Genomic DNA, 71,230 nt, shown 5'->3' on the forward strand with positions numbered 1-71,230 from the left:
ATACTATAATATAGTTATATATCACAAATTTAAATGTACGCAACTGCACTGAATTGCACATATCACAAAAGTGTGCAATGTTTGGATTGCGATTTTCCTCAGAAAAATTACTAAGTTTTCGTGAGTACATTTTTCTATCACCTTTTTACCTCACATATATAAAATTGTCACAGTAATTTTTCTACAAAAATTTCAGAAAAATGCAATCCAAAGGCTTTGTAGGGTGGGAGGTCAAGAATTCAAACATTGTCTCCCACTATCTGCCACTAAAAATGTGGCTTGCCACTTTAAGTGGTTTCATGCTGTGTCAGTGTCGATGGTATTTCAGTTTCTATCAATTTCTTTTTAGACCTCTTCAAGTCCTCCCTTCCATAATATTGAATAGATGTAGGTCTATCATGTCCAAAAAAAAAAAAGAATTGCACATATCACACGAGCACCGAGTCCAACCCCTGTAACCAGGACTTTCTGTGTGCGCGTGTGTGACGCTCTACATAATTTTCTTGTTGACTTTTAAAACTAGGGTGCCTTACATTTACACTTAAAAAGAATAGTGCCTTTACTTCCTTTTTGTCTGTTCTTTTGTTATCCTTTGGGTTTTGACGTGTTTATAAGCGTCTAGTTAACATGGTTTCCTTTAAGTTTATATCATATATTAGCTGCCAACTGCGTGGATAATATCCAGCTGCTTAGATTTAGAACAGATGATGGTTGAAGACGTCATAACCTGATAGAGCATCAGCTGGAGGTATTCTCTAGGCATATTTTTTTTTCCAGAAAATATTAAGAATATTAAGAATGTAACTTTGCAAATCAGTTAATCCAAAAAAGTATCTATCTATTCACAGAGTCATTAATATTGTCAAGTTCTTTTCTGCAGTTGCTAATCTTGGTTTTATTAAACTGACAGCCACTAACTAGTTTCAAAGCTGACAATAATACTATAACCTACATTATTTTGGTTGTCTGAGATTAACTTCTTGTAGCAATGGCCTCATAGCTTTTGCTGGACGGTTCAGAATTTCTGATGTTAACCTCTTACCTCTCTTGTTTGTTTGTCTCGAATCCCAGTCCTCGAAGGTAGCTTTGTAACTTCCTGCAGGATTATCAGTTGGAGAAATCCACTAAGAAGTAAAAGAATCAGGAATCTAAAGTGAACCTCATTTGGCATCAATCAAGTACCTATCTTGAATGTATCCAAAAGAAGTACCTATATTGAAAGTACGTACTTCTTACATATACTTTTTGCTGACCAACTCTGACTACGCTTAGCATAACCGCTTTCTTCGAATGTCCTTTATATTTTGCCAAATGAATTATTTCATTCTTTACCTTAAAATATTAATTTTACGTCCCTTATAAATTCAAATTAACAATATAAATGTCCCTTATATTTTGCCAAAAAAATTATTTCATCCTTCACCTTTAAAATGTTAACTTTATATCCTTTATAAATTCAAATTAGCAACATTTGGTCCCAACCTATATTTCCGACCATCTTTTAGTTTAAAATTACTATGTGACCCATATGCAATCATTTTTATATGTATCAAAAGATAAGATTGTACTTTTTTAGTAACAAAAATGAATATGCATTAGTTAGATCCCACATTTTTAGGAAAAAATGAATATAGTTTAATCAGATCATACTTTTTAAAAGGCAAGAATAAATATGGATCGGGTCATTTATTTAATTACAAATGAAATCTAATATTTTTGCCCCAAAAATGACTATGTGTGGATCACGTGAAGGATGCAAGATAAAAAGCGGTCAAAAACTAGGTTTGGATCAATTTCACCTACTTGATTTTATAAAGAATATCAAAGTTACTATATTAAAAACGAAGGACAAAAAAAATTATTTGGCAAATGTGAGTAACGTTTTGAGCGTTTTTTTCATTTATCAATTTGATTGTTTCTAAAAGATAACAAAAGGAAAACGTAGCCAATAAGAATTGCAGAAAGAAACAATAAGCATAGAATCTAGCCATTACCACTTTTTTAACATTTTGAATCCGTCACGCTTTAATTTGCTTTTTTCCCCCTTGACCGAAAAAATTACAATGATAGAAACAGACCATGTTGGATTCCATGAGCGTTCACCCTATCTTGAGTATAAGCTTACCCCCGTTCCTTTACCTGAGACTTCGGAAAACGTCAACTTTTCATTGTTGCTGTCTATACTTTTAAAAGCTATACATCTATTAAGTAAATCTAGAAATGAAAATATACAACTTGGTTTGATGCTTGAAGCATAATTAACTACTCTATGACCAAGATCATTAGCCATTTGGTTATCAAAAGAAAAAAAAAACATAGCTAAGCACCATATTTCCTCCAAAACAGTTGCTAATCATCAATGGTCAGTGTACAATATCATTGAGGTCATTTGAGGTCGCTCGTATCCAAGGCAAAAGGGTGTGTTTTCCTAAGCTCATTGAATCAAACGCACATGCACCAGCCTGCATATTCACATAAAACCAACGTTATTAAATGAAGGTGTTCAGCTTTGTGTGTTGTATTAAAAAATGATGGATAACCCAAATGTCAGAAGTGGATGAAGTAAACTACTGCTGCTGTTGCATTGTCAGTTGCCTGTGCACGGGCAATTACTGCAACTATGACTGCAGCAAGGTGCATTAAAGTTCGCCATTGTAGTATTAATTTGAGGTGCAACAGGGAGGTCAAATCCTTTGATCCGGATTTGATGTCTATCCAGATCATTAATCAAACCATCAGATTGGATCTGATCAGACTTTGAAAATCCAAAAACGTCTGGAGACGAAGATTCAGTTGATCTCTTTCCCTCATCTGTTCCTAGAATGGTCGAATCCTTGATTACCCACCCCTTTCACCTTTTAAATTCATTAGAGCTTGGACCAAATTAACAAATTGTATGTTTCATTATTGTGACGAACGCAAACATATTTTTCTCTTTAGGGATTTAGAGATTGTAGATTTGGATCTCATTGTGAGTTATTTTGCTGCCACTATTTGTAGATCAGACGAATTACTTGGAAAATGTTCTAAATTAAAAGCCCATGGATATCAAATTAAATACAATCTAAATAAAATTATGGGATCTTGATGTCCAATTACACATTGAAAAATAAAATTTTGGGATCTAGATATGTTCAATTATGCATTGAATACAATCCAAATAAAATTGTGGAATTTAACATGTTCACTCTCCAAATACATATTGATCAAAAAAATCAACTGCTAGGCTTGCCATATAATTGGTCTAGACTGAGATAAAATTCTCGTTGATTTGTGAGTTCCTTGCAACCATACAATTTTTAAAAAAATAAAAAAAGTGAGGGGCAGTTAACTGTGGTAATTTCACACTTTGTGCATGGTTCATTAGTTCCCTTAGCTTGCAATACTTGGTGAGTAAAAATGCTCACTAATTCGAAAATTCGCCATATTCGATCCGATTCATTCCGAAAATTATTATTTGACCAGGTCAAAAGAGGGTCGAGTATCCAATTAGATGCAGAGAGGGTTAGGATTACATAATTAAAAATCCACTAGTACCTGACCCACTCCGAATATATATTTTTTATTTTTTTACACATACTACAAAATAATATTTTTAGAGTTAAATAAGTAATTTTATTGAACAAAATGCATTATAAATATGGGAAAATATAGTTTGTTTACAGGATTTATTTGTAGAGGTCATGATTTTATGTTTTTAGAAAAGAGTTAAATTAATGTGGAATATATTTAAGAAAAATGTACTATTTAATTCAAATTTTCATTGATTTTGAATTCTTTTAATTTTTTTTTATTGTATACTCTTTGCAAGTGTGTTTCTTGGTGGGAGATTTTTTTTAGAAAAAAATCTTTATTAAATTTTAGATGAATATGTAATATGCAAAATTAAATTATTATAAATTATTTTTTAAAAAAATTAAATGATAAATAGGGCGGGAAGAGTATCCGTTGACTCGACATTATCTCAGTGGGTATCCAGTTATCGGTATGTGTAAAAAATCAAAAAATGTTACCCACTCCATGCCTATCCCTAACTATTCGACAATTCACACCCTTTTTCCTCTGTAAATAGCAATTATAGAGCCTATGCAGCATCTGAAATAGAGTAGTAGGCAGGATCTTCAGGACAAGGACACAGCATTATTGAGATTTGAGAGAAGACCGGATGCAGGGTAAGAATGATTTTTAGATCAATCATCTCTCTGAGTGATATAACATTTTTTGAACGTTTTATAACGTTAAATAAATTATTTGTACATCTTTACGATAAATATGTGATATTTTATTACTGATCATTTGAGTCTCATATATAATAATTGCATCTATATTATAAAATTTTATAAATAATTCACGTAGAGTTGCTCCTATATCAACAAATATTACACCGTTGCAGAAAATTGTCACCGACAACCGTCCATTTTCTTAGTCCAGACCTCTTAATATTCAATATCAATTCTTTTGTCGATTATCTCAAAATTTCGTCTAGTGTTTAATAATGGTATCCAAACAAACAAAGGCTCCGTTTGGATTAGCTATTTTTTGGGGTGTTTTTCAAAAAATTTATTGTTCATTTTTTGGAAAACAGTAAATATTGTTTGGATTGCTGTCATTCACAAACAAATTGTTTTTGAAAAACAAACGTGTTTGGATTCATTGTTTTTGAAAAACAGCAGTTAAATTTTTTAACAATAAATATCCTTTCTAAAAAACTTAATGCCGTTTATAGTGGTACAATTAAAAGCAATAGGCAAGATACATAGGTTTCATAAGACTATATGCTAGATATAATATGTCTGTGAAAACATTAATTATTACAAAAGCATTGACAATCCGCTTTATAGTTAGAAAGCTCCACGAGAGAGAAATCACTATATTCTACTGATATTGGTGATAGTACATGTGATCGACTATTACTCTCCTGTCTTCATTCTAACCAGCAATTTCTTGTGCCGACATATCCAGTGGTTGTGGTCTGGCCATTTGGTTGCCCTGGTCTAAATTATCTGCCAATGCTACATCAGCTTCTTTTTTAATAAAATATGCATCATTGGGAACATGATCGAGCATGAAGTTGTGCAAGGCACAACAAGCAAGGACAATGTTATTTTGCATTGCCATCAAATAGTTCTGTATGGATTCCTTAAGTATCGGAAATCGCTTTTTCAAGACACCAAACGTGCGTTCTATAATTCCCCTTAACGATGCACGGCGTTTGTTGAAAAGTACTTTTATTACCCGCTCTTGTGAGATTCCCCGTGCACCCCTGAAGGGAGTCATAAATCCTGACATATTTGTGTATGCCGCGTCCACCGCATAATACTTGCCTGCATATCATGTACAGATAATTAAGTTCATTATGGCAACTCAAATTTAAACAATAAGAAAACTCAATTAGGCAAAGCATTTTTTAACTTAATTTTCACACACCTGCTGGTGGCATTGGAAAGGCACGATTATGATCAAGTAAAACATCTCGTAAAATCCTAGAATCATGGGCACTATCCTCCCACCCTACCCTGATATAAGTGAATCTCATATTATGGTCACACACGGTTAGAATATTTTGTGATAAGCCGTCATGCCTATTCCGGTAACGATCCCTGTCTTCGGCTCTACACCAAGTTGAAATGTGTGTTCCATCAATAGCTCTAATGCAATTCTAATCACATGGGCCAGTGTTACATACTTAACAAGTTTTCATAATGACTAACTAAACATTAAATCCCTAACCTTAAACCATGGCCAGAACAGCGCACTGTTCTGTATGTTTGGATGAATTATGTGATAATCTATCGGCCTAACCAAGTCACATCCCAATTGAATGAGAGATCGAAGGCAGTGTTATAGATGGCGGTCCACTGTCTCAGAAGATGTTGGAATCTCTCAGCTAGCACCCTATGTCGCTTATTATGACTCAAGCACAGAAGACAAATGGCGACAGACTTATGAATTCCCACCCGTTGTGTAGGGTGCAGCTCCCAATAACCCTGCTCAAGCAACAAGTCACATAATTGCAGGAAAAAAGGAGCTTCCATGCGAAGGTTGTTGAATATTCTGTCTCAATGGCCGTTTATTAGCTCTACAACCCATTGAGCACCCGACTGTGCACCATCTCGGATTCGTCACCGCTGTAGAGGGTTTAGGTATGGGTCGAATAAGGCCAATCCAAGAAGAACTGTGACGCCCCCACTTCTCCCAAGGACGAACCCAAGGGTATCGGCGGAATGCCTGCCCAACTCTCGTCAGGATTCAGTACAATCCATATACTCAAAACTCGAAATACTTTAAATAACTTCAATACATAATTAAAGTACTCCAAAATATCTCACACTTACATTAAGTTAACTTTCAAGCTTAAATACAACCCAACGGAATATGTACTACAACCATCCGCTATAATACAACTTAAGATCTTCAAAAGAAAGTAATCTAGTACTATTTTCGGGCACTCTTGGTCTCGAACCCTGTGAAAGAAATCCACAACGTGGAATGAGCTACACAACCCAATGAGATTCTAAGACACTCTAGCAGTTCTATTAAATCCGTAAAGGGAGCATACCACATGTATGGTTCAGGGTTGCACGTTGACATAAGAACATGAGACAATTATCATTCTACGAGTAATTTGAGCACATCACAGGTATAGCACATTTGCATGAAACGGTTATCATTATGTAAAAATAAACACACATTGAAGGATACGGTGTTCCATTGGAACCATGTCGGTCATCTGCACCTTATAACTTCCGGATCCCCTCGATTTGTCTGGCCATCACCTTATCCCTCCAGTGGTAGTACTCGAGTATACCGAAACGCTGGTCTAGAGTTCCAACCTACCCGACCGAATCCAGTCCTGACTCGAGTAGGTCAGTAACCGAGGGCAGGACCCAAGTTCAATTTAGAGCTTACAACATGCACAAGTAATCAAGTAAATCGATGAATGGTAAAATTTTAGCATTTGAATAGGTCGAGTGAGATAAAGTACACACTCGCCTTAAAATGGTGGACAATTTCATATGGGCAATGATGCGAAGGGCAGTGGAGATCACAGGAAAATTCTCTCAAACAGGAGTTGCAAATTGGAGAAGACAACTCGAGAGAGAGAGATAGTATTATTGCAGAGATGAGAATAGGGAATTGAAATGAATACAATTGAATGAGACTGATCAGACTACCCGTACCTCCCATCCCCCTAGCCCCTTTTATATAGTCACCTGCGACCGCCTTCTATTTCAGTACTAATTCTATTTCAGTAATCAGCTTCCTGCACAAGCTTTCCATTTCTGCACGAGCTTTCCCTTTCCAGCTATTTAACTAACTAACAGAATGGCTGATGTGGCGCAACTAACTCAACCAACTATCTGATGTAGCATAACAACTTCCTAGCAGTAATAAACTCCAGCTGACCACATTCGGCAGAATTATTCCAGACATAACAATACTCCCCTCCTCAAATAGTTCTTGTCCTCAAGAACTAAAGTGAGGATACTACTGGTGGAGATCAAACCAATACTCCCAAGTCGCATCTTCTGGGAAACTGTTGCTCCATTGGACTAACACCTGTGTAGCAGCAGTTCGTCCCCTGCGTACTAATCTCCTATCTAGAATAGCGACTGGTTCCATGAGCAAATGACCCTGATCAGTGACACGAGTGGGGATGTGTTGCTGCACTGGATGATCCCCTACATGTTTCTTCAAAAGGGAAACATGAAAGGTGGAATATATCTTGACCTCTAAGGGAAGGTGCAACTTATATGCAACAGAACCAATTTTTGCAATGATCTGAAAAGGTCCAAAGTACCGTGGAGATAGTTTTTGACAAGAATGAGTCCGGAGTGAGTGCTATCTATACGGTTGGAGCTTAACATAAACCCAATCCCCTGGCTCAAAAGATCTTTCAGACCTGTGCTGGTCAGCCTGCTGCTTCATGCGATGCTGAGCCTTCTGCAAGTTATGCTTCAGTAGGTGTAGAGTGGTCTCTCGTGCAGCTAGGCTCCTATCCACACTATCAACAGTAGAACTGCCTGGCATGTAAGGAATGTGCAAGGGAGGTAACTGGCCGTAGACAACCTCGTAGGGGGTGTTCCTTATAGCTGAGTGAAAATTTGTATTGTACCAAAATTCTGCCAGTGGCAACCAAAAACACCATTGTTTGGGATGATCACTGCACATGCATCTCAGATAGTTCTCCAAGCATCTATTAACAACCTCAGTCTGGCCATCTGACTGAGGATGATAAGCAGTTGATAAACACAACTGTACTTTCAACAGATGGAACAATTCCTTCCAAAGGTGACTAATGAAAGTTGCATCCCTATCACTGACTATCGTCTAAGGGAGGCCATGGAGCCTATAGATATTATCTAAAAATACCTGTGCAACTGAGAGAGCGGTGTAGGGGTGTTTGAGAGCAATGAAATGAGCATACTTATTGAGTCTATCCACCACCACAAGAACAGCATCCTTTCCATGAGATTGAGGCAGTCCCTTCACAAAATCCATGGATATGTCAGACCACACACGTTCTGGAATACTCAATGATTGTAGCAGACCTGGATATGCCACATTCTCCCCCTTATGCCTTTGACAAACATCACACGAAGCCACATATTGTTCGACATCTCTCTGCATATTCTTCCAATATACCAACTCCTTAAGTTTCTTATAAGTCACCTGCACACCTGAATGCCCCTCAATGGGGGTATCTTGCCACAGTCTAATGAGCTTCAACCTTAAGTCTGGATCATTTCCTACTACCAACTTCCCTTTCCGCCGCAGTTGCTGATGCTGATAGGTGTAGTGCACATGCCGAGGGTCATTTGCAGGGGCCTGCAACTGCTGAATAATGCCTTGCAACAAGGGATCTTGAACGCAACTCTGTTGAATCTCAGCAAGCAATGCAGATCGAATGACTGATATAGGAGCTAATATTGCTGTACTGACAGAAGGCTGTCTGGACAATGCATCAGCTACCACATTATCAACCCCTTTCCTACAGTGAAGTTCATAGTCATACCCCATAAGCTTAGCCACCCACTTCTGCTGCATAGATGTGGATACTCTTTGCTCAATCAGATATTTAAGACTCTGGTGGTCAGTCTTAATGACAAAGTGTCTACCCAACAGGTACGGTCTCCATTTTTGAACTGCACTTCCTATAGCTAGCATTTCCCTTTCATACACAGAAAGACCCTTATGCTTGGTGGCCAAAGCTTGGCTAAAGTAAGCCAATGGTCTTCCCTTTTGACTCAGAACTGCCCCAATACCATCACCTGAGGCATCTGTCTCCACTTCAAAGGTCTGAGAGAAATCTGGTAGAGCTAGCACAGGAGGTGAACTCATAGCCACTTTCAGTGCTGAAAATGCTGTTGTAGCCTGTCCTGTCCACACAAAGCTGTTCTTTTTGAGCAAATCTGTCAATAGTTTGGCCAGTTTCCCAAATCCTTGTATGAACCTCCTATAGTACCCTGCTAATCCCAAAAACCCCATTAACTCCTTCAGATTTGAGGGTATAGGCCACTGTTGAATTGCTTGCACCTTATGAGGGTCTGCCTGCACTCCTTCTCCTGAGATTACATGCCCCAAATATGCCACTTGCGGCTGAGCAAAAAAGCACTTGCTCTTTTTTACTTTCAAACTATGCTGCCGCAGAGTTCCTAAGGTGATCTGCAAGTGTCTGATGTGGTCAGGCCAGGTTGGACTAAACACAAGAATATCATCAAAAAAAACCAGTATGAACTTCCTCAAATAAGGCCTGATTACGGTGTTCATCAAACTTTGGAAGGTGGAAGGTGCGTTGGTCAGCCCGAAGGGCATCACAACAAACTCATAATGCCCTTCGTGAGTTCTGAAGGCAGTTTTAGCAATATCATCCGCACACATTCTTATCTGGTGATAACCAGATCTAAGATCCAGTTTAGTGAAGAAATGAGATTCAAATAACTTATCAATTAGTTCTTTTACCTCTGGTATGGGAAACTTGTCCTTCACAGTAGCTGCATTTAGTTCCCTATAGTCAATACACATCCTCCACGTTCCATCCTTCTTCTTGACCAATACAACTGGAGAAGAAAAGGGACTTGTACTGTGCCTGATGACTCCAGATTGTAGCATCTCCTGAATCAGCTTTTCAATCTCATTTTTCTGGAAGACAGGATATCTGTAAGCCTTACATTCACAGGCAATGTTCCTTCCTTGAGTATGATTTGGTGATCGTGGCCTCTGTGAGGGGGGAGTTCAGAAGGTTCTTCGAAAATATCCTCAAATTGCATTAACAGTTCATTCAGCTCCCTTGCTTCAGAACCATGGCTAGGGTCTGCTACCTGTAATTCTTCCTCCAATTGACAGAGACTGCCTGTCTGTTCCCTTGCTGGTATCTGCACAGGTACAATGAAGCAAAGCTGTGCGGAGGCAATCTGTTCAGGCTTCCGTAAGATCTTCTGCATGGTCCTCTTTTGCACCACTTGAATGTCCTGCTGACCCTTCCCTCTCAACACCACCTTCCTCTTTCCCTTCAGAAATTCCATTTTCAGCTCTCCAAAGTTCCACTTTATATCACCCAATGTTGAGAGCCATTGTACCCCCAGTACTAACTCACAACCTCCCACAGGTAACACCATAGCATCAACCTTGAACGTCTGTTTGTGCATCTTCCACGTGAAATCAGGACACAATTTATTGGTGGTGATTTTGTTGCCATCTGCTACTTCCACCACAAGTGATGGTACTCCCTGCACCTTCAGACCCAGTTTGTTAACTAAATCTGGATGAACAAAATTGTGAGAGCTTCCATAGTCAATAAAAATATTTACTGAGGTCTTCCCCACATGTCCAGTCACTCGCATTGTTCTAAACTTAGGGACAGCAGTAAGAGTCATGGCGTTTAAGGAAATGTGAGCCAAATTACCCTGTGATGCTTCCCCTCTTCCTCAGATTCTATCTCTAGCTCTTCACCATCCTCCTCTGCACACACCTCCAATCGAAACAGCTGCCTATTCTTGCACCTGTGGCCAACTCCAAACTTTTCATCACACCAAAAACAAAGACCTTTTGCTCTCTTTTCATCCATTTCACTAGAGGTTAGTCTTTTGAATGGCCTCCTGGTGTATCTTTCTGGAACCGTCTCACTCCTCTCTTGGTTATGGGTGGGCAGCAGCGCCTTATCATCCCTTCTCCAAGCGCGATCAAGGTTACTCTCCTTCTTCCAAGATCCTTCAAAGTTCCTTTCTCTCCTCCACCTGTCATCCACGTTAGAGTGGATGCCAGTTTTAATCACTTCTCTCTTCTGTTGAGTCGAAATTTTGGCTTTCTCCAGTTTAGCTAGCGACCTGGCATGTTGCAACGTTTTAGGCATGAACATCCTCACAGCTAGTTGTATCTCTGTCTTCAATCCACTGATAGAGCAGCTTGTGGCATAATCTTCAGGAAGGTCTACCCTATTTAGCAGCTCTTCGAACTGCTCTTGGTATTCCAAGACTGATCCTTCTTGTTTCAAGGCCTTTAATTCCCCCATTGGATCATCATACAAACATCCTCCAAATCTTGACGCCATCTCCTTAATATATTCTTTCCAAGCAGGTAAATCTCTCGTGACTCGCGACCTCAAAATGATCTGGTGCCACTGGAGAGCCTTCCCCTCCAAGTTCATCGCAACCAGTTTTACCCTCACATGAACTGGCATCTCATCTACCTCAAAAAACTGTTCGATCTTAAACAACCACCCTTGGAAGTCTTCTCCATGGAATCTAGGAAATTCCAGACGAGAAAAACGAGTAGGGGCTTGGTAACTCCTCCACTGAGATACCTCATTTTCAGAAGGTGAGTTCCTGGCAGATTGTCCTCTTTGAGAGTGCAGCTCCAGTACCAAGTTCTGGAGAGCTGTCATCTCCTGCTCAAACTGCTCTTTCTGTTCCTTCATCATAGCCTTCACGCTCTTTTCGAACCTTCGGTTATCCTGAGATCTAGTACCCTCCGCCATTGCTGTATGAGCTGGTCTGTCCCCCAACTCTAATACCACTGATGCGAAGGGCAGTGGAGATCACAGGGAAATTCTCTCAAACAGGAGTTGCAAATTGGAGAAGACAACTCGAGGGAGAGAGATAGTATTCTTGCAGAGATGAGAATAGGGAATTGAAATGAATACAATTGAATGAGACTGATCAGACTACCCGTACCTCCAATCCCCCTAGCCCCTTTTATATAGTCACCTGCGATCGCCTTCTATTTCAGTACTAATTCTATTTCAGTAATCAGCTTCTGCACAAGCTTTCCATTTCTGCACGAGCTTTCCCTTTCCAGCTACTTAACTAACTAACAGAATGGCTGATGTGGCGCAACTAACTCAACCAACCATCTGATGTAGCATAACAACTTCCTAGCAGTAATAAACTCTAGCTGACCACATCCGGCAGAATTATTCCGGACATGATAGGCAATTACTAGCAACAATTAACACATAAACACATAAGCAATATTTGATAATTTCATGTGAACATGTAATTTACGGTAATCAAGTAATCAAGTAAGCAAGTAGTCAAATAGATTAGAAAACGGTAAGTAAACACGGTTAACGGTAAACGATAAATGGTAAACGGTAGTAATTACGGTTAATTGGTAGACATATATCATTTTAATAGGCCGCCTTTGGCCATGTCCCACTATTATCATGTAAGAGTCGAGGAGATTCACTCCAATCGACTTATGCTGTCATAGCATAATTAATCATTTAAACACATCACGTAAATATGCTCTTTAAGCATTTTTTTATCGAGTAATTTAAGTTGTCATGTAAATATGCCCTTCAAGCATTTCATGTCGAGTAATTGAAATATATGCATTTCAAATATTTCATATTGAGTAATTCAATTATACCTTACTTAAATATGCATGAGTGTGGTAAATACTTAACATGTAGCACTTAACACTTAATGATCATAGGATAAGCATGTCATGGACTTTTCAAATTATGTACTCCTATATGGAACACCCACGTATTCCAAACAAGTGAGTACATGCTCGAACAAGTGTTTAGGCGTCTGCTTCGAGTTTCTCTTGAAAGTCCCCTTGAGCGCATGAGCAAATAACCATTAACTATTATACACTATCACTTAGAATTCCCTACTTATCGAGAAGATTGTACTAATGTTCACTCTAAGGAGAATTTATAAATTGAGCCTTAGTCATTCATAATCGAGGCTCGGAAGTGGCGTTAAAAAACACAAGAGAAATCTGATTTTCGCCTTTGAAATCAAGTGTAAAACGGTCTAGCAATATCGGAGGAAAATGGAGAGTTTGAAACTCTCAATTTCCTTTAAGTTCAAAAATTTCAGATTTGACAAACAAATTTTGAAAAACCAGACCTCACTCTCTATAAGCCCAAAATTGGAAAACTTGGTACCGTTAGAAACTACCTCCAAAGTGCTAAAAGTTTTTAGAAGACATTTTTTCATGATTCCAAATGGATGACATTCAAAAGTTAGCTCGAAGTTACTGCTTTAGAATACCAATACAATTTCAAGGTTGGTTTTTGGGCAACTTTGAAAATTCAGTAAAATTCACACGTTGCAAACCAGCCTCCAAAATTTGTAACTCAATTAGAGTTACAATCAAAATTTAAAACAAAACAAGCGGAACAAGAATTGGAGTTTTGAGCACCAAGATATGGTAGCTCAAAGTTAGTGAAAATGTGAAACTGTTAAGTAAATTCCAGGTTTAATTCACAACTTTGGGACTTTGATTGAACATTCAAATAGACTCAGAATGACACTAAATTTGGCAGTATTATCCTACCATATAAGGGCTATTCCTCTACCAAATTTCATAGGAAAATTCATTCGAAAAGTTGGTTAACAAAATCACTAAATTCCCAAGAAGTTCCTCGGCAAATCTGCCTTGGACTTCCGTTTTTCCGTTTTCAAAACGTTTGGCCAATAAAACACCTCAAACACGGTTCATTTCAGTAGATAATGTCTAAGATATGTCCAAGGTACATTTGATAGGTGATTAACACCAAAAACTTCGGATAACAAACCCCAAACTAAGATTAGTTAAGGATCAGTCCAAAATGAAGAATTTCATAACTGCATCAGTTTCAAACTTTGGCCACAATTCACTCAATTCAACTCAGAATTGAGTGTGGTTGGTGGCGTTAGAAAACACATTCATAAAGATATAATTTCTCAGAAGAAACTATTTTCGAAATCTGTCCACAACTAGCCCCAATTTGAGCATCAAATTGTAGTTCCTGTTCTGCCTTCCAGTGAACCCGAGAAACAGAACAGTCAAGTTCAAATGAGTGGTACGGTTTGCTCAGGTGGAATCAGGATGCGAATTTTATACCATTGGAAATCTGGGGATGTTTAGTTTCCAGTACTATAAACGGCACTCAATTCCGACATTAGAGTAAAAAGATATAACCAAAACAAAATGACTGCCCGGGTGAATACGGGATAAATTTCCAGATTGCTAAGCTTTCGTAAATCCAACATTTGGGTAACCAAATCAAGTTATTTTTCAATGAAACTTTTTACACAACCAATATAACATGTAAACAACATAATCAAGCTATTAGAACCTCAAAAGTTTGCACAAAAGTGGTCGGGCAAGGCAGGGGTAAAATGGTCACTTTTACTCCAAGCACCTCCTTTGATTTTCTACCAACAATACCACATTAATCCACTAATATAAGCACTAAGCCACCATTAATTTCATCATCAATCATCAAATTAGTCCTTCCATCAAAAGTGGGAGTTCATAGAGCCCACACAACAAAATTCAACATAAACAAAGCTACCCACATGAAATTATGAACTTATAAGTGCTAGATAACTTCCATAAACAAAGGATTAAGAGGTTGATCATTCATTACCTCTCTTGATGACTAGATCAGAATTTTTGGTCACTTTGAAGCTCAAGAAAACCATGGAAATGAAGCCCCTTTTCTAGTTTAAGATGATCACCAAGTGTTTAGCAAAGTGTAGTTAAAATTTGAGGTAATTTGGTGGAGATTTGAAGCAAGAATCGATGAAGGAAAAATGAAGAACTTGGTCTTGTTTTTCCTTGGAGTTGCACAGCTAGAATGAAGAAGGAAAAGAAAGAGTTGCACGGCTGTTTGAGGTGATAAAGTGGAGGGTTTTGATCTGGTGTGATGCTCCCATGAGAAGCTTAATAATGTGTGGCCCAAAATGCTCCAAAAGTCAACTAAGGATAGTGCGCATACCCGCGCGCTTCGTGCTCGATTCCTCTCGAGTTTATTTCACTAGTGCACTGAACCTCTAATGCACTTGTATACATACTATTGTTGTTCACTCTTAATAGTCCAAAAATAATGGCCTTAAGTCCTTCAATTAATCGCGCACGTAAAAACGCGTACTTCCGATTTAAACGCGACAAAACGAAACCTCTAAGAAATTCTTGTAACGATAGTACTAATAACTATCACTTGAGTACTTAAACATAAAAATACCTATTTTAAAACTAATGTATAAGTCTCCAAATTTTTCGAGTTTATTGTATTCTCAAATCGATCACTGTCTCCAAATGCGCATTCACTATTCTCATTAAATGAGCTTCGAAAAATTAATTTCTATAACAAGTCATTTTAAAAATACATGTAAGTCATAGTTTCATGTAATTGGGTCTAAAAAGATTACAAAATAATATTCGAGGTAAACGAGCATTTAAATATTTAAATAAACTAGTAACAGGAGTTTAAAATAAATAAATTTTACGAGTCCTCACGACTTTTCTTAATCTACTATTGATCATTCTTATTTTTTCAAAATTAATACACTCTCAATTCAAATATAGTCTTGAAAAACGTGTACTTGTTGTCCCAAACTAAACGAGTTTTCGAAAAATAACTTTTTCTAACAAAACATTTTAAAAACATAAAAGAGGCATTTTTCCATATAAATGAATTTTAAATAGTCGAACTAAATAATTAATTAAACCAGTAAAATAAAATAAAATAGGAAAATTTTTGGGTCCTCACAAGAACAAACATGGTGAAGGTCAAAAGGAGATCCTTCTCATCCGATTCATCAGAAGTTTCCCTCCCATGCGCATAATGATCTTTTTTCATCAAGTGTTATTGGTACAGCTTCGTAAAAAATGAATCTGCAAGGTTTATGGCAGCAGTAATGATCAAAATCAAGACCAATAGGCTCCTAATTAATCATAAATGACTTAAAAAATGATGCACACCTGCAATAGTTAATAATTGAAATTGTATGTTCTTACAAAGGCAAATCATTAATAGTCTTTTCAAGACATAATTACGAACAAGCCTGTCTTAACAAAATAGTATCATAAAAGTGAAATGGAGTTAGAATAATGCTTTAATGTATTAGCCTGCTATATCCTAAAATACTAGAGCAACTGCTGATTTGGCCACAAACATTATGAATAAAACCTGACAACTCATTGTTAACTTGTCCGAATTATAAGAATTAACGAATAATCAACAAAGTCATGGCCACAAAGCATCCTGAATTTGAATAAACAAATGACATGCATAGTAAAAAAAACACTCAAAATTCCGGTAGCAAATGCTACAACTAACTGTCTCAAGTATGAACAAACAAAGGCAACAACTCAAGCTTCAAAGAAGTGCTCCGAATGCACAAACGACTATAACAGGGGTAGGGGAGGGGGCTCCTGAGTGTCGTGGTCAAGCAGGAGACAGCCTTTTAACTTCATAAAGATGATGCGGTCGGCGTCTGATCCAGCTAAATTCCAAATAGCCAGCTCTTGAGAGTCATTCAATATTTCAGCAGCGGCCATTTTGGCTACGTAGGCCACGTTCTCTAATCCCCAAAGTTGTTCCATGGAAACATCATAATCCGATTTCTTCGATCTATCTCGGTCAGAACGATGCTTGGTTGGAGAGTTGACTGACACACTCATGCTACTGCACTTCTTTCAACTAACCAGCGACTCAATGATGTTAAGAGCCCTGAGGTATCTATCAGTCACTGAACCAGAGGCGATGGATATAGGACTACCGCTTGAGCAATCACCCGACTTTCGCTTTCCTTTACTCTTCTTCCCTTTCTCATCTTTCGCCCTTACTACCTCAACATTAGCATCCTTGTCCGCATAGTCCGACCTTTGCTTTCCCCGTGCACATCGTGCAACAGTCTCCATGTCTTGCTCCTCGGCTGAAGTACGAGGGTCGTTCTCGAAGCCAGAGCTGAAGTCTCTCGTTGCGTCTTGATTGACAAATACCTCCTCAAGTAAATGATAGACTGAGCGGTCATTTTGAAATTTTACAAATTTTGGATTCACCTGGTACAAAAATGACAGCCAAAAGGGAGTTAACGAAACCAGCACATATAAGGAGTAAAACATAGCCATGGCAGATATAAAAACTCAATTATTGAATAGTTATACCTGCTCCATCTAGGCTCACTTGTTATCTCCCATAAGGAAGATAAACTTCTGGCTATCCCAACCCAATCCCGTTCCTCGCTTCTTGAAGGCAATGTACAGTTTGGTTAGCTCTCGCAATGTATAGTATTTGGCTCTTATACTATCAAAAGTGAAGGAGGTGCCGTATTGGCCGTTCAACTACCGTTATATTTCGGAAACCACAAAGCTAGAAATGTTATTGTCCCTAATTTCACTAGCTCTATGCATGTTCAGAAGGTGGTGGGCAAAAGTAATTTCGTGCTACTTAGAGAAATGCAAACGCTTCGAACCTCCGCGCCTTTGTTTTCTCATCTTTAATTAACTCATAAACAAATCCAGAAACAAACAAAGAAATAAAGTAATAGGCATGATTATTCAAGATACAGAGAGGACATAATAATAACCAAAATGGAGGAGGAGCAAGAATTACCTTGTAGTAGTTAGAAATGCACTGCCTTAAATCGTTTTCCCCTCAAGCTGAGTTGGATGAACGAGTATTCTGGATGCAATTCTGCTTCAATGCTGGGTTGACATAGGAAAAAAATTAAAGTCTATTCGCAAGGTAGTGAACAAAGGGGAAACAAGCAAATATACCTTTGGCAGCATGGCGAGTAATAGGGGGCATGTAGCCTTAGACAGTGGCAACCATACAAGTCAGACTACCCTGTTTTTTAGCACCGAATAGCAGTATGAATTTAGACAGCAGACATCAAGTGTTTTCGAGGTTCTGAAAAAAAATTACAAGCCTTAAATAGCATCAGGCAGTTCATTGCAGAAAAAACACAGTAGTAGCAAGAATAATATGGGAACATGAGTTTAGTTTTATATTAAACAATGCAAGACACAGAGAGGACAGTGCACAATATGGAAAAGCACCCGGGAAAAACTGCTCTACACTAATTTTCATTGAGGTCATCAATACAATAGGTAAAAACTTATTCCACCACAGACTGTTTTTTCTCGTATCAGATTTCACATAGGTGGCTTCACAGTAAGCACACTTGAAAGTGGACGGTGTTCAGGAAGTTATGTGCTAAGGAGGGGAGGATATGCATTAACAACTTCCTCTGACCTTCCCAACTATTTTAAAACTTCCACTTTAATATTCTCAAAAGCTTCACTCTAAGTCATGGCAACAACATAGGCTACATTTGCAACTTTTCTCAGATAGAATTTAAGCTTTCCTAAAGCTGCCAACATGGTTTAGATGTGCACATATAATTTCACCAACAGCATCCCTGAAGAGGAAAATGGTAGACAAGCATTTAACTACTTCAAATTAGACTACAAATCATTCTCCAAAAACCAAAAATTAACATACTAAAGTAAGAACTATTCATCCAAAACCTATTTTACACATCTTTTCAACAGGTTTTCAAAACTGTCCAAATGCTCATAACTAAAATAAAACAATAAAGCAAGCAGCTCTTATATTTCTGGTGGCATTTGAAATCACTGGAATAACCAAAACCTCAAATTCACAATAGCATCCTACAAGCAACTTCACTGTCTTTTCAAGAGCCGAGGTTGTGAATATATGGCTTCAATGCACGGCAACAGATTAATGCTTTCTACTAAACGCTATCCAATAATTAACATATCAAACTTTCCCACACTTCCATGAAATCTTTTCCTATATCTTCTTGCCAAACAATTATTAAGTATAGTAATTATTTTAGCACTTAAAATAATTGTTTCCTTTTTACTTACATAACAAAAATAATGTGTCCCTCTTATTTCCACAGTATAAACAAACACTTAAATGGTTACAATTAGTTTTTTCCCTTTTATCCAACCAAATAAATCCAAGAAAATATGTTCGCATTCAAACAATCATCAGAGAAAAATAGTTCTGACATGCAGCCATAAAAACAATACAAAATATAAAGCTCCCAATTTTCTATCAAAGCATTCCAAAATCCTCCGGAAACAGCAAAAATCTCCTCAAATGAAGTCCAACCCAGATGAAATCAAACCTTATCTAGAAACCAGATCCCAAGTGTATCACATATATTTGCCACTTGCCACATCAATTTGACATTTTTAACCAAAAAGACCACAAAACACAAAAAATCCACTCATTATTCTAGACAATAACCAGCTAAGAAGCATTTGAAAGCAGGGAAAAAAAACATATCGAATTTCGATGCAGAGCGAAGAGGGAGTCAGAGTTCCTTAATGCCAGACGAACTCTCGTAACAAGTCTCTGCGCCAAATGTCTGAAAACGTGTGAGGAGTGGCAGAAAAGCAAACTTAGTCGGTGAGCTTTGTTTAGAGCAGCATTTCTAGAAAGCAGAGATTTAGTTCGAGTTTGGATTGCAGTGGTGTTCACACTCAATTGCGAATGAGAAAGTGTTTTAGGGTTGAATAGTCAAAGAATAGCCGAATACAACACAATTGGGGCTTTTCACAAAAATGACGTAGGTTTGTGTTAGTTTCACTGTACACTTAATTGTTATTGGGTCATAACATTTGTGTAATTGAAAGACAAAACTGTTTTTGGAAATAATTGCAAATCCAAACGGAGCCCCAAATATTTCAAATAAACTCGAGGCGAAATAATTTCTACATTTTTCCTTGAAAACAGCAATTACAAAGCCCACTCGGCATCCCTGATAGAGAAGTAGACAGGATCTCGAGGATAGAGCATTAATTGAGATTTGATGGAAGGCCTATCCTTCAATTATTCAACATGAATCCTTCTTGATGATCTCAAAATCTTCATCCGGTAATACTGGTATGTACTATAGAACTCCTCATTCTCCAACTCTACCTTCAAGAAGCGACAAACAATTGATCCTCGTCAAGAATGGCCATGGCCTATTCTTCAAAGCTACAACTTCTACTCTTGATCTCTGTTTACCTGATCCCCATATCCCTTTTCCCGTAATCCCATCCATCCATTGAGCACCCTCAAAACCACAACCCTAGATGTCCATGACCTCCTCATAAGCTACAACCTCCCAAAGGGTCTCATACCAAAAGACGTCAAGTCCTATTCTCTTAATTCAGATGACAACACTTTCACCGTTGAACTCACTCACAGGTGTTATGTTCATTTGTCTGACTTGTTTTACTATGACACTATTTTGACTGGCAAATTGAGTAGTGGGAATATTTCAGATATCTCTGGAATTCAGGTGAGGAAGTTCTTTATATGGATGCCTGTTGCTTGCGTTTATGTCAATGAAAGGTTGAAACGGCTTGAATTTCAAGTTGGGCTTTTGACCGAGATTTATACTGTTTCTATGTTCCAAGAGATTCCATCTTGTTGGAATTTTGAGTTACAGCAACCTCTGCTTGCATCAAATTGAGGTAAAGTTTGCATCTTTATGCTTTTTCTTTCTTTTTTGTTTTTAGATATTGTTATCTATGCGTTCTTTTGTCCTTTTTTGTCTTGTAACAATCATAAAGGAACAACATTATTGTGTCTTTGCAACAAGCATAAAGGTACAAAATTGTGTCTATGTGAATATTCCTTTTCCTACGATAAGATGTTAAGAGTTTAAATTCTAAGTACTTCTGTTGAGCATTCTGTATCTCTAAATGAAATAGGTAAATTTTGTCCAATTTTATGAAAAATGTATGTCTTTTGTGGCCTATAAATTAGCAGTAACTTCTCTAAAACAAAAGCAAACATTTTTTGCCCGATGCTGAAAAAAAAAACACATACTAGTGGAAAACTGATTGTCTTCTCTAATGTACATCATTTATTGCATTCTGGCTTCAGATATGATGCTTTTTGGGTTTGATGTGTTCACCTGGTTTTGTTCTCTGTCTAATTAAGTTGATTTGATTTCCATTTCTGTCATATTTTAGCTTCCAACTGCATTGAAATTCAGCTGCTCATAACTAAAGATGGCTCGAGACACCTTAACCTACGAGAGCAGCAGCTGGAGGTATCCTCCAGGGATAGTTTCTTTTCGTGGTCATAAGACATCAAGATTTCCAGGACTTCTCTAGCTGGAAACTACTAGATGGAATATTAAGCATGTAATCCTACAAAAATAAGATACCATTTTCTAGTTCAACTTCTTGGTGTATTGTTCTTCAGCAATGTTTTAAAACTCGAACCGTTAATTGAACTGATGAGGTATTTGGATCAAAGTTCAATTGGTCGGACTAATTCGATTCTGGTTCAATGAAATTTTTTTAAAAATAATTTATATAAATATATATGCACAAAATAAGACATACAATGGACTAATTTAAAATTTTATATGATGAAAAGTTTAGTATTTTCAAAAATAAAAATTTTAAATTATAAGTTGAAATAAATAAATTTCATCTCAATTTTAATTTATCTACTAAAAAATAAAATTAAATTCAATCCAAACATATCACAATATTTTAAAATTATATAAAATTCACATATATGGGAATTAGATATTGTGAGTTTAAATTTTAATTTACGTTTTTGGGATTTAAAGATTGTAACTTTAAAAAAAAAAAGTTTGGAGTTTGGAGAAATTTAGAAGAATCGAAAATAGAGATGCAAACTTGATAACAAGGGAAAAATGATATGAAGTGAGTGGTTGTGACATTTAATAATTAGCCTTTAGAGTTAAAGAAAAAAAAATTTTATTTTTTTTCAATTTAATGGACAAAAATAAAATTAAAAAACAGAAGAAAACAAAAGATGGAAGAAAATATCAATAAATTAAAACTAATGAGATTGGATTAAAAAGGAAGTGACAAAAGAAAAAAGGAGATAGAGAGAGAGTTGATTAAAAAAAATCATGAGAGGATGAGATTTTGTACGTAAAGAGGAGGAAACAAAGATGGAAGTTTGTTTTATATAAATATGTTATCAAAAGAGATTAAGTGGATGTGCTGGCGCAATGATTTTCTAGTTTTCTAGTTCAACTTCTTGGTGCATTGCTCTTCAGGAAAAAAATAAGTCTAAATCATTCCAGGAAAACTGTATTCACCCAAGGCCGATTCCATTTTCCAAGTTGAACTTTAATTTTTTTTTAATTTTGGTGTCAAAACTTCAACTTTTCATTGCTACCATCAACTATAACAAAAGCTATAGCCTATACAATGTATTGAGCAAATGACCAAATGAAGCTATGCAACCTTTGCTCAAGCTTGACGGGTACGTTTGTTTGAAGAGTAAAAAATCTAGGGAGCTTTTAAACTATTGCCGTTGTCAACTTTTGGCCACTCATCTTAAATTTATTTTCGATTGGCCCTTAAACAATTAAAAATGCATACTTTGAGGACTTCCGATGACTTTAAGCACAAATCTGACTGGATTTAAAGGGCATTTTTGTCCGTTCATGTTTGAACTCTCGGGACCAGCAACTAAAACCCTAAAAAGAGATTAAAAGATGCAACTCTTCAATTTTTAAGCAGACCAAACTTGAATCTTCGGAAATCCTCTCAAAAAATCGAGTTTTACCCATAACAAAAACCCATTTCTTGTTGAAATTTTATCTAAAATATAACAATGGCTAGATAATCTTTCAATTACAGCTATTGAAGATTGCATAGGAAAAATTCTGCAGTGAAAGCTACGAATCGACTGAGAAATTGTTGGATAATCAGAAGGAGAAATGCATATTTTAATCCATATCTCGTATACGGTAATGTGCCACTTGATTTGTAAGCTTATATCATTGTGGTTTGTGTGTAATTATTGTGTTATTATTGAAAGATTTAAGGGTTGTTAAAGAAATGGATGCTGGTTGATAGGGGTTTAGATATAGTGGAGCTTAGTTAAATTAATTGGTGGAAACAAGGTCTGAGAGTTTTGTTCTGTTGGTAGGTTGCATGGCATCCTACTATATCTATGGTCCATTTTTAGTGTACTGAAAATAGTAAATTAATGAAATTTCTGGTATAGAGTTTGACAAAATATAGTTGGTGTTGCATGGGCAGTTGTTTATTTAGCAATTTTGCTGCTTATTTTTACTACTCTATGAATACAGTGATTTTTTTAAAAATTTGATACATGATTGTGCAGAACATGGGAGTGAATATTTTACTATTAGATTGCACTATAGGGGCAGGTTTAATGGTTCAGATTATAGATTTTATACTAGTGGTGAAGTTGATCATGTAGATTTGTGTGATGGTGATAGAATGTCAGTACTTGAGATCAATAAAATGTTAAAAAAATTGGGGTATAGGAAAGAGGAAGCTGTGTTGTACTATTACCTTGAGTCGACAAGTGTTCTACCTGATGGACTAAGGCAATTGCAAACTGATCAACATGTTAACCAGTTCTGTTGTTGGGTACAGGAATATAAGGTGATGGAAGTTTATTGTGACCATAAGACCATTGAAAAGGTATTGGAAATGCAACTCAATGAGCCTGTAGAGACATATGCAACATCACAAAAATCTGGTGTTTTGATAGAAGAAATAAATGATGAGGGCAAAGTTATAGAGGAGCCTTGTATTAATACGGTATTAACAAAAAAGCCTTTGAATGCTGGAACTCAAAACTAGAAAAAGAGTGGTGCAAGTGAAAGTGAAAATTTAACAGAAAAATAGGTCCAGAAAGACATGCTTAAACAAAAGATTCCAACTTCACAGGCTAAAATTGAAGGTGGCAAACAAAAGACAACAGCTAAAACAATGGAAGGGATAAGTACTAGTAAGGTTAGAGACAATGATGATACTGATGACATGAGCAACAGCTCAGATAATGAGTAGTTCAATGCTGATGATAATTTCTGCAAAGATGACTTGATGTTTGAGGATGCATGCAGTATAGATGAAACAGAAAATGGCCACCAATCTATGAGAAGCCAGCAGTAGGAGCCTGAAGTGGAAAATGCGACTGGAACTTCTAACATTCCTACTCAACAATCATAAAAGAAAGATAGAAAAAATGGAGCAAGACAGCCTGCAACTTTTGGTTCAGAAACTATAGATGTTGGAGTTGCATTTGTTGGGGACAAACTAGATGATCAACTAGATAGTGGCGAAGAGTCATCCGAGGAAAAGGAAGGACATATCCCCAAATTCATTGACTTTATTCCAGACAGGGACATGAAGAATCCAAGATTCTTTAAAGGACAAAGATTTGTTGATAGCAGGGAGTTCAAGGAAGCTCTTAAAAACTATGCAATTGTTAATGGTAAACCTGTGAAGACTTGCAAAAATGAGAGAAAAAGAGTTAGAGCAAACTGTAAAACCCCTGTAGGTGGTTTGTTTTTGCCTCAACAGTAAACTGTTTAGGCATAAACGACTTAATGGTGAAGTCAATCTATGATAAGCATAAAAATTGTGGACATGCTTGGAAGAATAGAGCTATTACCTCAAAGTGGTTGGCAAATAGATATGAAAAGAGGTACAGATCTAGCCTACAACTGCCTGTGAAAGAGCTAACACAAACGGTTGATGAAGAATATAGGTCCAAAATCACTAGAGCAGTGGCATATAAAGCAAAAACACTAGCTATTGAGACTGTGAAGGGTTCAGCTGAAGCTCAGTACAACCTTCTGGGTAGGTACTCTGAGGAGCTTAAGAAGACTTATCCAGGTACAATGACTGAAATTGATTTCACTCCATTAAGAAAACTTGGTGGTAATCCAACATTCATGTGATTTTATTGTTGTTTGGGGCCACTTAAACGGGGATTTTTCAGTGGCTGCAAGCCACTAATAGGTCTCGATGGTTGTCACATTAAAAGAACTCATCGTGGTCAATTACTAACAGCCATGGGTGTTGACCCTAACAATGGATGGTGGCCCATTGCATGAATTGTTATTGAAAAAGAAGTTGGAGAGTAATGAAAATGGTTCTTTCAGCTCCTTGCTGATGACCTGAATATTGAGAATCAACATCATTACATCTTCATTTCTGATCAACAAAAGGTAAGAGTATCAATATAGTTTGAGTGTTACCAATTGTTCCAATAGAAATGATATTTTTCATGTATATCAATTTGAGTGTTGACTCATATTTTTTACCTTTGTAAATGGATTGGATAGAGCTATGTCTGAGATAGTTCTTAGGAGTGAGCATAGATATTGTGTACAATATATGTACAGGAATTTTAAAAAGAAACATCCGGGCAAAACTTTAAAGGCCAAGATGTGGAGTATAGTCACTAGCATAACTATGGAAGAGTTCAACAAGGCCATGGAAGACATGAAAGATTTTGATTGTGAGGCCTTTAAATGGGTGAAAAAGCACCTCATGCTAGATGCTGAAGCAAGGCATTTTTTCTAGTGCATACGAGATGTGATATACTGGTAAACAATATTTGTGAATCATTTAATGCATTCATTCTTGAAGCTAGAGACAAACCAATAATATCAATGCTTGAACAAATAAAAGAGAATTTGATACAGAGGATCCAACAAAGAAAAGAAGGTGTGTCTAAATGGACTGCACTAGTAGGGCCCCCAATCAAGGAATTGATTGAGGATAGAATTAAGCAAGCTTGCCTTTAGAAGCCAATCTAGAATAGTTTGTATGGCTACCAAGTCAAAGGTTTTCAGGCAGCACAATATGTAGTAGATTTCAGAAAAAACACACTACACGTGCCTACTTTGGAAGATAAGTAGGATTTCATGTATTCATGCCATTTCTACAATGCTAGTGTTTGGTAGAAATCCAATGCAGTTCACAGCCCCATGCTACTCAAGAGAACTATTTGCTAAAATTTATGAGAATGTCTTGGAGCCAATTAGCGGGGTCTCACTTTGGCTTGATTCTGAGCATTTGGAAATGGATCCTCTAATTGCTTGTGTACAACCTGGAAGGCCGAAAAAGGCCAGGAGAAGGGATATAATAGAGAAAAGGGGAAATCGTACCAAGCTGCGCAAGATAGTTGTGATGCACTGTAGAAAATGTGGAGAGACTGGCCACAATGGTGTAACTTGTTCAAAAGATAGAGAGGTTGAGCAGCAATAGCAAAACCAAAATTCAGAAAAACAAAAGTCCAAACGAGTATGAAATTTGAATTTTCACTAATATTCTTTGCATATTAATCCACATATTGATCTGGCCAAATTTACACTTTTAGGGAAGGAAAGGAAATTCCAATGCAAAGCAAGGTGTACCTGAATCTTCTTATGCAAATAGAGAGCAGGGACAACAATATAGGCAACCCAGCCAACAGCAGAATCAATCACAGAACAACCAACAACAGCAGCCATCACAGGCTAGACAGCAACACCAGCCACCACCTTCCAGTCAGTTAACACAACAGCATAAGCAGCAGTAACCATCACAGAATCAAGCCTTCAGGACAAAGAAAAACAATACATTGACTGATGCTGAAAAAGGTTGGATAAACTCCAACTATGCTTATTTTGGAAAGCAGCCACATTTTACTATAGGAAGATGGAAAGGAAGATGGGGCAAATATAGAGCCACAAGAAATGGTACTCAAAATCAAAGTGAAAGTGCTGGTGGAAGAGAAAGAGGAAGTGGGAATCGAAATCAAGATGAAGTTGCTGGTACAGGAGGAAGAAGAAATGTCAATCAAGCTCAAAGTGGTGTCGGTGCAATAGGGAGAGGCAGAGGAAATGTGCCTTCATCTTCAACAGACTATTAGATTTGTAGACTAGTCAATGGCATTGGATGCCCTTTTGCTTTCACTTTTACTTTTGTTCGTAATTGGATGAGTAGAACATGACTTGTCTCTTACTATGTTGAGCATGAAAATGACTTGTTCTTTTGGTTTATTCTTAGATGTCATACAATTGGACCACCTTTTGTTTGTTAATTAAGTGGCTTGACTTTTGGTATTAATAATGTAATTATATGTTGTCAGTTGATATTTAATCAAAAGGTCTTTGGTTTCCATGTGTTCTATCATTTTTATTTCCAGTTTTACACTATTCTAGTTTTACACAAGAACACGTTAACCAACTCTACATTGCTCACAAAAACAGAATAAACCAATATGATGCTACCATTAAATTTAACCAACAACATAATATGTTCTGTGTCCAATTAAAGCAAAAATGCTTTTCCATTCACCCACAAACTACATTTGTACATTACATTCCAGTTCCACTTTCTTCGTTCCTTTGCTCATAATACATCTTTCTGGGGTAATTGCAATAGATCATTATTCTCTAAATTCCCAACCACCCAGACTGCAAATCCTGCTAGCACAAAGTCGTAGGTGATTGCAAGAGCTACAGCAAGCTTCCTTTCCTTTGATGCATGTCGTTGCACCATAATTTCCAACCTTCGAACCTTTGTCTGCAATTTTGCTGCTTTGCACTCGCACTTTTGTGTAGACTCTTTGGCATTTTTGAGTTGTTTCTCCATTTGATTGATTTGTCGAAACAACCCAGGTATAATCTCCACTGAACACAGACATATTTCTTCATCTATCCATTTCCAATACTTGCATCCCTGACCCAAATTCATAACAAATAGCAATTATTGACAGCAATTGCTAACAACTTCAATAAATTACTTCTATCCATCACCTGAGCAAGCGGGCATTTCGCATGTCTTCAACTTGGATTCCGTGAAGTCCATGATGTTTTCACAATGGTACTCAATCCGCAGCCACACATTAGAGGTATTGGATTTGATCTTGGCATCTTTTACCTCGTTGTTTCCAATGTTATATGTGCAACAAAATCCTGATTTTTCTTTCTTTCACTGAAGAAGATGATGAAGTTGGGCTCATATTGTTTTAGTTGCTGATCCTGAGGGTTCAACTATGAACGGAAAAAAATGCCCTTTAAATCCTGTTAGATTTGTGCTTAAAGTTATCGGAAGTCCTCAAAGTATGCATTTTTAATTATTTAAGGGTCAATCTGAAACAAATTTTAGATGAAGGGCCAAAAGTTGATAACGATGATAGTTTAAGGACTCACCAAGTTTTTTACTCTTGTTTGAATGGATTATTTGTATAAAAATTTCAAAATAATGCTATAACACTTTTTAATAATATGATATATGTAAAATGAAACAATTATTAAAAATTATTTAAAAAGTTAGAAAACTTTTTTATTTTTTTTCTTTTTAAAGAGTACACAATGTATTTGGATATAAAAAGAACATATGAAATGCAGCTAAGCACCCTATGTCCTGTCCTCAAATGTAGTTGGTAATTGAAAATGTTTATTACATTCCTATTGAAGTCCTACTAAAGTATCTTTTCTCCGTCTCTTCAGTTCCACCCCTTTTTTGCTGAAACCAAAAAAAGTCCTACCAAAGTGCTAATAAACTACTACTACAACTTCAGTTATCAAGCCATATCCAATTGGACTTCTAATATCATCAACTTTAATTATCAAGCCATATACAACTGGACTTCTAATGTCATTTTGTTTCGGTAGGCAAAATAAGCCACCCACCCAAGCAACTAACACATAGCAATCCTCTAAAAGCCACCACAAGTTGGCTTGATTAGTAAGGGCATATCATGTTCTTATAAAATATTGTGTGTTTAAATACCGCTATTGATGTGAAGGTTGTGTTAATGCGTGGCCTCTAATAATTCTGTAATCCTGTAAGCGACTATCTCAAGAGCATGGCCCATTGTGATGATTAGAACTCAATCTATCCAAACTTTTTATTATAAAAAAAAAACCCTATAAATTATTTTCTTTTCATCTCTTTGTTTTTAATTTTCGAGTAAAATTTAAAATATTCTCCCACATTTGTCTGCACATGTAGTTTTTTTTCCGATCATGATAGATTTAATTTTACACTTATTCCTACTTTATTCTACCCCGACTTCTATTGTATAGTAGGAAATAGTCTATTGTACACTTACTTCTACTCTATGTTAGGGGGAGGTAGGGTTGCAAATGAATCGAGTCGAGTCGAGTTTTGTACTTATCGAGCCGAGTTCAACTTAATAATAGGTGGGCTCAAGCTCGAGCTCGACCTCGACCTCGACCTCGACGAGCCAAGAAAATTGAGCTCGAAGTCGACTCGACCAAGGAAAAGCCAGGCTCAAACTCGACCCGACAAGACTCGCAAGTTGTAGCTCGATTTTTGGCTCGCGAGCAGTTCGAATTGTTAGCTTGTAACGTAGTTCGAATTTTTGATTTATGAGCAGCTCGTTAGCTCAAGTTTCTGGGAATTAATCTAATAAAAATAACAAATAATCATTTTTTCTTAATAAATAATAAAATATTAAGAATATATATGTAATTTTACTATTAAAATAAAAAATAAATAAATATATATACTCGAGCTCGCGAGGCTAACGAATTTAATATTTTGAACTCGAACTCGAGCTCGATTTCGATTTCGCCAGCTCGAGCTCGACTTGAGTTTGATATTGATCGAACTCGAGTCGATCTTTGACTCGAGCGGCTCGGTTCGTTTGAAGCTCTAGGGAGAGGGGGAAGATCCAAAGAGGTCAAGGTTGGGGTGACCCATTGGCAAAATTTTTCTTAGGATGTTCTGAAATTTTTAGGATGTAGCTTTAAACCTCTTCCTACGAGTAGTTGGTTTTGTTTGTACGTTTGGTCAACAATCTTAAAAATATCACTAGTAAAATATTCTCCCAGCTTTGTGTACGTTTAGTCAGCAATCTTGAAAATATCAATCACATGTAACTCCGAACTCTAACATCCTCGACACAAATAATTCATCCTCTTTCATCATCAAACATCAAGAACCATTTACCAAGAATTGCCATGATGCCATCCATGACCCTGGTCTCTTCTTCCAAGCTACAATTTCGACTCCTCTTCTTCCTCTTCCTAACCGCTTTCTCCCTATCCATCAAGAACTCAGTCCCAGACGTCCATGACCTCTTCCCGAAATACCACCTCCCAAAGGGTCTTCTCCCAGGAAACGTTCAGTCCTATTCTCTTTCTTCCGAGGACAACACATTTATCATTGAATTAACTCACCATTGCTATGTTCAGTTCAAGGATCAGCTAGTCCTTTATGATAAAGTTTTGACTGGAAAATTGGGGTATGGGAAGGTTTCTGATGTCACTGGAATTCATGCTAGGAAGTTCTTCATATGGGTTTCTGTCACTGGGATGGATGTTGATGAAAGCTCAAATACGATTGAATTTCATGTGGGGGTTTTGTCCCAGAGTTTGCCTGCTGATATGTTCCAGACTATTCCCACTTGTCACAATAAAGGGTTGCAAGAATCTTCTCTGCTTTCATCAATTTGAGGTAAAGTTTGAATTTTTATGCATACTTTTTTACTGTTGTAATGATAAACGTGTAAAATTGGGAATTTGGGATGGTCAGGATTTGTTGAATTTTGATTTTACTGATCACATCTGTTTCTGTGAATGGATTTGGTAAATTTTGTATTTTTCTCTGTTTTTTGGGTTCTGCAATTGGCAGAGAATCTAATATTTTCCTGTTCCTAGTTCTGAATTTCAGGCTTTTATCTACAATTTACAAATTTAGCAGATAATTGTGTGTACCTCGTTGGAGACAGAGTTAGAAAGTGGATATTTTCCTGAAAATTAGTCAAAGTTATTGGAGTAATTACAAAAGTTACTGAGTCCACATAGAACAATATAGATTTGTTTATTGTTAAGAGGAAGCTTAAAATAAATTACATGAATTGTTCAATGTAATGCAATTGTATTAATTGTTTGTTGTCGATGGATTCAGGGTGCATTTAATTGTTAACCATCCTCTTTTAGTTTTGATGACAGAAATTTGTTAAAGTAAATATTGGGATTGTTTAAAATTTCAGAGGACACAGGCCCATACAACCTTGTTGTATTAAGTTGGATAGGAGAATGCAAGTTTAATTAATGTCAACCCATCCGAAGTTTTTGGCACAGTTTGTCTTTCTACACAGATTAGATAAGTCTGATATACGTCCAAAGGAATCAATGATCAAGAAATATATGCTGGTTTCCTTGATACCATGGAGCCTAGAAGCCAAGTAGCATTTGTATTTTAAGGGTCACCAAAAAACTAAGAGCCTTGGGTTTGATGATGGCCTATCCGGAGTCAACATGCACAAAAATAGGCAGAGGTTGGGATTGGGAAACTTCATCAATTAGCTGCTTGGATGTTTGTCCTGTTGTGTGCCAATCTTTTTTTATTGGGTAAAATACGTTTTACACTTATGTGGTTTAGCACTTTTTGACATAACTCTCTTGTGGTTTGAAAAGCTATATATGACATTCTCATAATTTGGACTAAAGTGTCAAAGTGATGGAATTTGCATTTCATAATAGAATCAACTAAAATGTTAAAAGTACTCCTTTGTAAAGTTGAAAGTTATTAATTAGCTACAGGGGGTTATGTATATATTTTAAAAATTATAAGAGGGTTATGTTGTAAAGCACTAACCTATAAGGGGGTTATGTAGTAAAATACTAGACCATAAGGCATTAAAGTGTCATGCTTATATATTTTGGTCACTTCAACCATTTTAGTTTTTAAACAAGGATATTTTTGACATTTCTTTGGGTTCCGTTATAGAGGATTACTTCCGTCACTTTGATACCTTAGTCCAAACTATAAGGGGGTTATGTATAGCTTTTGAAACTATAGAGGGGGATCATATGAAAAATTGCTAAACCACAAGGGGGTAAAGTGTATTTCACCCTTTTTTATTGACACAGATGGTATCTTTTATACATTTAGTGGCAGTAAGAAAATAGTAGTACAATCTAAATAACAAAGCAGGAATCAGCAGGAAAAATGGGCATCGAATAACAAAGCAGACCTTAAACTAGTCCTAACTCAAGTAATAGGTTTATGGAAGGGAAATTTTCAATCGTGTTGGTATTTGTTTCGTAGTAATATACATGTTACCTTATGCTGACATATATAAATAGCAGAAACAGATTGGTTATCTGCTTTAAAGTTAGAGAGTTGGACAAGTATTAAGCTTGAAAATCTGATTATGGAGTGGACATGTATGAAAAGTTGCAGTGAAGTTCCTTATAAATGCACCATCATGTCCCCAAATATTGATTGATCGATTATGAAGATACATCTAGTGAAAAACTTGTACAAAGTTAAAAAAATCTAGGAAGCAACCTATTGAGCCATGAATAAATGCATTCAAAGAGTTTGCTAAATCTTGACTTCAAGAAGGGGAGTCTAATTTAGAGAATCGTTTGTAGTTTGTATTTGGAGATTGGCACTAGATTGTTTACAAGGCATGACCAGGAAAGAAAGGATTTCAATAGGTAATGATTGACTTGGAACAGACGTGTTATAGAGCAAAACTGTCAAATGGTGGATTTTCAGTGAGCAGAGGAGTCGGTTACATGTTTTAACTTTTAAACCTGTAAAACTTGTCTGGAAGTTATGATGATTTATGTGTTGCATTCTCATATTCTTGATATTCTTCTATTACCGGCGATTTTCAGATCTGCTAACGTTGAAATGTATGATCCTGGATATCAGAATCAGTAACATGATTCATGTCACCTGAACATGTTGATGTATATATGCATGTCATGTGCATTTAATTTACATTGCATACGTCAAAGAAATTAAAGCAAGACAAGAATTGACTTGACACCATTCATGTTGGCAATTGATGCAGATTCTTGAACCATATTCCAGGTCCAAATCCAGCAGAAGCTTTAGATGTTGTGAAGCTTATGGTTCTGGTTGAGCTCTTTCTAGTTTCTTCGATACTTGTAGAAGGAAAGATTGTCAATCTGTACCATTGTCACATTCATTCATGGCCCATAGAAAAATATACTTCTCTCAACAAGAAGTTTGAGGAAATCAATATATGTAGATATGATGTTTATAACGAGTACTTGCTGGCTGTATCTTCTGTTGTTGGCTCTGCATTTTTCAGTCAAAATTGTGCATTAATTTTGCTTTTCTTGAAGAATTCCAATTGATTCATGTCTTGAGAAAAAAATAGCTTATGCTTATTAAGGGTTTAAATCCAAAAGACAAATCTAATGTGTGGATGCCACTGGCCTTGTCATTGAGCTACTTTGCATTGTCAGTTGACAATTGCAGTTATGAATCAACAATTACAAACCAGTGCCTTACAAAAACTTTAGGGTCCGTTTGGATTGATGAAGATGAATTCAAGGAAGAATTTTGAGGTAAATGGATTTGAAATGAGTTCGTTTGACATCCTGATAAATTTGATTACGTCGCCTGATTACTAGACAGAGCATGATAAGGAAACTTTATAATTTGCAAAATAATAGGGTAAAAATTAAAAAATTGAAAAGCTTAGGGTTCCATAATGAATTTCCTTATTTCTTCCCCTTCTAGCTTCTTCTTTGTTTTTCTCATCTTTTTGGTTTCCATTGTGGAATATTCACTTCTATTCTGGACCGTTATCACTCTCAGACGCACAAGTTATCATGGGTCCTCGAGCATTCTTATCAATGCGAAATAAAATAAAAATATTAATTCAATCTTTCTAATATTATATGTTCGCGATCTTCAACAGTTAATGCACTTGATGATGATAGGGATTTTATTGATTCTATGATTCTTACTCTCTGTTCGTTGCACTTTCTACACAAATATATAAAGTTAGGAGGGATAAGGAGAGTTGAGAGAGGAACAATTTTACATGACATCCTTATTCAGTGAGTTTGAAATATATCAATTGTAAGATCACATATTCTTCCAAATAATTGATGAATTTGAAATGTAAATATTTTCTAGGTCATCCAAACAAAGCATCTAGAGATATTTAATGGTGGATTTGAAATGCCAACCTCCCCAATCCTCCATCCAAATGGCCCCTTAATGTACTTCAAGTAAAAGCACTATTTCAATTTGCATGTAGTACTATTGTATTACTCCATTCGTCCCACTTTAATAGTCTTTTTGCTTTTTTCGTTTGTACAAAATTATAGTCCATTTTCCAATATAATAATATAGTTAATATTTAATTTCTCTAAAATATTCTTATTTAATATACTTTGTTATTAGTGAGTATAACTGATTTTATCCATTAATTGTTTTGATTCATACCTTGAATGGTGCAACATTTTATCAATATTGTTGTTGTAATTAATGTAAAAGTACAATAGTTAGTTATACTACCAATATTAATGTAAGGTTATTTTAGAAAAATAATAGGCTAGATTTACTCTTTCAATAAAATTAACTAATTTTTCGGAAACTGTGTGAAAAAAAAAAATCAAGACTATCAAAATGGGATGGATGGAGTATATAATAGAATCCAATTAGTATCTAGCCACTCAAAAACCTAAAATGCCCTTGGTATTTTTGGATAAAGCATTGTTGTGCGCTTTTTACTTGAAAAGTAACGACTTTAGCCTTCCAAGGTGTTTTACTTCACAAGTAATAGAAATCCTTTACTAGACGTAAAGCACCAATTTGAATTAGTATTCTTACAACAGATATTACTACATTATATGTGGATTTGTTATATGGTATATTTTCTTTTTAATTACTTATAGCATTAAAACTTTTTCATAAAGTTTTTCTAATGTATATGAACTTGTAATACGAATTTTGAATTTCTTCCTTTTGTATCGTCCTAATGATACTCTATATACACAGTTGTTTTATTTTGGAATTATTCATCGCCCTCCCTTCATCTAACTTATCAATACCACACGAAAAACTCTTCAAAATTTTACTATTTCTTTCATATATATCTGTGACATCTTCCTATAATTTTATTGGCGTTGAAGTTACACAATGGGCCTATAATCCGAAAATTGCAGAGTTAAGGTGCATAAAATACTTGATTAAAAAATTGATTATTTTATTGACATCAACAAAACTTTTTAACTTTTTTCCCTTTCAGCATCAAGATTAGTTAGTCTAATTATTTTTTTTTTTAAATTTGATGTTGCATCCTACACATGGTCAATCTTATTACTATACTATATAATGTTATGGGTAAATTACATTTTACCCCATGTGGTTTAGCATTTTTTACATAATCCGTCTATGATTTCAAAAACTATACATAATCCCCTCATGATTTGGATTAAAGTGTCAAAGTAATGGAAATAGTCGTTCGTAACCGAACTTCTAAAAATATCGAAATTACCCTTATAAATACATGATACATTAACCCCGTATGATTTTTATATTTGACCAGATAACTCCCTTATGGTTTAATACTTTACCATATAACCCCCTTATAATTTTCAAAATATACACATAACCCCCCTTGGTTAACAAATAATTTTCAATTTTACATAAGGGTATTTTTTATATTTTAGGTGACTCCATTAAAAATGATTATTTCCGTCACTTTGACACTTTAATCCAAATTATGAGGGGGTTATATATAGCTTTTGAAACCATAGAGGGGTCACATAAAAAAATGCTAAACCACGGGGGGTAAAGTGGAATTTGCCCTACTATTATTAAAGATGCTACCAACTCTTTTTGGCATCTTATGCCAATTCTTACTACCATAATACGTACGTTTTCCCTTGTCCAATTGCATGTGGAATTTATATCATAGATCGGTCAAACTTGTGCATGGATCTACACGTATGAACGCTAAATTGTTTAATCAAAATAGGCAATAAAATAATCATAATCAATTAATCAAAGTCTTTTGTACTACTCATCAACAAGCATATATCAACACTCTTTCTGGTTTCCTTCCTCTTTCCTTTGCTTTTAGGCATGAAAAACTCATGCTTCAATCCTCAAATATTCTTCCAATTATGACTATATATAAAGAGCTTCTCTGTTAATCATTCACAGCTGAAGCAACCCTTTTCCTCTCTCCCTTAAAATTTGATCTCAGACAAGCCAGGTAACAATATAATGGATCATCAAAGAAAGGTGTTGAAGAATGATCATGAAGGCAGTAGCAGCAGGCAGAATAGTGATCAGATGGAGAGAGATGCAGATGATACGAAGAAAAGATCATCAGGTATGGGGAAAAGGCTTGTTACAGAAGATGTTGACAAGTTGGCTGATGATTTCATCTCAAAGTTCAAGAATCAGCTCAAGATTGAGAGAGAAGACTCGTTGAAACGGTTCAAAGAAATGATTGCTAGAGGGGTTTAAACTTTTAACTTTAAATTCTCATGGAGAATCATCCTTGTGAAAGCCGCGTTGAAATAATTAAGTAGCAGATTGTTGAATTCATCAAAGAGAGGTGTTTATCTATGAAATTATCACAGTTTTGAATTTGTGCATTTCTTTTGAAATAAGTATCAGATTTTTGTATTCATATAAATGGTCAATGTTCTTGGTTCATGCATGCAAATCAGTTTTACAATTATGCCTCATGAAATGTACTGCTACACACAGATTACATAAGCTAAACAGACATTTATAGTTGGGATTTTTAGTGTAGGAACAAAGGAAAATTACTTTTTACAATTATTAGTGATTAAAAATTTGTTAACTGCTTCCAACAGATCATAGTAATGGTTTTATGAGAAATTATTTAACTTAATTATAAAGATTAAGTATATAGAATTAATATTCCTCGGTGATGCTCTCTGTATCTTTCCAAGTTCTAGTGTAGAAACACTAATAACAAGAATAATTTGGAAGGTTGAACTTATAAGATTTCGGTTATCTTCTTTAAAGTTGTTTGGAAGAAAAATAAGAAAAAAAATTCTTTAAAAGTGTAATGCAATGTGGAAAAAAAATATTACAACTTTAGGATATTCTTAACCCTAGTTAAAAGGAGTCACAAGCATGGGTTTAGAGAAAATGAAGAAGTTAAATTGCAAAATTTTCTAAATACAAATTGATAATAAGTTAGGCCGTGTGTATTACTGTATTCAAATAGAAAATTTGTATTTGTTGACCCATAACATAGATTACTCGTTAAAAATTTTTAAATTAATCGATAAATTTTTAATTCTCACTTAAAAAAATTCATTTAAATTTTTAGTTTTGTTATCAGAATTCAGGAACTTGGAAAAAGAAAAAAATATATAAAGTAGGGAACATTTAAAAGATCAAAGAAAAGACATGCCCTGTCATTGACCTACTTGATGGAGTCAGATTGCAATTTCCTACATTATTTAATGCGAACAGTTTAACAGATTTCTCACGTGCTCAATAAAAGTCAAAAAATGGAAAAAAAAAAAAAAAGAATATGGGATATATTGGCTAAGGGACAATTTCGTACAAATTAGTCTTTGAATTAATAGTCTATATAACGAGTGCCTATAAGATATATTTTAGGAATTGAAGTTTTAAGATTAATTAAAGAAAGCATATGAATGCAAGGGGATTAATTATAGAAAATATTTAAATGTAAGGAAAGATAATAATTTTTAACATATGTATATACATGATAGGTTGAATGGAATGTATGCATGTTAACCAGTGCCTTTTAGACACTCGTTAAAAAACCCCTTGAACTAATATCGTAATACTAATTTGAGTATATTGACATATTACATGGAACATCATTTTGTAAGCTAGTAGTACCATGAAAATCCATGAGAAGGTTTTTCAAATTTATGTGGAGAGTTTAATATAAATTCTTTCTTGCTCATCCTTTTTTTTGTCTTAATTAATGAATCATTTTATAACCCCTGTCAGAAAAGCTTTTAATTTTAACTATTTTTCTTATAGATATTCGTGATATTTTCCATAATATTGTTGAGAGGAACTTTCTCATATAATCAACATGATATTCAAAAAAGTTAATAATTACATCAACTGAAACTGAAACTTTTCTTGTAATTTCCTTTTATAACTTTGTAATATTCTACCATTATTCAATAATCACAATGCAAAAAATGCTACTTTATTTGTCATTTTGTTCCAATCTTCATAGACTTTTCTCCAATTCCACTTGAAATTCACATCATAAAGTTGTCTAACTTCTCCATGAATACACACGGATGATTAATAAAAAAAAAAATTATTCAATCAAATTGGAAGTAAATAATCTGAATCTATTATCTTTTCCTTTATTGGCCTCAGTTTTCCAGATTCACAGAGGAAAAAAAGAATGCCTTGTACTCATCAGCAAGCGTGTATGCTAACACTCTTTCTAGTTTCCTTCCTCTTTCCTTTGCTTTTAGCCAAGCAAAATTTATGCTTAAATCCTAGGAAAATCGTCTCATTATGACTATATATAGTTGATTTCTCTGTTGATCATCCACAGCTGAAGTAACCCTTTCTTCTATACTGCTAGGCTTGATCTTCGTACAAGCTTGCTAAATTTAGCAATACAATGGACCATCAAAAGGAGGATTTCAAGAACAATAAAGGTAGTAGCAGCTGCAAGAAGGATAGTGATCAGACAGAGAAGGATGCTGATAGGGGAAGATCATCATCAAGAATAGCGAAACGTCTAATTCTTGAAGATGTTGACAAACTGGCGGACAGTTTCATTGCCAAGTTCAGGAATCAGCTCAAGATTGAGAGACAAGAGTCATTTAAACGTTTCAGGGAAATGATAGATAGGGGGCTCTGACTCTTATGTAATTATCCTCTATTGATAAATATGTTCTTGATATGAAACTTTCACTGTGTTGTGTACATCATCTGCTTGTGATTTCAATCAACGCATTGTACTTTAAATATACAAATAGTTTGATAATAATGCATAATTTGGATCATAAACATTTAGGGGGTAAATGGTGAATCCACCAACACCCATAACTGAGTGACAGTACTCCTGTTGATGGAATGAATGGTAAGATATTTGTCATGTCCTCACCTGCCCAAATCTATACATGAAAATAACGTAATTGCAAAAAGTTAGGCAAGTTCCCCCTATCAACCTGTGCTAAGTTTTGTAATCCACAGAGGAAAGAGATTCTTCCACTGTAGATCATGATTTAAGGCAACCGCAAATTCTGGAATTCTAGGAATAATGTTGTTGCCTTTAAGCATCTCCTATTCACGTACTCATCTCTAAGGTCCACATCCTCATAAATGGTACCTAGCCTTGAGTACCTCCGGTTATCAACCTTTAACCTGTCAATGAGGACTTCGTAATCTGATTCTACCTCATTATGTTCCTGTCCCTTTGCTTTCTGCTGTCCTTATTGGCCTAGGCTTCAATTGGTGCAAGGTGACCCCTTTTCTTGTCTGCAATTGCCCAAATTCTCCTTAAGTTTCCTTGCCAATCCCTTGCATTGATGCTATAGCCAATTCTGCATTTCTAGTGGCTGATTGCTGCATCAGTAATATAATAATGGTAGTGGTAGGAGCATGGACTATGGAGATATATGGTGATGTTGCTGAGAAGTTTCCAAGGAACTTCGAAGTGGGGAAATCCAGGCATAAGTAGAAATATAATAATGGATTCGACAGCATTTGCTTTATCCCCAAGTCAAACAACCATGTGAAAAGGAAATAAAATAAGAATTAAAAAAGCACAGAGAATGTGGTGGGCAGCATTTGACATCAGTTAATTAGACCATAAAGTAGTATAGGAATAATCAGGAAAGCCAGTTTACTAGTACTTGATAGCTAGTGCCTTGTAGTAGTAGTAGTAGTAGTAGTAGTAGTAGGAGCAGCAGCAGCATGCAAATAATTACTAAATATTGATGCTAAAAAATGTTCAAGTGCTAAATGAATAAATTGCTTACTCCAACCATCACCATCATGGACAAATTTGTAATAGATTCTATGGAAGCTTGGAGATGATTTAGGGGTGGTAAAGGAACTTGAGATCCGAACCTGGAAGTTGATTCTACCTCGAATCCGCGGCTGGATTCGTCGAGGATGTTAGGTTGGATTCAATTCACAAATTAAATGGGTTTGTTTGGATACCCAATTATCCCAAATAATATTTCGCTTGCATCATAAACACATTTCCCAACCCACCTTTTTATCTCACATACATCACATTACAAAAAGTGCTACAGTATTTATTTCAAATAATACACTATCCAAACACTCTCAATATTATCGTACTTTAGTAAATCAGATATATCTTGATGTAAAAAAACTCTGAATTGAGTGTTATTCAAAGGACTTTGCATTTATATAAAAATCCCACCCTAATTTTATATCTATAAGAATTGGTGGACCTCAAAAATTGACCTTTACATTCCACTAAAATGAGAGAATGATGTTTTCTATAGGTTATTACTTAGGACTAGTGCTGGGACGACTGTATTATGACAAATTAGTATGGTTAAGAATTGTTAGAATTTGAATTAAGTACTTTTGATACGATTAGGTATAAACTAATTTCTATTCGGATGGTTCAGAGTTGAGTTTGATGCTAGCTTATTTGGTGAAAATAAGTTGTGCGTATACACTTTACCTTTTGAAAATGTAATTGTCAAAATCTTATGACTTTCAAAGCTATTTACATATTAAACTGGCATGAGTATGTGCATGTATTATTGATTTATTATGCATGCATAACTATGATCAAATGTAAATGATTGAATGACTTATTTGATTGAGCTCTTGTTTAGGGTAATTTTGACGGGACTAGTTCGTCGTATGGCAATATGATATTATGAAACAGGCTAATCGTGTTATAATTAGCAATATCAAAATGGGTTAATCGTGTGATAGTTAGCATTATGAACTGTGTTAGCTAGTCAAGTTATTAATGGAATATATAGGGCCGACGGTTAACCTTGTATCTTGAGTTCATTTATGAACATTATAATGTATACATTGTACTTGAAATACTTCTGATGATCACATCTTTGTAAATTTACTGATATGGTGCAAATTTATCATTTATTTTATTATTAATTTTTCCTATTACTTGACCTGATGTGAATTTATTATTAGATTTTATTCACTTTTCATGATTTGCAGTTATTTTAGTGAATAGATCGAAAATACTACAATCAATGCCAATTTAACAGTCATCAGAAAAGAATCCAAATAGAAGGCATGCAGAGTCAACTTTGAAAAAAGAGATGCGAGCCCTTTTTGGTCATTTGGCCGAGGTCTTCTACTCTCGCGGGGAGAGCCGCCGCACAGGAGAGGAGGCATGAGAATAGGCATTAGATAAAAACTAGGGGGCTGCTTGGTTAAAGGGTTTGGGAATCAGCTAATGGAATGAACCCCTTATTTGTTGCTTGGGTTAAGTCTATTGGAATGCAATTTCTGGAATCATTTCTAAAAACTCATTCCCGAGTAAATTGGGAGGTTTTGGACAAAACCCTCAACTCATTCCCGAGCAAAAATATTTATGACGAACTTACCCTCTCTTTTTCTTCATTACACGCCGCACCTTCTCTTCTTCTTCTTCATCAGATTTTCTATCTCTTCTACTTCACCAATTGGACAACCATAAAGATCAGTGGGGTTCGATTTTCCTTGGACAACGAATTCTGGAGTTGAAGAGTCTTCTACTAGGGTGAATTTCTTGATTCCAGGTAAGTGGATTACAAACTCCCTTGGCTCTGCAATTTTCTTTCCCGTATGCAAGTTTTTCTCTTCCTTCTTCTCTGCTTTTTCAAGCTACTCACTGGGTAGCTAAAAATAAAGAAGGAAAGAAGGGAATCTGACACAATAAAACTAATTGGACCAAAATGTTGCTGAAGATTCTTTTTAGGGGCTGACGATAAAGAAGGGAATTCTTTTTTCAAGCTACTCACTGGGTAGCTAATGTGTTTTCTTGAATTACGCATTCTTTTTAGGGGTTGACGATTCTTGATCTTTTGGTTATTTGATCCGTGAATACTGGTATAGTTTGGGTGGGCTTCTACATGCCCTATACCTGTTTGTAAAATTGTCTGCCTGAATAGTTTTCAGTTTCATAGTTATTTATACATTAGGATTTCGAGTTTCAACCATCAATTTCGTTTGTTTATGCTTATTTATATCTATATATCATTGTGTTTATGGATGTATGATGCATGTCTAGGCCCTTTTAATAAGATCAATTAATGTTTAATGCATTTAAAGATTTTGATGTCATAATCTAGTTTGGTGAATATTGTTGTTTGGTTGTCATATTGCAAAAGTTGGCTTGTGATCCAATGTGGAAATCAGATGGAGGATTTAAAAATAATTATATGAGCGAATTGCTTAAAATTATCTTGCGTAAATTACCTACTTTTACCAAACAAGTCAGCCCACATATTGAATCAAAAGTTAAGTGGTTGAAAAATAGGTTCCATGCAATTGTTGAAATGTGCAAAGAAAGTGGTTGTAGTTGGAATGATGCTGAGAAAAAGATTTCTTGTGAAAAACAGTGGTATGATGATTGGTGCAAGGTAAGAAATTGATTACTTTTTACATTCTGATATGTCCTTTTTCAACATTTTATTAAGATTATTATTTATCTTTCTATTCTATCTCTAGACTCATAAGGATGCGAAGGGCCTTTGGGATGTCAAATTTTCATATTTAGGAGATCTTGAAATTGTATATGGAAGAGACAGAGCCACTGGAAATGTTGCTGAAGATTTTGCACAAGCTGTCCAAGATATGGAAGATGTCCAAAATTTGGAGGAAGGAGATGAAGGGCTTGATGCTATGTCAAACTCGGATAATGATAACCTTCAAGAAGATGAAGTAAATTCCATGGAGCAATCAACTCAACCAAGCTCAACAAGCACAAGAAATTCCAATAAACAAAAGAAACAATCACCTCCCATTGCAAATGTGTCAAAAAAAATGAAATCTGCATCAACAACAAGGAGTGATCTTGATGCATCATTGCAATTTCTCACCAGCAAATTTGGAGATTTCGTGGAGGGAATTCAAGCTAATTTCACAACTATGGCAGCAGCCATGTCAAATGACGATAAACGTGAGCAATTGGTCTCCGATAGAAGAGATCAAGTTGTTGCTGAGTTAATGAAACTTGCTTTACCGAGTGGAGATGTAATGAATGCAGCTGACATACTTTCGGAGCAGATTTCCAAGCTTCATGTGTTCTACAATCTCCCTGCAGAAATGAAACGACAATATGTAATTAACCTCCTTTATCCTCCATCCACTCGCTGAAGTAAAATTATTGTTAGCAGGAAAGTGATGATTTGATGGCAATTTCTTTTTGTTATGGTGATTATTAGATGGTTATATGATTAGTCTTTTGGAGATTATGGATATTGAGTGGCACTTTCGACTGGATTAGACAATTGATTTGTATTTGGTATGGTTAGCTTTTGTGATTTGAGTCTCCTTTTTTTATTTATATATGTAAGAAGAAATTTATTTCATATCATTATCTAATGTAGGAACCACGAACGACTTGTTAATGGAGTAAATTCCCAAAAAAAGGAGTTTTTAAACTAACTTCCTAAAGGGTGGCAATTTTTGAGTCTCTTTCTAAAGAGTGGAAAACGCGTTAAAGAAATGTGTTCTTCCAAATAAAAACACAACTTTCAAATACATTATTTTAATTTTCGTAAATTTGTTTAAATATAACAAAATGGTTAAAAAGAGTATTAAATACAAAACCTGTCAGTTTCCCATAAAGAGCTGGTATCTTATGGGCAATTTCTTTTTTTTTTTTTACTTTCACATATTTAATTTATGTTAAATACAAAACATACTAGTTTTCCTTTGGGCGCTATTTAACCAATTTTTTCCATAAAAACTGGTATGTTTCGTATAAAGAGTTGGTACAAAACATACTACAAAACCTGCCAGTTTCCCATAAAGAGCTGGTATTTTATGGGCAATTTCCTTTTTTTTTTTTACCTTTCACATATTTAATTTATGTTAAATACAAAACATACTAGTTTTCCTTTGAGCGCTATTTAACCAATTTTTTTCATAAAGAGCTGGTATGTTTCCCATAAAGAGTTGGTACAAAACATACTACAAAATCTGCCAGTTTCCCATAAAGAGCTGGTATCTTATGGGCAATTTCTTTTTTTTTTTTTAACTTTCACATATTTAATTTATATTAAATACAAAACATACTAGTTTTCCTTTGGGCGCTATTTAACCAATTTTTTTCATAAAGAGTTGGTATAAATCACGCTTCAAAACCTGCCAGTTTCCCATAAAAAACTGGTATGTTATGCACTATTTAATCAATTTTTCATATTTAAACAAATTTACGAAAATTAAATAATGTATTCAAAAGTTGCGTTTTTATTTGGAAGAACGCATTCCTGGAATGCGTTTTTCACCCTTTGAAAAGAGACTAAAAAATCGTTACATTTTGGGAAGTTAGTTTAAAAACTCCCTTTTTGTCGTAAATTTACTCCTTATTAATGCAGCCACTATATTTATTTTTTGGTATTAATTTTTTTTATGATTTATGATTTTCTTATGTTTTATCAAAAAGTTAATAATTATTGTAGTTACAATTATGAAGATGTTAATTTGTCATATGTTTAATTCTTTTGTTTTAGAAGAATTATTATATCAGGGGTATATTTGGAATTTAATTGCATTTAATTCCGAAACACTCATCAAACCAAGCATCAAGAATTGGAATGATACTAATTCCAATGTGTGAACCAAGCTAGATATTGGAATGAAAAGTTTTAATTCCAAAACCAGAGTCTATGATTCCATTTCCATTTCCGATTCCAATATGTGAAACAAGCGGCCCCTAGATTTTGCAGAGGAATAGCATTACTTTTTGGAGCATTCTAGCTTAGCTTAGTTGACTTTCCCTTGTGGGCTCAAGCAGCTTTTCCTACTTAGTATGTCAGACGAATTGAAACATTGAATGATCTTTTGTAGCTTTGCTATCTTTTCACACATTCGGCCGAATTGCATGGCAGCGACATTTGCTTCACTTTTGTGTGGGTTTTTCGCATTCAATATGAACTAATTTCTTCACTCTAGTCAAGGAACAACGGATATTTTGGGTCGTCTATAAAATTATGAGATCGATTTAATTTTATCTTTTCCTCTTATTTATTAATATTCGTCTATCCTTGATTATAGTGTTTATGATTATTTAATTGATTGATTGTCTTGGATTCGGATAATTAGTTAATTTGGTAATATATTGTCAATTAGGGCATTTGAATCCGTAATTGTTTAATTGTCTTGAAATAGTGACAACTGGCTTGATTAGATTTGTGTCAGGGGAATATACGGATTAATCTGAAATAACCATGGCAGTGCGTTATTTGATTAGAATAAGGCTCCTCTAATACGTAAGACAATTGGAGAATTAAATCTTACGAGCGTACCTAAAATTATTTCTCAATTAGAGCAGTGATTAACGGGCGTACCTTAATCACCGATACAGTAAGGAGGGATTGACTGTCATCACTCGTTTGGCAGTTATAACCTATTTATTAATAAATAATTGAAATTGCTTGTGCATCGATGATCAATTAGATGAACCATTACTGAAGTTATTTCTTGGCTAGACCTCTAGTTATCATTAATTTGACTTTAGTAAATTGTTATTTAATTTTTAGTAGTTTCTTGGATTTTATTTGCATTTATTTGATTGTCACCTTTCACACAAAAACACCCCCTGGTTAGTGTGAATTTGAAAAGAAACAATTACACCCAATCCCTGTGAATTCGACCCTGCTTACCACTATTTACAAAAATTAACTTAAGTTGAACAGATTTTTATTATTGCACAGACTGACAACCTGTCATTTATATATATGTATCGATGAAAGTTTGGAATGTATTATATACGTACACGAACATGCTCAGACTAATAAAAAAAATACATGTGCTACTTACTCAGTAAGTTGTTGCTCACCCTCTTTATTAATTGTGATACCCAAGTTTTCTTTTTGAGACCTTAAGTAAAAAATTAAGAAATTTGGGATGAAATTGAGAAGTTTAGATAAGTTGGGCCAATTGATCAGAATATTGTTAAATTTCAAAAAATTTGATCAAATATGGCCAATTGGGTGGAGCTGAGAAATTTTCTTAAAAAATATAATTGGCCATCGCGCCATGTTGGCCCGACGCCTGCTCTTTTTTTTTAAAAAAATTTCTACAGGCGTCACGCCTACAAGCAGACATCTGCCAAAAAATTTTGATTAGAATATCTACAGCCTTTGACAGTCATTCCAAGTGGTTCTACTGAAAGCTTTTTTCATGCTTTGTTAGGGAACATTGTTAAATTCCAAAAAATTTGGTGAAATATAGTAAAGGCAAGAAAATCGCGATCCAGTGATATTATTTTGTCTTCGACGATGTTTTATATCTCATCCATTTAATGCACTCCACACAATCTTGACATTTAATTTAACTTAGTTGTCTACTTTTTTTGTTTAATCCAATCACTTTCAATTTGAATAACGTTAAATATTTTCAAAATAGAGAAGTACAAGTTATTTTATTAAACCCTATAATTGGATAGAAGGGTCTCTATAGGATAATACCTACAAAACAAAGAAGTACTAGTTATTTTACGGCTATTTTAATTGATTAAATACTTAAACTAATTATTGTATACCAAATAATGAGATACAAACAATTCTTCATTTCTACAAATATGTTATTAATCTTTTTATACGATTGCATTTTATATAAAAATTTAAATATATAAATCACAATTCGTGTTGTAATTTTTCATTTTTTTACATAATTACTGTTCCTTTAACGTTCTATGTGAATTATAGATGACAAAGTTAAAATTAACAAATCATAATAATATTAAGCAATAATTTCATCCATTACGCTATCACTTAAACTTAAATCATATTATTAAACCATTTTCTAAATTTAACAATTTATAATAATTTAAGCATGTTATATAATTTAAACTTGCTAAAATGGTAAACCCTAACTCTTTAGGAAAACCCTAAATCCTTTAACAAACAGATCAAATTTTTAAAACCTAACATCCTTTAAAATGCTATGGGAAACCAGTGTTTGTTTTTAAAATTTTATCGGACTGTCAACATTATTTTTAAAAATTTTGATTTTAAAAAATTTTAAAAAAAAATTCTGAATTGTTTGGCCATCGCTCTTATATAACACGATGGCCGAAAGATTTTTTTTTTAAAAAAAAATTTCTGAATCGCCTGGCCATTGCTCCTACATGGTGCAACAGCTCAAAAGTTTTTTTTTAAAAAAATTCTAAATTCTCTGACCGTCAATCCTACATGGCGCGACGCCCAAAAAGATTTTTTTTAAAAAAAAAAATTTCTGTATTCTCTGGCTGCTGCTCCTACATGGAGCCGCTAGATAGATTTTTGTAGCGACAATCAGAAAGATTTTTTAAAAAAATTGCCCATTGCGCCTACTTGGCACGATGGGCATATATTAATACCAATCAGCCAAGCCACCGTATTTGACCGACTTTTTTGGGATTTAACAATATTCTGATCAATTGGCCCCAAATTGTAGGGTTAGGACTAATTGATCAGAATATTGTTAAATCCCAAAAAAGTCGGTCAAATATGGTAACTTGACTGATTGGTATCAATATATGCCTGTCGTGCCGAATAGGCGCGAAGAGCAATTTTTTAAAAAAATCTTTCTAGCCGTCGCTCCTACAAAGAATTCAGAATTTTTTTTTTAAATCTTTCTGGACGTCGCGCCATGTAAGATTGACGGTCAGAGAATTTAGAATTTTTTTAAAAAAAATCTTTCAGGCCGTCGCACCATATAGGAGCGATGGCTTGGCGATTTAGAAATTTTTTTTAAAAATCTTTTGGCTATCGTGCCATGCAGGAGCGACGGCCAGACAATTTAGAAACAAAAAATTTTTATTATTTAAAATCAAAATTTTTAAAAACAATGCAGATAATCCAACAAAATTTTAAAAACAAACATTAACTTCACGTAGCATTTTAAAGGATGCTAGGTTTTAAAAATTTGATCCATTTGTTAAAGGATTTAGGATTTTCTTAAAGAATTAGGGTTTACCATTTTAACAAGTTTAAATTATATAACATGTTTAAGTTATTATGATTTGTTGAATTTAGAAAATGATTTAATAATATAATTTAAGTTTAAGTGATGGCGTAATGGATGGAAGTATTGCTTAATATTATTAGGATTTGTTAATTTTAACTTTGTTATCTATAATTCACATAGAATGTTAAAGGAACCGTAATTGTGTAAAAAAATGAAAAATTACAACACGAATTACGATTTATATATTTAAATTTTTATATAAAATGCAATCGTATAAAAAGATTAATAACATATTTGTAGAAATAAAGAATTGTTTGTGTCTCATTATTTGGTATACAATAATTAGTTTAAATATTTAATCAATTAAAATAGCCTTAAAATAACTAGTACTTCTTTGTTTTGTAGGTATTACCCTATAGGGACCCTTCTATCCAATTATAGGGTTTAATAAAATAACTTGTACTTCTCTATTTTGAAAATATTTAATGTTATTCAAATTAAAAGTGATTGGATTAAACAAAAAAAGTAAACAACTAAGTTAAATTAAATGTCAAGATTGTGTGAAGTGCATTAAATGGATGAGATATAAATCATCGTCGAAAACAAAATAATATCAATGGATCGCGGTTTTCTTGCCTATACCATATTTCACCAAATTTTTTGGGATTTAACAATATTTCTTAACAAAGCATGAAAAAAGCTATCAGCAGAACCACTTGGAATGATGGTCAAAGGCCGCAGATATTCTGATCAAAATTTTTGGCAGATGTCTGCCCATCGCGCCTTGCCTCCAGACATTTTTTTTAAAAAAACGAGCAGGCGTTGGGCCAACATGGCACGATGGCCAATTACATTTTTTAAGAAAATTTCTCAGCCCGTCGTGCTATCTTGGCACAACAGGCATATTTTCGTACCTCCCACCCAATTGGCCATATTTGACCGAATTTTTTGAGAATTAACAATATTCTGATCAATTGGCTAGAATTGTCAAGTATGCTAGTCCAGATTCAATTCATAGCACTGTTGCACTTTTGTAAATAACTTGTATCTTGATATAGAAAATTCGAAATTGAGTGCCATTTGCGCGTTTGGTCACCCCAAAATGTAAATCAACTCAGTCCCAATTTTTACCTGATATACCAACTAGATCCCACAAACCACAACAAGTGTTCATTCCTATTCTCAAGGAAAGATCCAAACTTGAGCTTTGATACCACTAAAATGTTACACCTCGTACTTGGGACGTAACACCCTCGTACCTCATGGCTATCTCACAAGGCACAAGACAATACAGCTAGCTAATTTATAGGTATAAAACTAGGATGAGATCTTTAAATAAATGATAGGTGCCGAACCTGTGCAATAATAAAAACCTGCTCAACTAAAGTTAATTTCTGTAGATAGTGGTCAGCAGGGTCGAATCCACAGGGACTGGGGATAATTCGTTTCTTCTAAAGTCCAAAGTATGGGGGGTTTTTGGATTAAATACTAACTAAATAAATTAACTGCAGGAAATAATTGACTAAGAGAAATAATTAAGAGAAAACTCTAGCCAAGGGTACACTTCAGAAATAGTTCAGGCACTGATCATTGATGCAGAAATAATTCCAACATTTAGCAATAGATTAGTTATAGTTGTCATGCACGCGATAAACAACCAACCCTTCCTTAATTTCTCGATAGCTAAGGTACGACCGTTAGCTATTTCTCTAACCCAAAAATAACCCTAGGTACGACCGTAGGATTTAATTTCTAGATTGCATTAATAATTAGAAAGACCCAATCCTAACCAACAAACACGCTACGAGGGTTTGTTTAAATTAGATCATATGCTCCCCTGACATAAACCCAATTACGCCAGTTGCTACTGAGGTAGAGATAACGAACAATTACGGATTCAATTACCCCTATTTAGCAAAAATAGCCTATATGAATAATTAATTATTGCGCACTAATCAATCATACACAAGGCCATAGCAATTAAAATCAAGGAACATATAAATACCAATAAATGAAGAAAATAATTAAAACAGATTCGATCTCACAGTAATTGTCGAACCAAATCGTCAGTTGTCCCCTTGACTAGAAAAGCTTAACCACGCCTCATGAGAAAATCTCCCCGTTGGGGAATATTGTCGAATACCTGGCGTGTGTCAGAGGCCAGTCCAAAGAAAGAAAAACTAGAACTCAACTAAAAAACTAAAACTAAAGCCCTAGATATCTTTTGCTTCTGTACGTTGTCCCCTTTTAAAGCAACAAAAGAAAGATGACTAAAAGCTATCTAGGTGGTCCCCACACATGTGGACAAAGCCTCCCAAGTACTTCTTGTTCCAAGTCTCTCTACGTTGCTTTCTTTGAAGCCCAAATGACCAAATGCCTTTCACTAGCTTGTGGTCCCCCCACCAATTCAAGGGCCCAAGGATTGAAGCCCTTAGAAATCTCCATATTTTTCACAAAGTCCCTCCTTTTTGGTAGTTTTCTGCTTCATTCCTGAAATTGATTCCAAATACCAAATATGAGTAAATATCAGCAATTAACACAATATTTGTCAGGGATAGAAGGGAAAATTAATAATAAAAATACTAACAAATTATACCCTATCAATTCCCCCCACACCTAAATCATGCTTGCCCTCAAGCATAAGAACAGCAATTGAACACCAAAATTTGACAATGGCTATTGCTCTAACTATCATATTGCCAAGATACCCAGAAAAATATATATCAAACATCACAGTTAAGATCCAAGAAAAACCACTCCGGCTAGCTTCTCAACCACCAACTCCTCCAATTTAAAGTCAACTAATCTAAGAAAAAGGAATGGTTGCTCGCATTTATCAGCAAATGGTCCAACTATTAACCAAAATCTCGACATTAAGATCACAAACCGGCAAGCTGACTTATTCACATACTAACACAATCTTTATTTTATTTTTTTCCCCTTTTTTTTTTAAAATGAGTAACAAAAGACTTAGTCTATAGCCCTTAGAGCCTTTTGACGCGAACTCCAACATTTGCCAGATGGAGGAGCCCGGTTACTCAGCTCTAATTGCTACGGGACCACGCACTCATAGTAACTACTACCTTTTGACGCGAGAATCGACACTTTAGGTGAAGATCCCCGGTTACTCAGTAGTAACAACTAGTGGAGTACAGTCACCTCTTATTTATGATAACATACCACAATAACTAGAAAATATCACAAAAATAACAGCAGCCAGCCTCAAATTTCCAAACATGGAGAACTAAAATTAATAATTGAACCAATTCACATGAAAAATGCCAACAATCATTCCCTATGCCTAGAAAAGTTAACCAAAAATTGAAAAAGTTAAGCAATTATTGATATTCACCAAAGAGATGTTCCTGAACTCAACCACATCAACTTGATACCTTATTAATAACACTTAGCAATAGCAGAATTAGAGACAACAATCCAACATCAAACTTGGTATTCAAATAAAAAACTGACCACTAGGAAGAAAGAAAAGGAAATAAACGAAAAATAGAACAAATAACAACGAAAATAAAGGAAAAGAAAAAAAAAACTAAAAGCTGAACACCAGAAATACCAGCTGTACCACAGCTCTCCCCCCCACACCTAAATCCGACATTGTCCTCAATGGAGATCATAAAATAAAGAAAGCGAATAGGACAACTACACTTCCCTGAATACGTGGTGGAAGGTCTCGGGCGGCTATGGAATAGGTGGGAACGGTGGAGTGAAAATGGTGCTACGGTAGTGCGTGGCAGTGAAAGATTGTAGAGGAAAGGAGAGCTCCGACGTGCGTCTTGATCCAGGCGAACTAGAGTGCAACAGAGAACTTCAAACCAGCGAATTTCCAGACAATGCAGCAGTTTCAATCAATGGCCGAGGACGTCCAACAATGTGCTTGAACGCAGTCAATTCCAACGAATATGGCGATCAAACATACTAGAAGCGGTAATAAAGTCTAAATAAATCAACAAATCTCAACAAATGAACCCAATTTTACCCAAAATCGCAACAAATGTTCTAAAGATTTAGCAATTGAAATCAATAGGTAAAATACTCCCAGCAAGTCAATTAGACGCCACCAACAGCAATAAACAAAGGACGTGGCACAGTAGCCCTCCAATTCAACAAACAAACGCAGAAAATGCCCACCCAAAGGCACTTCAAATGACGCAAGACAGAAACTAGCAAAATAGAACTCAAGTGATACCAACAGGACCCCAACAGAGCAGTGAATTCAACCAATTTGAGCAAGTGAACCTCAACAAATGTCACCAATTGGACAATTAATAACCCAATTCAGCTGACCAAAATTAGCACTTGAGCCAAGCAACAGGCACTCCAACAACAACAATTCAGAAATTGGACAGAAATAACTCAATAAAGATGCCCAGTAGTCAATGAGGCAACCAATATCACAGGAGTAACAAATGGTACGTACACTACCCTCACCAGTGCCACTGGTGTATGCACAGGGGACAAAGTAAATCAAATGGCCAACCCACTGCACCTGATAGATCCGAACACACCCAATAGCACCAAAAATGAGCAGAAATCAAAACGAGAAGCAATTGGCAATAAACTCCCAAATCAACCCCAAAGAATGCACCAATTGTACTTAACGGGACTAGGGACAGTGCTAGTATGCTAATAAATCAACAAATGTCTCCAATTTAGGAAACCAGCAAGTCAACTTAACAGCACCAAGGAAGCACACAACGGCTATTGAAATGTCTCACGGAGCACATAAACCATAGAGCAGTCAATGGAGCCCAAAAATTGACATTAAAAATGCAGTAGACTAAAGAGCAACTTGGGAACAGAGGGACTCAAAGATACCTGCCCACTGCCCAACGGTGTCGTTGGTGGCAGTGGGTGATGGAAGCGGCGACGGCCGGGGCAGACCGTGGGTGTGCGTGTGAAGGCTGGTGGAGGCGCGCAGGTGGCCGAGCACAGGCGGAGTGAGGTGGAGAGGAGAGTGTGGGCAGGCGGCTGAGTGGGTGGCTGGCGGCGAGCGGCGATGGCAGTCCGGGAGCTGTGCGTCGCGTGGGTGGAGCTGCTGTGGTGGTGTGCGGCTGGGCAGGGGGAGCTCGAGAGGGAGGAGCGTGTGCGGTGGAGCTCGCGGACAGGCGGCTGAGCTCGTGAGCAGCGTGGCTGTCTGGCGCGGCTGTGCGCAGCGTGTGGCCGAGCTGACGAAGCGTGGGCAGGGGAGTTGATGGGGTCGCACTGCCGCGCGATGGGGTCGATCTGTCGGCTGGAGTTGTGCGCGCGCGAGGTGGACAGCAGCTGCGGTGCAGAGGTTGGTGGTGGGCGAAGGCAGAACTGGTGGCGCAAGGTGAAGCTTGGCCACGAGCTGGCAGCTCGCGGGCTGCGTGGGATGAGCTCAGTGGGGGCTGGAGCTTGGCGGCGATGGAAGCGGGTCACCACTGGAGAAGGAGAAGGAGAGCGGCGAGGGGAGAGTGGTGGCGCGCGGCTGACGAAGTTGGAGGAGAGCTTGTGGTGGTGGCGATGGCGTTGGTGGAGCGTGAGCTGCGGTAGCGGCGTGAAAGAAAAAGAAGGAAAAAGAGGGAAACAGGGGAGCAGCGGAGAAGAAGAAGAAAAAGAAAGAAAGAAAGAAAGAAAGAAGAAAAAAAAAAGAAAGAAAGAATAAGAAAGAAAAAAAATGGGAATTTTTTTTTTTTTTTCAAAAACTATCCGAACGTAGATCTGAAATCTGAAATTATTATTTTTTTTTTTAATGTAATAATAATAAACAATAATAATAATAATACTTCTTTTTTTTTTTATAAAAAACATGGTTTGGGTCGTCCAATACCGCGCGGGCACGCCAAGATTGGTCTTCGTCCTCTGGTCTCAGAAAACACAAACACCGCGCGGGCACGCCAAGATTTCACTTCCTGGTCACAGTTAGAAAACATCAAGAGTGACTAGTACCCACGTGAGAAACGACATAATTAAATAATTAAGCACTAAAACAATAAAATTAACAATTGGGTTGCCTCCCAAAAAGCACCTTTCTTTATTGTCTTTGGCTAGACATGCTATGCTTGCTCACGGAGGATAAAATCTTGTAGCTCGCTTCAATGCTTCATCTTCAATGTAATCCTGGTAACCTTCATAGATGGAGTAATCTTTGAGTACACGAGCTACGGTCTTCCATGGACTAGTTAATGGCTCCATATAATCAAGCATTGATCGCAATTCTTCATCCACTCCTCCATCAAGAGCATTCAACGGTTCAAGATATTTGACCATAGCTACTCTTAACTCATTCCTGCCATGAGACTCAAAAACTTCCGGTATAACAAAATCAACCTCATTAACAGAAATCATAGAGTAAGAGTTAAGAAAATGAGGGTTAGGGAATGGAGGTGGTGTCACCACATTTGATGATTCTTCACTGGATTCTTTCACTTGAATGGGTTGCGGTTGGAGTTCCATTTCTTCCTTTTCGGCTTCTTTTTCAACTGCATCTGTACATCTCTCTTCTTGAAAATCTTGCAACTCCTCATCACTAGTCAGGCAAATTGCACTCTCATTTTCTTCAAAATCAACAATGGTTTTCGAGGGCAATTCTTCAAATTGAGAAGCCAATCGATTTATTCTGGATGTCAATAGACACATTTGATCTTCCAGATTACTCATTGCCTCCTTCATCATCTCATTTCTCCTTTGTGTCTCCTGTTGGAATTGATATGTATTAATAGCTATTGATTCAACTATTTCTTCAAGAGACATACCTGACATAGATGATGATTCTTGAGACTCATACTGCTGAAAATTCATTGGCCCCGTAGTATAATTATAATCGGAGTTATCCCACCATTCTTGATCATACCCGTTTGGATTAGGGTTATACTACGTTTGAGACCAGGGTGAAAAATCTCCATAATTATTGAGGAAAGACACTCAGATTATCTTGATATTCGGGGCACATACCGGTTGAATGATCCCTGGCATAACAAATTTTACAGGTTGCAGCAGCCATTCTTTCTCTAATAGAGTTTAGTGCCTCTGAATATGCAAACTTAGCAAAAAAACTAGTCTCATCGCCTTCCCTGAAAACAAGATCCAGACTATCACCAAAATATGGAGTGTTAGAAGCCATAAACTATATAAAAAAAATATGAGAAAAATAAAAAAAATAAAAATAAAAACAAAATGAACTCAAAAAGAAACAAATTAATCTGACACCAGTCCCCGGCAACGGCGCCAAAAATTGACAGGTGCCGAACCTGTGCAATAATAAAAACCTGCTCAACTAAAGTTAATTTCTGTAGATAGTGGTCAGCAGGGTCGAATCCACAGGGACTGGGGATAATTCGTTTCTTCTAGAGTCCAAAGTATGGGGGGTTTTTGGATTAAATACTAACTAAATAAATTAACTGCAGGAAATAATTGACTAAGAGAAATAATTAAGAGAAAACTCTAGCCAAGGGTACACTTCAGAAATGGTTCAGGCACTGATCATTGATGCAGAAATAATTCCAACATTTAGCAATAGATTAGTTATAGTTGTCATGCACGCGATAAACAACCAATCCTTCCTTAATTTCTCGATAGCTAAGGTACGACCATTAGCTATTTCTCTAACCCAAAAATAACCCTAGGTACGACCGTAGGATTTAATTTCTAGATTGCATTAATAATTAGAAAGACCCAATCCTAACCAACAAACACGCTACGAGGGTTTGTTTAAATTAGATCATATGCTCCCCTGACATAAACCCAATTACGCCAGTTGCTACTGAGGTAGAGATAACGAACAATTACGGATTCAATTACTCCTATTTAGCAAAAATAGCCTATATGAATAATTAATTATTGCGCACTAATCAATCATACACAAGGCCATAGCAATTAAAATCAAGGAACATATAAATACCAATAAATGAAGAAAATAATTAAAACAGATTCGATCTCACAGTAATTGTCGAACCAAATCGTCAGTTGTCCCCTTGACTAGAAAAGCTTAACCACGCCTCATGAGAAAATCTCCCCGTTGGGGAATATTGTCGAATACCTGGCGTGTGTCAGAGGCCAGTCCAAAGAAAGAAAAACTAGAACTCAACTAAAAAACTAAAACTAAAGCCCTAGATATCTTTTACTTCTGTACGTTGTCCCCATTTAAAGCAACAAAAGAAAGATGACTAAAAACTATCTAGGTGGTCCCCACACATGTGGACAAAGCCTCCCAAGTACTTCTTGTTCCAAGTCTCTCTACGTTGCTTTCTTTGAAGCCCAAATGACCAAATGCCTTTCACTAGCTTGTGGTCCCCCCACCAATTCAAGGGCCCAAGGATTGAAGCCCTTAGAAATCTCCATATTTTTCACAAAGTCCCTCCTTTTTGGTAGTTTTCTGCTTCATTCCTGAAATTGATTCCAAATACCAAATATGAGTAAATATCAGCAATTAACACAATATTTGTCAGGGATAGAAGGGAAAATTAATAATAAAAATACTAACAAATTATACCCTATCAATAAACTTGAAACCCTCTGAGTCTAGTTTTCCAGTGCCGCAGATGGCACTCAATTTCAAGTATTCTACATTAAGAAATGGACAATTTACTAAAGTGTGAAAGTACCATGAACCAAATTCGGCCTGCATCCTTGACGAATTTGGCTGCAAAATTTGGAGCAAAATCAACTTCTAGGCTCAGGACTCAAGTTCATTTTCACCTTAAATCATCTCTAAGCTTCCATGGTCATCAAAATACATAATTTTATTCCACATCATAGTATTGCATAAATAAATTTAGAAATAAGGCAATGAACCCAAATCATTCAATTTCTACTAAGATTTTTCATCTCTTGAGATACCTTAAAAACTATCGTAAACATTAATTTAATTAAACACTCCTTCTCAACCAAAATCAAGAACTAAAATATTTCAAAAGTAAATCCTAACAAAAGATTCAAGAAACCCAATAAAAGCTGCATTTATATTGGAATCACTAAACTCTTACTTTGAGAATTTGAAGAGGAAATGGGAACCTTTAGAGGAAAAGAGGAAAAAGAATCATAGTAAGAAAAGAAAGAGAAGGAACAAGAAATATCTTCTTCCACTAACAATTTAAAATTACACAATAATTCTCTAAATTCTTACCACTCACCTAAATATAATAAAGTACTTAATTAGATCCCAAAAACTCCTATTCATACTAAATTATCATAATAAGAATCCTACGTACCAACCTTAAGTAATAACTTATAGCAAAGGTCATAAACTAGCTTAAATGCAACACATAGGTTAACTTTAAAACTTCACCAACTCTTATATTTACAGAATAAAGATTACACCTTTATTCCTAGTTAAAGCTCCCTGAATCTAGTTTCTAACGTTTCAAACGGCACTTAATTTCGAGCTTTCTACATCAGGATATGACTAAAACACTAAAGTGTGTCAAAACTCCAAGCCAGGTCCGCAACAGAAACCTTAACTAATCTGCGAGCGGATCCGGCAGTGGATCCTGAAGCAATATGGATTTCTAGATTCATACCTTAATCCCAACCCACATCAAACCATTTCCAACTTCTATAATCATCAAAATACATAAATTTTGCATTCCACAATTATATTATTGCATAAATAAACTTAGCAACGAGGTATTAAAACCTATATCATTCAATTCTACCAAGATTATCCATTATCACAAAAATACATAAAGAATCAAACCAAATAATGTATCTATAGTCAACTCAATTCAAGCTCATGGGATGCCAAACGCCCAACCAAGATTCTAGTCCACCCAATTCAAATCATAAACTTCAAATACCCATACTTAGTAAACTACAATTAGTACAAGACAGCCAAAACTTACCCTGATCAGTGGTTGAGTTTAAGCCTCCAAACCCTTCTCTAGATCCTTGATTAAGATCCCCGAAATTCACACCTTCATTTGAAGAAAAGAAAGAAAGAAAAGAAGGAAAGAAGGAAGGAAGAAGATGGTTCGGTCAAGAGGGAGAAGAGATGAAGAATTTGGGAAAGTTTCCCACCGATGAAATCCCAAATCCTAATACACTAATATCTTCCACTATTTTATTTAACTACCCTCCAACCCTAGGCCAATTTATTATAATATTATTAAATTTCAAAAAATTCGATCAAATACGATCAATTGGACGAGTGGTATGAAAATATGCCGTGCCATCTTAAAAAATTTTCTTAAAAAATGTGAGTTTCATCCCAAATTATCTCCAAGTTTCAGAGCAGAATCGACTTTCAGATTCATGTCTCAAGTTCCATTTCCACCCTGAATCATCTCCAAACTTTCATCAATATGTTATGGGAGTGTTTTTCAAAAATTAGTTTTTCAAATACAATAAAAATTTTTAAAAAATACTCTAAAAGATAATTTAAAAATTAGTTTAAATTTTTTTAAAATTATAAAAAATATCTCAAAATATATTCTAGAAACTCTTCTACTCTTAAATATCCCAAAATATTTTCTAAAAATATTTTAAAATATAATCTAAAAACTCTGTTATAGCAAAATTTTTTAAAAATACCCCCAAAAATAGCTAATCCAAACGGATAAGACACCCAAAAACTCTCTTAAATGTCATTCTAAGCAAGCACTCCATTCCCAATCAAAATCAAGAACTAAAACGTCTAAAAAATAAGCCTAACAAAAGGTATAAGAACACTAATTAAAAATCCACCATACCCGCAACTCAATTCATCAACTCAATACTCAATTCAAATTAAACCATAAATAAACTAAAAAATAACTACCTTATCTTATCTAATAAACAAAGAAAGGTATACTAAATTCTCTCTTGCACTTGCATTGGAATCCCTAAACTCTTTAGGAATTATAAGAGGAAATGAAAACCTTTAGAGGAAAAGAAAGAACAAGAAGCCATTCGATCATAGGAAGAAAAAAAAAAGGAAGAAAAATATCTTCTTCCACTAACAATTCAAAATTGGACAACAATGCTCCATTTTCTTAGCATTTTAAAATTTCACCCTAAAGTTTCATAATTCACATCAATATCCCTACAAAAAATACTTGGGTGTCACATAAAGGCAATATGGCAACATGGTGATCTTGCTGAGTATTTTCCAAGGATTCAATGTTGGAAATTCCAGCCATCATAGACAGCCTTTCAACAGTAATAGATTATCAATCTTAGCAACCAAGTACTTGTCCTCTCCAACTCAACTGATATTTTGGGTAAAAAATACAAAAGAAAAAAAGGCAAAGAAAGGAGGGTGGGTAGCAATTATTGACCTGGTTAATGAGCTGAAGCATCCTAATTTGGTAGTAATACGAATTTTGATGTTAAAAGATGCTCCAGTCTCAAATTCAAGAAGAGGTTATTTTGTAATATGGGAATAAATGAATATGTCTACTTCGTGAGGTAGTTTGTGACCCACAAACACAATTATGGCAGGGCTTTGGTACCCAAAGAACCTCGCATGTTTGACTTAGGCTTAAATCAGTTGTTAAATCCTTAGAGGGTAATTGAAACATAGAAATGGAAACTTAGAGGCTTAACCAGTAGTTAAAGCCACAGAGAGTAACTAAAACAGAGAAGTGGTGAATGTAGTAGGAGATTGACCTCGGGTTACCTTGCTCCATTAGTGAAGACTTCTTCTGCCCGGCCAAAATGTAATTTGTAAATGGCCTTATCATTTTGTGTCCACTTTGCTAATGTCTAGGCCACACATGCATGTAGTAGACTCTGAAAAATGCACTGGCCTTCAGGCCATTGTAACCCGTAGCTCTCTTCTTTTCCTTGGCATGGAAAAGAATTTTTGCCGCCTCCACTTCTTGAACAAATGCCAAAGCCTGTTCCTTGAATTTCACCTTGGCTTGCAATTTTCTCAAGAACTAAAATGGCTTATTTATTTCTCTAATTTTGTGTTCCTCATCAAGGTTGGAGAATGTGTTGCCACAGAGTTGCTGCTTGAAGAGAAGGCCTAGCCTCAGTAGACTGATTTTTGTAATCAACACATAGATGCTACCTTTGCAAGCACTGCCAGAATTTCAGCTAAGAAAGTTTGAGAGTCCTCGTTTTTCATCATCACTAAGGTAGTTTTCATGTTTATTACATGTAAAATAGGGCACCAGGTACATGACGAGAAGCTACAATTTTATAACTTGCTCTCCCAGGGAAAGACTGTCGCTGAGCAAATCAAAATCCCTTGGCCGGAAGATTGGTTTCTCGAGATATTTTGTGACATTTAAATTCAAGTTCAACTCTAGGAGCTCTGGATTCTTGGCAAGATCAAACTCGTGCTGGAGATCCATTAAGTCCAGCAAAACTAGTTTCTGCCAATGTTGGATCAATGGTCATTGTGGTATGATTGAACCAATAGCTGCAAGAATGGATTGCTGTAGTTATAACCACGGATGCAACGCGAGTGAAAATTTGGTTGATACCCTGCAGGGAGAGTTTCTAGACTTTAAAGGCTATGATAAATGATTGAAAATCTCAGCTCAAGGTGGAAGGCTCTGACTTAATCGAAGGAATTAACGTTGACATTATGATGATCCTTTATATATAGCAGATTCTGCCAGACTGAGTGAACAAATGTTTTCCAGCCAGCACAATCCCACAAGGGAGAGAGCATTTTCAGCTCCTGAATTGATCATGGTTAGGAGCAGGATAGCTATTTCGAGCTCCTTATCCAAATCCAATGCGGCTGCAATCTTGACACGCCAGATTCTGGGGACAAACAACACATGGGCATCGCTCAACCTGCAAATAAAAGCCATTAACAGCATTATGAACCTCCATTTACGTTGGCATTCAAGAATGTCGTCAGTTACAGAACCATCTCTGCTCGTGGTTGAGGACGAGGAGGGATGCTAGTCGGGCTTCGGTTGTTCCCCGTAGTGATCTTGTCCGACCCATGAATGAATCTCGCTCTCTTTCATTCTTCTGGAACTGGTTTTCCAGCTCCCTCAGACGATCAGAAATGGTGGTGAAAATGGAAGCCATCTCGACAACCTTCTTAATATTTCACCAGGATACTAGGATTGATGCTAAAAAATGTTCAAAGTGCTAAAATGAACGAATTACTTACTCCAATCATCACCATCATTGACAAATTTTTAATAGATTATACCAGTTTATGGCTACAGAATGTTAACCACAATGTCTTCTCTCCAAGTCACAAAGAATTTGAGGAAAAACTCGAAAAAAAAAAAAAAGGAGCAAAGTTGGTGGGTAGCAATTATTTGAGTCTGCTAATGAGGTGAAATTCCCGTTATAATTAAAGGATTAATTGCATTTTTGCTTTGTAGACAAAATGCATGAAGAGTACATGCACGAAGGCTCGTATCTACTGATGTGTGGATTCCAGGATCATGCACTTCAGAACTGTGACCAAACACTCTTTTATCTCCAAAAGGCATTTGCACCAAAAGGAAGATTTGAGTAACTAGTTTTTTTGGGATTTTTTTGGTTTTGCGGGTTTTTGGGGGGCCGCAGCCGGGGGGGGGGGGGGGGGGGGAAGGAGGAGATCCTGAGTTCAAATTCGTCATCTCCCTCCCTGTTTCTTGAATCCCACCAATGTGCCAAGAACAAGCTGTGTTCTGCATTGCTTACTTTGATCCAGTTTATTGCAACGCATCAGATCATAGAGGGAAATAAAACCATGATCTGCAGATTCTGTTGCCATTTCAACAGAGACGCGAAAATGAAAAAAATGAAAAGCTTTGAACAATAGAGGTGCAATGTAAACATCTTGTATCGTTGATAACCTACTGATAAGTAATACTTGATATTCACAGAGGATAAGGTCCATGAGCTACAGATACCCCAACAATGTACGAGAAGCTACAGATTCAAATAGCAAAGATGTGTACAAGTCGAAAAAGCTATCTGCTACTGATAATGAATGTAAATAAATGGTCTCAGAATTCTGTTCTAGACATCAGTGGCGAGTCATTATCTGTTTCTGAGTACATGCTTACCAACTGATTTCCCAGAATTCAAATTCATGGGCTTACTTCAAAAAGAAATCTTCTTCAAGAGCTTTTTGGGGTCTTCAAGACAAAGATATATCCAATGTAAGACATCTTCTGGATGTAAGCGCCATCCAGCTTTGCTGCAGATATCAGATTCATCTTCAAGAAAAATGTATAAACATAACAAAGTCTGCAAAACTAAATTTTCAAGAATTTGATTTGAGAAGGCCAAGAAAGGAAGTTCCATATGATGAACTGCATCAACTTTCTGGAAACCAAAACTCAGATGATGCGTAAAGAAGATGAAACAAAACTCTGTTGAAAGCATAAGCATCTGAATTCCTGTGTTCATGCTTGCAGCACTTGGCAGTGCACAATATGGCTTTTCAACCCAGTCCGTCCAGCAATACTTGACCACAAATTTGTGAATATGTTTCTTATATGACCCTTACCAGCAATATTTTCCCAAAGATGAGGATTGTTCTCCACTTGTTTATCCGGACTTGAGACATCAACCATACTAATGCTCATGTTGTTTCTAATAATGCAGAGTTTACCATTTACGGGCACAAGAGCGGCAGCCTCCAAGGCCCGAGAGCTACCCAGGTGCAACTTGCTGTCCATAAATCTAATCCAAGAATTTGTAGATTCATCATATACCCTAAGCTTGCACCCATCACGACAATCGAGAGCATAAAGCTTGCCATTCATAGAGACGCTTGGGTTACGCCAACCAGCAACCATTCCATCATCTGCCGGCATCCATTTATTAGATTCTGGGATGTAGGCCTCACTTAGAACCTCCCGGTGGGAACCCAGTCCTTTCAAGAACCACTTTCCATCATAAACCACACCAATAAAGGGAACCATCGCTGTGCTCATGTCAGCAACAAAGCTCCACCTGTTCTTGTTAGGGTCATAAACTTCAGCTGAACGAAGAGTTCTTTGGATTCCTTCACATTCACCACCAGCAACATAAAGACAATTGTTAATAACACAAGAGCCAAAAAAATGACGTTTACGAAGCATATCTGGTGCCCTGTGCCATTTATTTGTCCGAGCACTGTAAAAGATTACCCGTCTCATAGACCCCTTAAGTTGATCTTTCCCTCCAAACAAGTAAAGGTGGCACCCACTAAGAACAGCACAGCCAAATCCGAGGGCTTCACTGTATTCTACTGGAACAGGAGGAAGTGGCTGCCAGAGTTGATAAGTTGGATCAAATGCATGCCATGATATCCGTCCATCACGGTCCCTTTTTATGACATAGACCCATTCTTCTGCCATTCCAAGGCTTTTCCTGAGAGAGTAAAAGTAGTTTCCAGCAAGAAGTCTATACCATCTTTTGCAAACTAGACGGAGCTTGTTATGTTCAACACGAGGGACGCGAATTAGACAAGCAATGGCAAGATCATCCGGAAGTCCAGGAATAAGGGGTGGCTGCACACGTGTCCTCTCCCTACGGTAATTTTTACTCTTGTGTGCACGTGGATTGATATCAGGCTGAATACAAAGTTTAGAACCTGGGACAAATTTTCTTGCACCAGCAACTGTTTTCAAGCCTGCATCAACCTTGCAATAGCATGACACAGAATCAACCTGCAAAATCTCCTGAGTAAGTGCAGGCTTTATTATCATGTTTGTTGGAATGGAAAACATATAAAAGAAGGAACATAAAAGGAATCAAAGAAACAATAAGAAATATTGACGATTCACTGCGCCATAAGGAAACGAGAAGCAGAATTGAGGAGAGAGCTGAGATTGCAAGACAATTACAACTGCATATCCTATTCCTATAGTACACCAAGAGCAAGCAAACTAAAAGATGAAGTTACAATAAGAATGCCATTTGCACAGGTATCAAACCTGTCCCTGATATAAGTATCCCAGACCATATGTTAATCGAGGATAAGTAGAGTTTGAAAATTGGTAAAGTTTGACAATTAGACTGCTCATCTCCTGTATCATCCATAACCGCATACATCTTTTGTTAATTCATACCGGAGAACAAACCAAACCTTGTATTTTCTGCTTCCTTTGAGATGGGCTTTGACAGGAAACAGGACAAGAGAGGGACTAAATACCTATAAGCATGCAGTTCTGCATGATCAAATTAAAGAAAAAGTTTCTAATTCAACAGGCTCATTGAATCTGTGGAACGTTGAGGCTCCAAGTGGGGCCATAGATCTTTCAACTAATTAACCTTCAGCTCTATATATCTTCCCTATAAAAAAGAGAATCTTGCTTAATCATTTACCAATTCTTATTTGATGAACATCTAGAATCAAGTCCAATGAAACTCTCTCTCCCAAATGCATATCTGCAAAGCTTCCACTTTCGAGCCCAATGGCCTAAAACGACAACCAGGAATCTCAAGTGCAAAGCCATAATAAGGTAGCATACTCTCAGATCTCAAATAGCAGTCTCCAAAGTACCAACAGAAAAACCAAAGGAACAGTAACAAGGAAAAATATCTTTCAACCTGAAATAGGAATTGTAAGACAAAAAGCCACAAAACCACTGAGTAGTCACTTCCAACAATAAAAGGCGTTCTTTATATGCTAACTGCATGAAAGATAAGCAAAACAAAGATAAAATCATGCTTAGCATTCCACTCATCAAGCAAAAAAAGTTCACCTCTGTTCTTAAGTAGAAGTTTGTCACAAGTGCGTCCTAATTTTTGCTTTGTCCACCCAAAAAACCGAAAAGAACTTATATAACAAATTTCAACTTAAGGTTTCACCACGCCCATAATCTCTAATTTCACTTGCTTTAGGATTATAATAAGATTTTTGCCAAAAACAGGCTACAGACAGATCTGAGATGGTAAAACGACAAGTACGTTGCTAGTGTATGAGCTGAAAAATATAATAGACTAGAACGATTCCTTATATTGTACGACCTCATAACTTCTTAAGGTTTACTCTGGAGATTGTTATGGGAATTTTGGGAACTATGAGAGAAACTTAAATCTCGACTCACATTTGGTTTAGAAAGAAATGGTCAATAATGGAACTAAACCAAATCACACTATGTTTCGTGAACAAATCAGTGTCAAAACTACATGCCTGTTACCACACACACAGCCAAAGCTCTTTACTTGTGAACAAGAACAAGACACATTCAAGGTGTAGGGCTTGCATCTTACAGAGCAAACACATAAAAAGCACATAGATGTAAACGGCAAAACATGAGAAATGGTGAAGAAAGGAATAATAAAAAACAACGACTTGTACAAAGTAAAGATCAATTTAGAAATATATGTCACAGCTGAAGTACAAGAAATCGGAACTTTTCAAACATTATACAACGTACAACAACAAAGATTGATAATAAAAATGAAAAGAAAAAGAAAAAGAAAAAAGACACAAGCGAGTCAAAGTGGAAGAAACTCTAGATAGAAAGAAGCATAAACTTCAAATTAATAGGGGCTATGCACAAGATGAATAATTAAGCCCATAGGAAGCAGAAATTAGACAACATGAGGGAGACGATATAGGACATCAGAACCAGAGCAGTTCCACGTTCTCAACCAAGTTTCACACCAAATCCAACTAAACAGAAATTTCACTGGAAATAGAAACAAATGGCAAAAGAAAACTTTTCACTGTTTTGCTAATATAGACCCCAAGAGGGCACATACAGATGGCAAATGAATGATTCTTTTCCTATTTTGGTAATATAGACCCAAGAGGACACATACAGATGGCAAACGAATGATTCTTTTGCTGAACTATTACATTGACAAGAAAAGGGATACAGATATGTAAATTCACACACTCCCAGGCTAAAACAATCAAATACAATAAACAGAAACAACGATTAGCTGCAAAATATGCACATTGCAACACTAAGTTTATACGAATGCAGATGCAAGGACACTATAATTCGACTTCAAACCTTAGTTATGTCAGTAAGGTGAAAAATCAACTACTATCAACAGCTCCTCAAAAGAAATTTACAAAAAATTCCAAGGAAATTTTAGGAAAACTTTATTCACTTTCCAAATTCAGCAAGAATAAGCAAAAGGGTGTCATCAAATATGTGAATTAAATGGAAAGGAAACCAAAATTCAAAAAAAAACAAAATCTCCCTTCAACCACAGAATTTTTCCCAAGATTGAATCTTTACAAATTATTTTCATCTGGTTTCTCAAAAAATGCATCAATCAACAAAAATTTCAACCAAAAAAGGGTCAAAATTCAGGTAAACTCACCAGCGGAGCTTGAACTCGAAAGCCCCTGGTTGCATTTGGGGACCTTTCAACTGTTTGGTCCATTCCTGAATTTACAGTAGTTTCATAAGCCAAAAACTTGAGCACAATCAAAATCAAGATTGAACCCTTTTCAGATGCTCCCAAGATCAACACCTCTCTGAGCTAAAAATCTTGAAATCTGATCCAAAGACAGTTAAAGACAAATAATAAAACAAAACCATATCAACAAAAATTCAAATAACAATAAACATTTTTTTTTTTTAAAAAAGACCAATTTCTCAGATTCCCAAAACCAAAGAAGACCTTTTTTGATGACCCTTTTTCTATCACTGCAAAATGCAAATAAAAAAATCCCAGAAAACAAAACACAAAAAAAAAAAAAACAGCAATGGTGCTTGGAAGTTAGGAGCAGCAGCAAAGAGAGGGCAGCATCAGCATCTCTCTCTCTTTATTTGTGTCATACCTACAAAACTAAACATTTTGTCTCTCTTAAAAACCAGACTTGTGACTAAACTGAAGATTACAGCTGGACCCATTGTCCTTAAGCTGTGATAAAAGCTTGGATTTTTTGCAGATTTTGATGATAATCAGTAATTAAATATACTGGTAATACAGTACTAATTAACAGGTAGTACAAGAATGGCTAGTATTCAAAGTCTTTCTTTTTGGGCAATCTGGCCTGGTGGAAGATTAAGATTGATTTCTTTTCTCTTTATTTATAATTGAAGTCTTTTTGGGTTTTTTGTTTAATTTTTTGTGGGACTTTTTGTTGGTTAAAGGACAAGAAAGGCTTACCAGAATCTTTTAATGCATGCATTAATTAAATGGGTCAAACTGTGTGGCTATGTGTGTGTGTGGCACTGTGTGAATATACGCTTGGTAAAACACTACTATTGAACTAAAGAAATGGTTTCTGTCACAATTAACAAAAGTATTTCTAGAAAGGAAATTTTGATTTGTTACTGCCAATAATGTTTTGACTTTGTGAAATTTGTGCTTGACTTAAAAGGTAAGAGGTGATTAATTTATGATTTGATTAGAGACAGATGAACTCTTTGAGTTGAAAATCTGATGGAACTTTGGTAGACATAGGAAAAGGTATTTCTTCTTTAAGATTGAACTATAGTAGAAATTGGAAAAGTTTTTTTTTTTTTTTGTTTGTTTGGATGAGAGTTGGATTTTTACCTTACCTTTTAAAAGTTTTTTAGACAGAAATAATTAAATTTAATGAGGAATTTATTTTATTAAAATGGAAAAATTTTGAAAGCACGCTTTGTCCTTTTTTTTTTGTGTATATTCATATTTTTATACGAACTCGATCTTTATATATGGCTTTGCTTTAGAAACTGAGATACGATAGGGGCAATTGCCCCTGTTAATTAAAATTCATATTGTTGCTCCCATAATTAGAGTATATTAATTTCATTATCCTTTAATGAGATATTTATTTAGGATTAATTTTCTGTACACTGACAGTGTATGCATTTTCACTATTAGATGCATGATATATAATTCAAATTTGAATTTGAAATTTAAATTTTGCATATGTGTCGTTTATCTAAGCATGATAGTGTATACACCGTCAGTGCATATAAGATTTACTCATTTATTTAATTTTATTCTTTATTTATCACTTTATCCTCACTAAGTTAACATATTAAAAAAAATATTTCACCTCTTGCAATTAAATCAAAACCAACCAATAAAAATTCAACGTTATCCCTATTCTTCTTCTCTTCTCAATATGTGATTTGCAAAATCCACTTAAAAAGTTTATATAATTTTTCTTTCAATGCACATGGAAACTTCCAAAAATTGATACCTTTGTCTTTGTTCCTCCTTTACAAATAGTCAAGATATACTACAAATTTGAAGGGAGAAGTGGCAAAACTTTCTATTAGAGATTTGAAAATTAGAAGTAATTTATCTGATACATTAGGTTTGCCCCCACTAAATTGTATTTTTAATTTTTTAGGTCCGTCCCATTTGTTGCCTTTCCCATTCTATTTAGATAAAAATAAAAAGAAAAAGAAAAGAAAGTAGCTGAACCAAAGACTCTGCTACTATAAAATATTCAAGGAACACTGTTGAATAACTTGTTGACATGGGAAAAGATAGTTGTCTGAGACTACAAGTTAGTATTAGTATAAGCGTGTCAATTTCTTCATGATATCATTTAATCAGTCTTCTACCATTTGACTAATTCTTGATAGAAAATTTTGCAGGTTTTTTTCCAAAAAAACAAAAATTTTGTTGAGCATTACATGAACTTCATTCTTTTGGTAGCAGGATGAATGTGATTATTTATTTTTTAAAAAACAATTTTTAGCAGGAGAAGGGTATGATGATTTGTTTAATGATGTTTTTAAAAAATGGAGTTAAGATGTAGATCTCAAGTTATTAATTTTGAATAGTATATCATTAATATTTGTCTGGTTAAATGATTTCTTTTTCTTCTTCTTCTTTTTTTATAAGAATTTTTTACTTTTAGGTTAACTGAAATTTACAACTTTTTTTTTAATTGAAAATTACAACTTGGGCACAGCCACAAGAACAAGAGAATGAATAGAAATGGTTAACAAATGCAAAATGTTATGCACCCTCAAAATGGAAAGCTAATTTGCTTTGACACACTAATGAGCAATCACTAAAGCAAAAATTGTTTTTCACGATTTCTCAATAATATATCATATAAATTTTCCAGAAAACAAACAAGTATTTTTCATGCATATGGATTATTAAGCAAATCTTACTGAACAAACTTTTCATGCATTTCTTATAGGTTAAAGGAAAATCTATGGAGTATCTACTATGTTCCTTCTTGCAGTAAATGTGACCTCTAGAGTCTTTAACCCTCAACTTCAAGGGGACCAGTTAGCATCTGCCCTGCCTAGAGGGACATTAAGAAGCATGACTGGTTGAATTAGTCTTCTTTTTCTTACTATAAAGAAGTAACATTCCACAAGCCAAATCCCATCAGAACAATAAATATACTTTTGGCTAAATAAATTTTCTAACTTGTTTAAATGGATTGAAAACCACCTAGTCTAGTTGGAGTATTTTGACAAGTTACTTATTTTTTTTAGACTGTTTTTTTCAGGGGAAGAGTGAGATTTAAGAAGCGATGCAGGAAAATGGAGATTTGAACCCAGAACCTTTAATTACTAGAGTTTTAACAGAAAGTAAAAATATTTGTAACCCTATAAGATAGGGTTGAATTGAAATCTAGTGTTCAACCAGATGCCTGTGCCTATGCAATATGCACAGCATTGAATTGAAGTCAAGAAAAGAAGAAAAAAACAAAACAATTATCCTAAACTAAAAATTTCAGACAAAAAGGAACAATCCCATATAGTGGATTTGTTTATGATGCAGGTTATTGACTTCTGCAACCTCATACGTAGGATGATTTCATTAATTTGTTGTGAGGTGAGTGTCATGAGTTGGTTTAACAATAATGTTGCATGCTTATCAACTTGAAGTGGACTAAACATTTGTTAAAGTTAATATTGTTTTGGCGTCATGGAAACAAAACAATAAAATGAGACAGCAACTAAAGCTAAACTGATTCCCTCCAAGTCTAAAACACCTCTCAATTCTCTGTACATATGGACACAAACCCTTAAGGCAACATATTTAATTCGACAGAGACTGGCCTCCATATTCCATGAATGCTCCCAACTGCAATCCATTCATCCACCAATAAAATGGATATTTCTACCAACATGATCAGGTTACCTTGGGTGAATTTGGCCCTCCACAAGCAATCACTTGCTTGCAATTGCTACTAATACTTTGTCTTCATTCACTTGTTTCTTCCTCTTCTAACTTATTTAATAAGTCACTGAGTTTGGTTATATTGCAGTGGATTAGTTGAAACTCAAACTGTATACTACTATTGATTAACTTTCTTATATTGTCAATGTGAAATTTTTTAGTTAAATTTTATATACAACTCTTGTGTATATGGTATGAATCTAAACTTCTTCGTATAACAAAAAAAAAAAATTCATAGACTGACGGTGCAAGAAAGATTAATTCATATACTATAATTTATGAAAGGGTAAATTTTATTCCATTCATGTGTATTACTACTTTTTGCTGGTTTAGCATCATGTGAAAGTCAATGGTTCTGTTGATGCTCAAAACGAAAGCAAAAATCAGTTATAAAGTGATTAGTTATTGTGCCACAACTAATCTTGGAAGATGGGAACAAAAGAAATTTCTTTTTCATTAGGAGTATAATACCAATTTTAATGGTCAAATCAGAAGGGCAAAATTAACTAATTGTCCATGAAAATGCTCTTTGTTACACATTATGGTGGGGACTGGGGACCCAATTTAATCTACTCCCCATTTTGCCGGCCACATCATTTGATTTATGGCAAAAATGAAAAATCCAACGAGGATGTGGTTCTATTAGGATCATCAACATGTAATTATGATTTTTCATTGGGTTCCCTGATGCACTAAGCTTCATTTCACCTCAATGTTAATGTTTCTTATTTTCTCTTCGTTAATCAAATATTGTGATTAATCTAAAAGCTTAATTACCTTTATTGGTGTTCATCACAACTTTTAATACGTAATCATGGTTAACATGTAAAGGGAACACAAAACTTTCGATCAAATCCTGATTTTCTTTTGTGAGAAGAATACATATTTACCATTTGAATCAACTCTGACTTTTAATTATTCTTAATGCTAAATGGCCAACCTCGAAATGAAGGAGAAGGAAAAAATCAGCAGCATAAATTCACAAGTCCACACCAAATTCGTACTTGCCCTTTTGGACGGTTTTGGGAGGTCAAACTTCTGCTTTTCCCTTGAACTATAGTCGCATATGATGTCCTCATGCAACATGAAAATTTCAGATTAGCACCAATACAAAGCTTCTCTCTCCATCTTTTCATTGGGTTTTTTTTTTTCCTTTTGTTTGAGAGAAAAAGCCCATTTTGTAGAATACTCTGTAACACATTTTCGGAGATGTGATTTATGTGAGGTAAAAACGATAGTTAAAAATTATATTAAATAAATTATTTTCCTCCTAGAAACTTTTCTACAACCATTGCAATCAAAACAAGGTTAACTTAATTCTCTCTCAATAGACAAAGAACTTCTTACATATCCAAACTGAAGCATCTAATTCTTACTA

General features: G+C 35.6%; 1 protein-coding gene and 1 long non-coding RNA gene across 2 annotated transcripts; one reads left to right on the forward strand and one right to left on the reverse strand.

The window, feature by feature from the left end:
• The first annotated feature begins 29,885 nt into the window (after window positions 1-29,885).
• LOC113777327 lies at window positions 29,886-33,136 on the forward strand. Its single transcript, XR_003469146.1, has 2 exons — window positions 29,886-30,489; window positions 32,846-33,136. It is a non-coding gene; the product is annotated as an uncharacterized LOC113777327 (long non-coding RNA).
• A 28,485-nt stretch (window positions 33,137-61,621) lies between these two features.
• LOC113764029 (F-box/kelch-repeat protein At1g55270) lies at window positions 61,622-66,757 on the reverse strand. Its single transcript, XM_027308068.1, has 2 exons — window positions 66,076-66,757; window positions 61,622-63,458 (listed from the first exon to the last, which is right to left on the reverse strand). The coding sequence occupies exons 1-2, from the start codon at window positions 66,136-66,138 to the stop codon at window positions 62,208-62,210; spliced, it is 1,314 nt and encodes a 437-aa protein (XP_027163869.1). The 5' UTR covers window positions 66,139-66,757; the 3' UTR covers window positions 61,622-62,207.
• Window positions 66,758-71,230: the final 4,473 nt, after the last annotated feature.

This window comes from Coffea eugenioides, chromosome 1 (assembly GCF_003713205.1).
Source record: "Coffea eugenioides isolate CCC68of chromosome 1, Ceug_1.0, whole genome shotgun sequence".
Taxonomy (NCBI): Eukaryota; Viridiplantae; Streptophyta; class Magnoliopsida; order Gentianales; family Rubiaceae; genus Coffea; species Coffea eugenioides.

Excerpts from the sequence above, each read along its gene's own strand:
- LOC113764029 (XM_027308068.1), bottom strand. The coding sequence starts at position 66,138 with ATGGACCAAACAGTTGAAAGGTCCCCAAATGCAACCAGGGGCTTTCGA. Across the intron at positions 63,459-66,075 it reads TTCGAGTTCAAGCTCCGCTG|GTTGATTCTGTGTCATGCTA; the intron begins GTGAGTTTACCT and ends GAGATTTTGCAG.